The following is a 72089-nucleotide window of genomic DNA, read 5'->3' on the forward strand; positions in this document are numbered from 1 at the left end:
GATAACATCCACCAGCTCCCTCAGCACTTGTGGATGCATCCCATCAGGGCCCATGGATTTGTGGATGTCAGGTCTGGACAAAGGATCTCTAACCCGATCCTCCTCCACCAAGGGAGAGCCTTCCTTTCTCCAGCCTTTCTCTCTTGTCCCCAGCGTCTGGGATTCCTGAGGACTAGCCTTAGCAGTGAAGAATGAAGGAAAGAAGGCATTCAGCAACTCTGCCTTCTCTGTATCCTTTGTTACCAGGGCACCCGCCCCATTCAGCAGCGGGCTAACATTTTGCCTAGTCTTCCTTTTGCTACTGAAGTATTTGAAGAACCCCTTCTTGTTGTCCTTGACATTCTTTGCCAGATTTCATTCCAAATGGGCCTTCGCCTTTCTTGTTGCATCCCTGCATACTCTGACAATGTCCCTGTATTCCTCCCAAGTGGCCTATCCCCTTTTCCACATTCTGTGTACTTCCTTCTTCTGCTGGAGTTTTGTCAGGAGTTGCTTGCCCATCCATGCAGGTCTCCTGCCCGCTTTGCTGCACTTCTTACTCAGAGGGATGCACCTGTCTGGAGCATGAAGGAAGTGATACTTGAATATTAAGCAGCTTTCTTGGATCCCCCTTCCTTCTAGGGCCCTACCCCATGAGATTCCCCAAAGTCTGCTCTCCTGAAGTCCAGGGTTGCAATCTTACTTATTGCCCTGCTTCCTCCTCATAGGCTCCTGATCTCCACCATCTCATGGTCACTGCAGCCAAGGCTGCCCTCAGCCTTCACACCTCCAACTAGACCTTCTTTGTTTGTTAGTACAGGGTCTAGCAGCACACCTCTGCTTGTGGGTGTCTCCACCACCTATGTCAAGAAATTATCATCAATGCTCTGCAGGAACCTCTTTGACTGTTTGTGTCTAGCTGTGCTGTCTTGCCAACAGATGTCAGGGTGGTTGAAGTCCCACCAGCATCATTTATTTCGTATCTTGTGTTTTGTCATGGAAACATGTCATGGGGACATCCTGTCTCTTCAAAGGTATTCAAGATCTGTTCAGCTCAGAAGCATTTAGCTTCTAAAGAATTACTTCCTTTAAAAAGTCTTTTTCATAGTTCAGAGGGCTCTATCATATAGGCAAGTAACACTTTCAGAGTCCAGTAATCAGTGTTCATCTTGCAAAAGAGTTGTTTTAAACTACCTTTTTCAAACCACTGAGGCGAAAGAGTAAGAAGAGCTGCCCACCCTCTGCTCTGTCTGGAAGCTCAATCCCAGAACCACCGTCCTCCCAGATAGATTTCAAAATTGAAAAAGAGCATTGTTAAGAAAGTAAGTTTGTCTTTGCATTGTTCTGTACTGCTGCTTGGACAAGCCACTTCCAGCCGTTAACACTGTTGGGTAACTTTTATTGAGAAACTGATGTTTCAGTTTGTGGTGGTTACTCTTTCTCTGAGAATATTTAGGGTAAAATGTTACACTCGGTGCACCTTATGCATCTTGTTTAGTAAATTAAATCTTATTTTCTGCATAATATTTGTGTTTTGGGAACAAGAACATTTTAAATCCTGTGACATCACAGCTATCGAGAGACTACTTTTTCCATCCTAAAATTGCAAAGTTTTCATAAGGAAGCACCTTTATTCCGAAACACTGATGACTCCCTCCCTCTCTCCCTCACTCTCTCTATGTGAGTGCACATTTTAACCCTGTATCATTTTATATTTCTATCAATCTTCAGGAATTTTGCTAGCAGTTTTAAACAATACAAAACAATACCGAGTTTTGTTTTTTGGTGGAAAAATCACAAGTCATGCGTGAAAGAGACTAAATGCAGATCAGCACCCCATTGAGCTGTATAATGTTCAATAAGTGCTTTATAAGTTTTTTTACCAAGTTGCTGAATTGGGAATAATAGGAACGCAATCTCCATAAATCGACCTCTAGCTGTAGCTGAGAAGCTATCTTTTGAATAATAGTTATAAACAAAGAAACACCAACAACAACCACCACTGCCCCTCGCTCCAAAAAAATATATAAAAATATAAAAAATAGATTAAAAAAGGCAGGGAACAGAGAGGGTGGGCTGCTTCATAAGGAAAAGTGAGCCAAGAGCCACGGGTGATGTCAAGGCAGGAAGGATCCTCACCAGCAAGGGTGTAGCCTGGTGATACCTGAGCCAGGGGAGGAGAGCATGTCCAGTGATGGGAGCCAGGTTTGGCCAATAGCCCAGGGCTACCCAGGCAAGGTGGTAGCGGAAAGGCAGGTCCAGAGACAAACCAGCAAGTCATATCAGCAAGGCAAGGATCAGCGAGTGATGAAAGCAAAGCACAGGCATACCTCTAGCATAGTGCATGGAGGGACTGGGGCAGGACTGGAGATGCAGTGCAGCTCCCAGAGGAGGAGGAGTGCCCAGTGGAGCTGCTTCTCCCCAGCCTCATCCCAGGCCATGGTACTGCAGATGAGCTGGTCCTGAGCACAGGGTAGCTGGAGCTGATGGGGCAACCAGGCTGCAGAGCCTGTTGATGCATTCAGGACCCTGGTAACAATGGCCCAATTCACCCTGGACTCAGTCAAATCTATATTCAGATTTTCTAGTGAGAAATGCAAAACTGGGGGCTGAGGAGAGGAACAGTGTCAAAGGTTTCCTTTGGCACAGCATGTTGTTCTCATGGTGAATAGTTACAAGGAAAGTAAAAAAGTTAATTTCCCAGAAATGTCATTGCTCGTGCTGTTCCTCCTTTACACAAAAAAGCAGGTGGCAGAGCATATGCATTCAATGTGTGAGATCCAGTTTTCAGCTCCTTCTTCTCCATTTCAGAATTTAAGGTTACACTTTCTACCTCCTAGGCTAGTGTCAAAAACCCCTGACGTGTCATGCAGCATGGGTTGAGGTATGTAATGGAGTTAGTTGACTTTCTGGTGAGGCTATCATGGTAATAAATGAATTGATAAATAAATAAATTCTTGTCAGCTAACTTTACCTATTCCTCTGTATTCACTGTTTGGTGAATTTTGACCACATTTGAGAGAAAGAATCATTCCTTGATCCTGAGAAAATCCACAGCCACTTTAGAACAGTGTTTAATGGCAATGACCATTCCATAGATCACTTTATTAATCTAAGAAGCTTTATTATTCTTATAGTGCAGTGCATTTCCATAGAAGCTTCAGCTAACAAGCCAGACCCTCTAATTTTAACTTTCAGAATAGACTTTTCAGTGGAATATGACACTGTAAACAGGCAAACTGCCTTAAAAGGTCTAAGCAAAGTTAAAGTGTGTATTGGTACTAACATTTTCAACACTTGTACATTCTCTTCTTCATGTTTGCTTTAGAGATTTTTCTCTTTACTCATGCTTATGAATGATTTTTGCTCTTATTTACATTCGACTCTTTTAGATTATCAGAGCAGATGTTAGTTATTGTAATTTGTGTGAAAGTTTAACTGCTGGTCCTGGGGATCTTTATTTAAATGAGAATTTTGACTTCCTGATTTATTCTTTTTAATTCAGCATCAGAATGATAGGTTCTTCATTTGCTTAAGTTATTCACTTTCTCTGTAGGAATACTGGCTACAGGATATTTCACAAATTAAATTCGCTTAAACACTTTCAATATTTTCTTTTTACTGTAGATCGTATCTGTCTACCTAATGTTATTGAAAGCAAGAAAAGAGATGGATGAAGTGGAGTGCTTGAAAAATCTCGGTGGATATCCATCCAGTTTCTTTTTTCTTTATTTTCTAATTGCTTTTTAAAATCTATCAGTGGCTAATTGAGGTGCATTCAAGTTAAAAAGTACAAGTGTCAAAATAGAATAAAGTTTCTAGGTGTGGCCAATGTTAGCAGTTAAAAATGTGGTACATCATCAGCCTGTGGTTTTGTATAGAACTCTCTGATGAAGGCAGTGAAAATTCAATCAAAAATAATAACAAAAAAGATAGTGCTGCACATACTCATTTCTATGATTTATTGGAATAATTTATATATATGTTGCAGCATTTCAAAAATACTGTTATACAGTTTAGAACTGTATGTAATAAATGTAGCTGAGTAGTTTTGTTTAACCTGCTCTTCTTCAATACAGATATTTAAATTAAAATATATGGGAAAAATGGCTGATTTATCAGTGAAATTTGTTACAGATAGTAAAAAAAAAATTCTGATGCTGTAAATTATACTATTTGGCAATCACTGTTAATGCTGTCTTAATCTTGTAATAAATCAGTGCAGTTTTGGAAGAAGCACCTAATCTCATATAGTACAGTACATCCGACTTTTTCCTGATATATTTTACTAAGCAATTGTTTCCATGGATATGTTGCACAAGAACCAGCAGTTTTTTACCTAGCTGTTATACAGTGTACATATTTCCCCGTTAATTCAACATCTGTGACAATTTCAGACTAATGAATTTTGGTGAACAATGGTAAAGCAGAATCTTTGATGGCTTCAGAGAGGGGGAAAAAAAATCTACTTTCCTCACAATAGTTCACCTGATTTCTAAGGTGAAATTTTCCCTTTCTCTTGGTTTTAGATCATCAGATCATGAATTTATTTTAAGGTTCATTAACATTTAACTCTTCAGGGAGGAATACAGATTATCCTTTTTGGAGCAAACAATCCTCTTCAATTTTGTTCTGTCTCATTTTAAATCAATTTATGTATAAATGTGTATAACAGCTTAGAGGTACATCAGTAGCTTCTAGGACTGACAACTTTTTGATGCTTCTCACTTCACCTGTAGTTAAGGAGATTAAAGAAATTTTAATAAGGTTAAATTATATTTGATTCAGGAACTGCTTTTGAAGAAGGTGTCTCAATAGATGAAATTTAAGTTTTCTTAAATGCTAAAATCTACCATTGATATACCGTTTGGGATAAAAAATAGTCCGAAGTTTAATAGCTAGGTTTGCAGTAAGAATTATGATTCAGCACATTATGTAGCATTTAGTGTAGTATTAGCTGAGAATCCGGAACAACTGATGAAAATAGAGCTTTTTAGCAATAAAAAAAAGTGCATTCCACACAGTGTTTTCTTCCAGTTACCACCTGTTACAACTTGCTGTAACCTATCTAGACACTTGGTTATTTAAAGCTGTTTGTGTGCATTTAAAGGGCTTAAGGATGTGTAAATAAGCAAAGTGATTCTAAATGTAATCGCAGGAATAGACAAATGTGGTTCAGCTAATTACTTTTAGATAGCAGCTAACGTTTGAGTTTTATGCCGCTAACAGATACATTTCCACCTCAAAGGCCTGTGAAAAAATATAACAGCATCAAGTAGACATTAATTTTGAAGGTAATGCAGAAAAAAATGCAGAATATTCACCTGTAATATCATCAAGCATTTTTTCAGGGCTCTGCCTAGATGTAGTTTCATGTCATATCTAATCTGATGCAACTCTGAGATGCTGCCAAGTCTCTTTTCCCTTCCCTCTTCCCTATATCGTTTGCCTTTATCTAGATCCCCTGGAGGTTGAGCTGGTTCAGCTCACTGATGACAGAAACTACACTTCTTGGCATGTGGGAGGGAAGAGGGGATTAATTTTCTATCATCAGATGAGTGAATCAGCCAACTCCTCCTGTGGGCTCAAGCTTGCAAGTGAAGAGGTAGGAGAGTGTTGATAGTAAAGGAGACCTTTCAGCAGTTGCCTGAATTTAAATGCAGTGAAAAACTCTCCTTGTTGCTGTGCTGCTGTGAAACTAAAAACACATGTAAGACAACTTGAAAAATCCTCAATAGAAATCACTGCCAGAATGGAAAGGGAAGAATTATGACTAAGCACAGTTGTTTCATGCCCAAAAGGATTTTAATGCTTGAAGACAGTACTAGATATGCTGTGTTTGTGACCCAAGTCTGAGGTCTCCACTTTAACCTGGTGGTACGCGGCTCAAGCAGTTACGAGAACGCAGATAGGCACAACCTTTAGCTTTGTCTGTAAGTTTGTCTTTTAGCTGGTATTTGTGTATGGCTCTTGCGCAGATAAAGATCTGTGTTGTTCCAAGACTAAAACCTAATCATGTTACTTAAGTTTGATGGTTTCCGTTAACCACTTTGACTACATATTGCGATAGAGGTGAAAAAACGGCTTACAGCTTTGCACCAGTCTCGTGTAGAGCTGGGTAAGTCCCAGCAAAGACTTCTGTCCAGTGTGACTGCTCATGCCCTCCTCTGGCAGTGCCTTAAGTAACAGCTGTGAATTCCTGTTGTAGGCTGAAACAGAAGCGAATAGCGCACATGGCTGGGAGGAGGCAGCGCTGAAAGGTGGTAGGTGCTAGTGTTTGCCGTCTCTTAGCACTGAACGTAAGGTGCACTACCGCTCCTTGGTAGCACTTACCTGTGAGGAGATGTCACAGCTGCCACAGCCGAGGTTACTGCATTTTGGCTGTTGGCAGAGCTGCTTGTAGGAATGCTCAGTTCAGTTAAAATCGACTGGATCAGCAAAGTCCTATCGTTCAAACTTAGAAAGGTAATGTTTCTTTTTGACTAAAACCTATTAGGAGGTGTTGGAATGAACAGCTCAGTCAGAGAACTAGAAAGACCAACTAACTTTTGCAAGGAGTGAAGATAATTAGTGAGCGGCGTGACAGCAGTCTCTTGATTCTGCAGCGGAATTACACATATCTCTACACCCCACTCACCCTCATTGCGTATTTTAAGTGTGCAGTACACCTGACCCAGTTGCTTTCAGTACCTGTAAAACATAAAGGACGTGTCTGTGAAAATATTAACTTTCCTCAAGCTGCGGGATTTATATATCTGTATTTGCAATGATGCCTTCCCTCCATGAGGCCTTTACGGCTCTGCAGTGGTGATGGGGATGCCATTATTGCTAACCCCAGGTTTGGCTTCACTGTCCTGGAGTTTCAGATTTGGTGAAATGTCTCTCTCATCCATTCCTACCTAAAAACAAACAAACAAACAAGCCTCTTGTCAACGTCACATTGTATCTGTATGTCACTCCTCTACAGCGTATGTGTCTTAATGATGACATTCTAGATTTTATTATTCCTTAGTTTTATGAATGAGCTATATGCTGTATGATAATTTACATATGCATATTACATATGCACGTGATAACATGGTGGGACCGTGGTTAAACACAAGACTATTTTGATGGCTGTACTGAGTCAGTCCAAAGATCAGTCCAGCTCCGTACACTGTCTGACATGACTGGGAACAAATACTGACCTGAGAGCATACAAAGAAATGGACTCTTTTGTCATGTTATTCTGGAAATTAGCAGTTTAGGATCTAAGCTGTGGGCTGCATTTCCATCCCATCTTTCTTAATAGCCAATGATATTAATTTTGTGAGATCGTTTATATTTTGCCCTCTATAGCAGTCTGTGGTTAGGAGCTCCTCAGTGTAATTGTATGTGGTTTAAAAATGGACTCTCTTACTTAAGCTTACTGCTTGCTGCCTGATAATTCCATTTGACTGGAATTATATTTAGGTTCTTATAATTAATGTGTTGTCTAGTAACAGGTAAGAGTTACTTTTTCCCTATAGATATTGCTTTGCACTATTGCCCAGAATCATGAAGCCCTCTAGCTTTTCTCATTCATCTCTAGATGTTATAAATTCAAATAATTTTGTATGTTCTGAAAACTCTAATCTTGGATAACTTAAAAATGTATTAAGCAGCACAGGTTACAGTGGGAAAAGAAAGAAAGAAAGAAAAAAAGATGTGGTCTAGCAATATCTCTGTCATCTTTCTGTTCTGCATGAGTGCTCCGTTTTACAAGTTCAATTTCCTGACCTTACCTTCCTTGAACTGGAATCTCATTTCCAAGACCCAGATATGCTTCTAGGTGTGATCCAAATATTTATTACACTGTAAATCAAACTGGGTTTAGGGACTTGTCTTAACTGAGGTCAGCGATTTCTTTTCTTAAAGCAAAAAAGGTGGAGATTTTATTTGGAAGTTGGAGGAAAAACAAGGACACTTAAGCACCAAAAGCCTCTAATTTTTAGTCCATTACAAATAAGTTTCTCTTTTAAATTGTTGGAAAAAAAGAGAGGAAGAGAGAAAGAATTAAAAAAAGAAAAGAAAAGAACTAATTATTTATTTGAGCTAGCACTTTGTATAACTAAAAATGTTATTTTTTACAATCAAAGCAATAATGTAGCTAATGTTAGGGCTCTATTAGCTGAGGGTGGAGCTCCTGTGACAAATGAAGATGAAGTGTTGCAGCGTTATGGTAAGGTAAGCTTGCCAAGGTGAACTCAAAATAAAGGAATAAAATTAACTTTTTTTGGTTTACTTAAAGTAAGATGGAAATACTCAGTTAATGCTCTGATTAACGCAGAGGCTAAGAAAATACATAAATTAGTATGAAATAATTAGAATCCTGAATCTCTCAAACTGCTGAGACTGGTTCCACTGCTTCCAATATTTGTGCTGATATGAATGACTATTCTTTGTAAAAACAACCTGCCCCACTTGTACATTTGTGAATGGACTTTTAATTGCTGTGATTCTCTGAGGGTAAATTTCACTCTGTGATGGAAGGGCTGTCTAAGGGAGAAAGCCTTTCGTCAATCCGCACACCCGTTTCTTCTTCGGATAGGGTCTCCATTCAGGCTTGCATGAGAAGGGGAAAATGTAGGTCGTATTGTTGTTTGTGTAAGGATTACGGCATTGCTTTTGCGGAATTTCGAAGGTGCCTAAGGGGCATAAATTCCACTTCAGGCTGATTTCCCACTATTGAACCACTTTCCAAAACAAACAAACAAATAAATAAACCTCATATTTTCACACACTTCTAGGTCAATAAGAATAAAAAAGTGAATAAACTAAAACACACCTTTCATTCTAGAAAATTGGCATTGACTCATTAGAATTAAAATCACCATTTTACATATACTCTGTGTGTATGGTCATGCTATCTTCCTTATATTGTGTTATTATGGTGATCCAGTGTACTTAGTAACAAAATCCCTAACTTCCTGCTGTCAGGCAGGTTGCAGGTTCTCCACATGCCTCTTGAAGCTAAATACGTAATGGATTAAGTTCAGCTATGCTTTAGTGTGGTATATTCATTTTTGTGCATATACAATCTTTGCCCATTGTTTCCTTTCTTAGATAATGTTTTACAAGCAAAACGAACTGGTTTTAAATTTCTTGGGGCTTTTTTTTTTTTACATTTAGGCAATAGTTTGCAATGTATTTGGGTTACAAATAATTTTATATGCCTTTCCTTACGTCATCAAGAAATGGAATGGCCAACAGCAAGCAGATTTCATTGCAGAAGTGGAGGACGATGAGGAGATGAGGCACAAAGTTGGACCTGAAGTAGTTTTTAAGCCATGGATACGTGTTACTTGAATGTTAAAGAATTCACTAATAGACAGTAGAACCACAGGAATTTTTCCCTTCTGAATTATCCAGGATCAGATAATTAAGTGAGAAATTCTCTCCTAATTCTGGTCCTCCAATGCACTGTAATTCTTTCAAGACATTAAATATTACGGGATTAATGGCTGTTAATGTAAGATTTTGCTAGAGAAGCACATTTTGGTGCAATAATATCAAAGTATTTCCACTTAGAATTCAAACAGAGGTAATTGGAAAGCCGATACATATTTTTGACCAGAAAGTCAGGGACAGTATAACATGGCAAAACTTACCTTTCCGTTTCTCCAAGTAATACAGATTGCTATACTGAATCATATTACAGTCCAGGCATTTCATGTTCACGACAGTAGCCAATGTTTTTACAGAGAAATATATTAATATAGAAGTACTTAGTAGTGAGGCATTGCTGTTAGAGAGCAGAAGGGAAACTTTCAGGTAAGCTGAAGTGATAAGCTGAAGACAAACAAAATAACAGACTTCACTGGCCTATGAGACTTTTTAAAGCAATTAATAATGGAAGAAACATACAGAAAAGGTGCTTGCATGTCTTTAATTCAGCCCTAATGGAACTGGATTTGTTTATTCCTTTGTTTTACTTTTGTTAAAATTATTACTCTCTAACTGTAACTAATAGTATGAGGGGAGGTAAGTGGCTTTCCCTTACTTACAAGGATACCTCTCCTATTTTCCCTTCTTATTGACCAATCAAACCTCATTTTCCGCTAGCTATTTCTGCTGTTCTTAATTTGGTATCTTATGATGGTCAATCTTCCTGTGGTCAAAATCATCCTCACAAGTTATCTGCTGACCAACGTTCAATCTCTGACATTCTTTAATATGACTCTTCACCAGCACTGACACTAAAATACAAAGTCTTTGTAAGATCTGTTGCCTACATATATCTTTTTTACAATAAGCCCATCTGTCAAGGAAAAACTGCATCCACGCTATTGAACTCGCTTATCTCCATATAAAAGTTGCCTCATCCAAGCTGCCATGTCAGGAATGCTCCCTTGCTCCCACTATCCCAGATTGTCAAAAATTATCTGGCAAACAGTTGTGTTTTGACTTGTCATGGGTTAAAAGTGTGTTAATAATCATTTTAATGATTCAATATTATAATCTATATTTTCCTGGCCTTGGTTTAATTGCCTATTTCAGTGTAGCGATCTAATCCTCCCAAAAGGCTTCTGCTCTTCTATTCACTTCGGTTTGCAGTCTAGAGGAATTAAGCGCATCTCCTTTTCACATATAAAACATAGATGTCTGACTATGTCCTAGAAGTCTGGGTTGTTTTAATAGGTACATCCAGACATGTCTGAACATCTGAGATCATCTAGAGACGAAAGTAAGCATTAGGTCAGATCATTCTATAAATTACCTGGATTTTTTTTGATTTTTTTTTCCTCACTGACTTCAAAGGAAAACTAGATCACTAATTAGGCAGTAACTGTGTATATTAGATATCTCTAAGTTAGATAAAATGAATGACACTCCCGTAGACTCACTGTCTACTGCTGTATTTTCTTTGTCAGAAAAAAATATTCATATTAAGTTCATTAACTCTCATTGATAATTTATTGTTCAAGATTATATTCATACTAGAGCTGTTGCCAACAGTGAGCATGAAGCTCTTCACACCATTGACATTTTAACCTATGTGCTAATGTGAAGTATTCAGCCAAAAAGCTCAGAACAATGAATAGAAAGAACTATGGCTAATTTCTCCTCTCCTTTTCATGCCTTCTAGACTATTTTTATTTTGGCTTCAGTTTTTAATCTCTTCACCATTCAATATAACCATTATATATATCCAGGCCAGCAACTTCAGGTAACATTAGAAGACTTTTGCCAAATATATCTGACACCATTAAAGATGTTAAAGAGGCTGTCTAGAAACCATTCATTGTGTTCCTACTGTTTCATGCGTGTTTTTTTTTAATAACAAAAATATATTGAATATAATTTTTAGAAGCTGAACTGGCATGCCATTGAGTTAAAATTTAATTTACCGAGTAAAGCCTCTTCAACCTTTCCACTATATAGTAGTTGTGATTAAACTGAAATTGCATACTTAAATAATACCATATTTCATTAGCTTCCTTACCATTGTTTGTTGCTGAATATATTTTTTAAATAGCCAAAATGTTGTTGATAGCTTAACTCAAACTGTAGCTGCTAGATGGCCATACATTTTCATAGGATATGGCATTTACGTAGGATAATTATTTCTCTATATATTAATGGTGATTTATTTTTTTCCAAATCAATTAAGGGGCATCTGAAGGGCTAGAGGAAAGAATAACAATCAAATGTGTATGGTTATACAGAATAAATTCACTGTTGCATGTTTCATTTTCTTTTTGTTGTATTTGAATTTTATCTCATTTCCTCCAACCTAGTAATTGAAATCGACTTATTTCAGATGAATTTGGTACAAACAGAGCTTCTATCTTGGCTTTATTAGAAAATTTGATTAGAATAGTGGTGAAATTACAATTCACTCTCTGATATTTTGAGCACTGCATTGTATTATGATAATGTAAATAATATAATCGGTCTTATTATTTTCTTGTTCATCTGATTCTTTTAAGTAATTTATATGGGATAAAAAGGAAATTGAAAAAAAAAAAAGAGTACATGATCTAATCATGCAAATAATTTAAACTGAAACCTGGTCTTTTAAGTGCCTCAAACAAAATGGCAACCTCTCCTTATCCTCCCACCCCCACCCCTGAACAGAAATTAGTCACTCCTCTTTTTTTAATTGCTCATTTCTACACCTCTTTTCCATCCCCTCCTATTTCTAGGGTGCTGCCCATCCTAAGCATTCCCTGCATTGCTCTTGCTTAGTAGGTGTAAGTGTAGGTGTTTACCGCCTACACTTTCCCACTGGTTCAGTTACCTATTTTTGCTCCATTATCTAGCCTGAGACCCAATTTTCTGTTTTTTACCTCATTTTTCACTTTTCCCTGAATGCTCAAAGTTCTCCGAGTTTGTAGTGAAAAACTGAGATTTATGACATTTTTAATGGATTCAGTATAATTTTTCTGAATATGTGATAAACTTGATTTGACTTTCAACACGTTTACTTCAGATACTTTTTATGTGAACATTATCTGTAATTAGTTGTTTTTCAAAATTAGAACTATAACTAATCTTTCTCACAAATTACTGTATCTTCATGATTCTGATTCAAGTGGTAGATTTTATAATGCAGACAATTTTATTATTTTTTACTAATTAACAGTCAAATTTAAGTGAAAATAGCAAAAATAATTACTTAATATTATAAATCTATTATAAAATGTTACTTTGTTTGTGCTTGCTTGGCTGTTCAACACAATAGTTCCAATAAGTCGGTGGAATTTCAGAATGAAATCACTTCATAGGATTGGAAAATTCCTTTAAAAATGAGTAGTCTAATTGTTTAGATGTAATTTATAGGTTGCTGATAAATTCTCTTCAGTTACATGCCTGATCTGTACCCTTAATTTCAGAATTTTTTTCCTAATTTGAATTTTTTCTCTTTACAAAATTTGTTAGCCGTTTTTAAGACTGAATCAATGTTAGGTATTAACATAATCTGATCTTCTGTGGTGGCACATTTATTAAACCAGTTTCCACATTGATACCGAGAACTACTGAATTATATTACCACCTTGCCTAATTATGTGGAAAAAAAAAGAGTTATATCAGAGAGATACAGTATATATTGTCTACTAGAAACATGCATACAGCCAAAATAATTGCATTTTTATTTGGGATTAATTTCATGTATCCTTGTCAATCTAGCCAGAAATACTGCGCTCCTTGACCATTGTGCCTTCTCACTTTGGCCCATTCTAGAAATTGTCTGGAACTGCATAATGGGAGGAATAAAACCTCACTGAAGTTTCTGGCATAACCTATTGTAACCTTCTTTGATAAGACAGAGGAATAGTAAATGGAGAGTAGAGATCAGAGGGAAATATAAGCAGTAACTGTGCAGGAGAACATCAGAACATAAAACCTGCCTCATTGGGTCGAACTGCTGGTCCATTTGTCCATCTTCAGCATTAGCAATAGGAAATACAATGCTGGGAGAGACGATGAGTCAGGATCCTCTTTTGGTCTGCCATCATACTCTGCAAGAATCAACGCTTATTACAGAAATGTTAGAGGGCACTCCCCTGTGAAAGGAAGAAGAAAAAAACATAGTTCAGGGAGTTCCTTGAAAAATATAACCATTTTTTAAAGGGATTAAAAAGCTCCTGTATCCCCTGGTCCAGAAACTGCTATTAACAAAATTAAAAAAAAAAAAAAAAAAGACTCTCCTTGTTGTGACATGAATCTTTAAAATGCCAGATGAATAATAATGATATACTGCATGGCATAGTAATGTTGTCAGGTATCTGAAAAGCAACAGTCAGTTCCCACTGGACAAGAGTAAATAATTCACAGCCCATATTTCATTCAAGGAAGTTTATTCTCTTAGGCTGATCCTACAATATGTATTAGAATATCACAATTTCGTCAGATATCTTTTTTGTAATTTATGGTCTGGTCATGAATAATTGAAATGTCACTTTTATTTCTGAATTGTGGCTGTTATATTCAATCATACAATATTTTTACTCTTCAGATGAGCGCGTAAGTTACACTACCATTTAATTTCCATTATAGTTTCTCCGTAGAATAGGTGCCCCTGATGTTTACAGAAAATGGTCTTCAAGATCTTTATGCATATTGAAGTCAATGGAAAGATGATTTTTGAAGGAAGGAACAATGATTTAGAATGCCTCCATCTGAAAAGACAAGTAACAGCTCTTTCCTCAGATGACAGAAGAAAAACAGTTTAAAGGCTTTTACTCCATGGAACGGAACAAAATCACAGAGCTACAAGTCAGTATAAATTACTGGCCAAAGCAGAGGCTTTGTGTACAGTAAGAGTAACTTGATGGGAAGTGAAAAACAAGACTATTTACTTTTAAAAATATGTTTCTTCACATTGTTTAATACAGCATTTACTATAATTCTGTTATTTTCTTGTTGCATGGTTGCTATCAGCTTTTCAAATTAACGTTTCTGTAAATTCTAATCTGTGAAATCTTATAAGCAATGTGTTGGTTAAGCCTTGACTTCCTGCCGAGTATGTAGCCAATAACGTGGCACTGCCTGGAGATAAAAGCGTTGCTATTCCGCATGCTTCTGGCTATGGGTCTGCTTTCCTTACTTAATCCAAGGTCATGACTGTCAAACCACAGCATGTACTCACAAAGATCAAGCACTTCCCCAAGAAGGAATGATGACAACATGGTAGAGTGGAAATTAAAAAGTTAGGTGTCAATATAAATCAGTGATCAAAGGAGAGAATTATTAGCCAAAAGAAATTTTATTTTTATTTAATATAGTGTGTTGCATATGCAGAGGAACAGATAACTGTGAAGCAGATTTTAGAACTGAGGAAAAAATCTTTCTCTCATGCATATCAAAACATTTATTTTTATTGTTGCTGTTTGCTGCTTTTCTTTCTCACCCATCACATCTAAATATCTAAATGATTTATGTTGAATCAGCTCTATGCTGCAAAATAAACTTGGTAGTTAATATCTTTCCAAATATTTGAGTCAGAATTACCCTGAAGTCAAAAATGTGGGTTAGGTTGTTAGATAAAAGTATGAATTTCTCAGTGAGTTATTATTGGCATATATAAGAAAAAAAATAAATTTTTTTTGTTCTCTATTTTATGCCAGCATGCTGCCTCATTTCTTAACAGAGCCTAATGGTAAAAAATGGATTTTCACTTTGGATGATGGGTAATCATCAGAAGAATAGATGATGTTAAGTTGTAATTGCAGGAAGGAAAATAGATAGAAAGTGAGTGAAGCAGGGTAAAATAAGCATATGAAAAGTTGAATGCAAATAAGAATAGTTTGACAGGAAAATAAGGAAGACAGCAGAAGATAAAATTAATTTACTGTGTTTCTGAAGTTAGGTTCTTGGTATGCTATAAATGCATGCAATTTCTAGGATTTGCTTACGCTAGGAAGTGCTATAACCCAGTCTTTCCATGTCTGGAGCTCTTCAGAGATGTTGATGCTTACTTAGTTCAAAAGTGCAGAGTCTTGCAAAATTCAGACAAGCAAATAAACAAAAAAGAATAGCTCATCTTTGAACTTGTATCCTGGTTTACTCAGTTTTATCATAAAACTTGGATAGATCACCAAGATAATTGGTATGCTGAGCCTTCTGACGTTCTCTTCTAATAATCCATCCGCTAATAGGAACTTGAAAATCAAACGAGTGAGCCTGCTCTAGTTTTGAATCCTTTCTATCTATCCAGATAGGCATGTCAGAAATAATTGAAATACATTTAATGTTGGCTTGAGTCAGATATGTAGCTTCGTTTACCTCTTGTGAGGTCTTCCAGCTCTTTGATCCATCCTAAAATCCACTCCTGTAATCAGATCAAAGGCTATACACTGAAAATATATGTACAGATTTTAAAATCCCTCTAAAAGCCACAGCTATGTCAGCTGATAAGTCAGAAACCAAAGATTTATTACCTTTTTCTTAAACATTTTTCTCAATGAAAAAATTTCTATCAGAGATCACTCTAATTAAAAGTATATATCTTTAGTCAGGCTTCTCAAAGAACTTTTTGTTTATGCTTGAAAAACATTCTCATAAGCTTTTCTGCTTCCCATTCACAAACACATACGTTCAAGGAGATTTGACAGGTGAGCGTGTTTTTTTTTTCTCTTTTCCAAGAATCCCATACAAAATCAAGCAGCCAGAGTGGAAATGCAACACAGTAAAATGTGATTATTCCATCTTTGCTTTTTCAGTTTATGATCTTTTAAATCAAAAATTCTAACAGCCATAATCACTTTGATTATTTTAATTTTTACCTTTTCATTTGAGCATGAAGGAGAAGAGCTATTTTTAAATTATGATTTGGCATTATATAGCTTCCATACAGCTTCTAAACTCTACTCTTTTTGAGGCAAGAAACAGAATACAGAGAAGTGCATTTCTGTCAGATTGCTAATGTAACCTTTTGTATGTAAGCTTATTTTTCTAAATAGTGATTTTCATCACTTTGGAATCTAACTTGAACTGTTCTGAAATGACAATTATTATGCACTGTGTTAAGCATCTTTTGCTTCCTGACACTAATCCTTTTACCGTTATGGATTCTCCTATTTAATCTACAATAGCTTAGTGTTAGGAATATATTTAAATATATTACTGTATTTCAATAAGTATATATTTTATTTTTTTTCAAGAAATAAATGGCATCAAATTCTATTATGAACCACTAAGTGTTTGCAAATCTTATTTTTCTTTTTAATAGTCATTGAAATGAGCTGACACTGGCTTTAGTTAAATTGGCAAGTTCCCAAGGCTAAGGCAGTATTACTAATAGCTTGCATCATAAATGTTAAATTGCTTGAGATAAATTAACAGGAAAGTTGATTAATGCATTAATTTGCAATCCTAGGAATTCGTAATTAGGTTATGCATAGGTAAATGTCTGCATTTGTGCCACAGCTAGCCATTTACATTGCAAATAACATATATACGCATACACACGCGTGTGTATGTGTGTCTGTGTGTGTGCACGTGTGTGTGTGCATGTGTATAAATATCTGTTAGGAGTTTAAAAATATGGAGATGCACATCTCCTTCTCCTTTCAAAATCAAGAAGAAATTAAACTCTCTGTTGGCATTTCTTTGCTCACAGTTATTTCCTTTACTGCTCAATGTAAATAAGATATAAGAATATATAATATGAAAATAAGAAGTACTGTAAGAGTTAAGATAGCTGTCAGACCAAAGATTAACTACCTGGCTCTGAAAGAGGCCAAATTCCACTGGCTCCTGCAGTGCCTTCAGACTGCACTGAGTATTTTCAGGATTCCTTCCAATTTTATCACTTTGTATCCTGATTTTCCTTTATCCTTTCTATCATACGGACGTTTACAATGATAGTAATAACTATATATGTCACCTTCATCACTGGTTTCCCAACCCTATGTTTATTTTTCCCCCAGTTTAATGGGAGGAGGCCTCAGAGGCGTGTGAGAGACTGAAATATCAATAAACCATACCACATACAGAAACAGGAAACAGGGGAACAGACATTTCATATTATATGGAGGTAGTGACAGTATATGTTAATGTTATGGAAGTTACGGAAGCAGACCTGTGTTTAACCCTTAGCTCTAACTGGTTGCTGAGGAACATAGACCGTGTGTGGACTGTAGAAAGAAAAGGGAGAAGAATAAATAAAGTGAAAGTCAATATGTATGAAATTGGAACGGGAAAAAAAGGGAAATGATTTTGTGAGCTAGAGCACAGAAAGGATGAGGAAAAGAGCCTTGTACAGTACCTTAAGGAATGGAAAAATAGAAGTGAAGGAAATTATACAAATGAGTGAAAAAATACAACACAAAAATTCCTAATAATAAAAAAAAAACCCTAATAAGTAACATACCAATAAGATACCAGAAAATTCAGTGCAATTGAAAAATGGGTTAGGATGGATGGATGAAGTTATGGGGAACATGCATTCTTCCCCAAGATGATCTGAGGGCAAATTTGCTTTTAATGAAAGAAAATATATAATATACCTCAGTGTTTCTTGTAAGTAACTATAACACCTGGTGCTACAGTTAAAGCTCTTTTCTTGATGCATCAGAATAAAATTAATATGACCTAATCAGAGGAGCAGACAGTTTCCCTTTAAGCAACAACTGAAAAGATAAACACCTAGTCAAAAGTAACACTGGCGGTAGCACATCGGGTATTTTGCAGCGCTATTAGTACAGGCCAACTGCGCAGCTGGAGACACCCAGTCAGGCCACCCATATGTCTGTGCGCTGCCTGTGGGGCCAGTGTGCAGCGAGGATAGTCTAGAGACAGGTCGTACTTTGACTTGAGCTCTGTAGTGAGTTTCCATGTTACTACTATCTTTTCATGTTACTATCATTATCTTTCCCTTTTGTATTATAAATCCCAGGATCATCAAAAGCATCTGCTGACACAAGTACTCAGTGCAACTGTAAGTGGAAAACTAATCAGGGAAATCTATCAATTCATTCCTCTCAGCTGTACCTGATTCTATGGTATAGTATTTCTGGGACAAATTTTCAAAGGTATTTGGGTTCTTAACTTTCACTAAAGTAATGAAATCAATAGCATTTAAATATCAAAATGCTTTGTGAAAGCTATTCTCTTCTCAAAGATTCTAATTTACCTCCCTCTGACATTCAATTTGCTATACCTGTCCCACACTTATTATATAAAAGAAAGCTAGATATGCTACAGAAAATCTATATAAAATTACAATTAATTTTTACTACTCAAATTTTCAATAATGGAGATGAAGCATAAGGAATAATAGATTGCTAAAGTGATGTAGATGGATTTTTTTTTTTTTCCATATTTTAGGAAGACTGGTATTGGTAACATTGTACTGAAATAATATTTATTTGAATCAGATTATCGACTTGCTTTAAAACTGTATCTTCAGTTTGTTCTTTCTAAAAAATACTCTGACCATTATATTTTTTTTCAAGTTGAAAATGAAATTAAAATACCAGAAAATATGTTTTGTGGTTAAGCTGGTAACTCTGTACCAAGAAAAAAAATCAAATTCTTACTCAAAGGGAAGTTTGCATCACCTTGGTAGCCTCTTTTTATTGAAGACTATGAAAAATAACTCCCTTATTAGTATCTGCATTGGCCAGGGAGCATGTTTAGATTCCCAACAGACATCCAAATTTAGGTGGAAAGACTATTTTCTTGCCCTTTAGTTCAAGACATTCATATAAAGAATTATAATTATTGTTCCTCTTTCCATATCATCTGGAAGGCCAGGAGAGAAAAGAGAAGAAAAGGGACCTTTTAGTTGACATCCTGGTATCAGAGCTGGCAAATAAAATGAAAGAAACTTTTTGTTGCAGAGGAGGAGATTACTCCTCCATGTTCTCTGCCCTTAATACACTTGTGATTTTTCAACATATACTTGAGCTATTTCTGTAGAAGCATTGCTGTCAAATGCTATGTACTTTCAGTTCGCGCACTCTCCACACACTGAGCTCTAATTTCTAATTTCTATAAAATGATCATAAATACAAAATGAAATTTCCTATGCCACTCACACTAGAATATCATAATTCTTTTTTTTTCTTTTTCAGATTTCAGAACAGTCAAATCTCTTACTAATTTATTTCCTTAGTCATTTTCGTATGTATGGTTCTATTTATCTTTTTCCAGTACACTGAAAGAGGCACATCTATTCAAAGTTCTTATCCATGAAAAGGGCCTGGAAAAAAGTAGGAAAGCAGCAGTTAGGCTTAGAGAAAATAGTCAAGTCTGTAAGTCAATGACAATAGGTTTCCTGGATTTACTGATTTTTTATGAGCTATTTTGGGAGTTAAGACTATTGCATGTGCTATGAAAGTATGAACAAATCCAGTCCAAGAAGATGGACTGTGCAATGGCAAAAGTCATCTTGCTGATATAATCAAATAGTAGAAAGGGCTGTGTTTTTTCAGCTGACTATCCTAAAGTTGGCCTTATATCTGAAACAAACCTAACCAGAGAAAAGTCATTGTCTACAGGTAGGGAGGAAGGTAAGAGAGGAGCCGGGGAGAAGAATCCTCCTAATGCTTCCCAATGTGAATGGGACTTTCTTCTGAGCTCTGTGATATAACTCCATTTCTGAGTAAATCTGATGCCACTGTTCCTGAACAGACCAACTTTGGCTTGATGCTATCAAGCTTTTTATTTTTTCCAGCAGCTTCATAGGGAAATTTCTGTTGAAAATGCTGTATTTTGAAATATTAGAAAATGCCAGTGCTGCATCATCTCCATCATCATTTAGTTAAAAAGTCTATGGTCTTCTGCAGCAACCACCTTTTGATTTGTACGCAATAGGACTGTAATGAGACTTTGATGTCAATCTGGGCTCTATCTGATAGAAAAGACCTGAAATCATTCTCTGTTTAATCTTTTAAAGCATCACATAGCGGTCTGAGATGCACAATGAGGAATAAGGTCAATAGATGTAAAAAAAAAAAAAGAAAAAGAAAATCAGTATAGCTGCTGGTATCTGTCAACTTATTGAGGATATAAGTATAAAAACTCTCCATAGCTTTCTACGGCCTTTGAATTCTCTTCTGTGTTCTTAAAGACTCTAGCACATTTTACTGGGAGGTTTTCACCTTATTTTTATTTCACAGCGCTCAGTTAAAATTTCTAATTATGATCTTGGTTGACACCACCTTGAAATCTTCAGAACAAAGAGCCCAATTCACATCCAAAGGGAAGAAAAGCTCAATTACAAAAGTATTTTATTTTTCTGCCTCCTGCCCTTCGCTGTTATGTGATCAGACTTCAGCAACTAATGATCTTGAAATTTTTCAAGCATATAACATTATTATAAACAGTGATCACATGAAAAGTACTTACTGTGGTTTCTTCTGATTCTTATTCGTACAGTTTTAACAAAAGCAATCAGAGACCTGCTGAGCAGCATGCAACTATTTTGGCGTGTGCATATACTGAAGTATTATGAGCAAAGCAAGCAACCACTGCTGCTTTGGAGTGTTTCAGCTCTTATAGGGACTTTGTGGATGCTTGCTAATGAAATTAATTCTAAGAGACTGTCTTATTAAGAGCAAAACATTGGGGAATTGTCATGGTGTCATAAATCATGAGTAATGGGGCACCTCTCCTGGTATAAGAGAGATGGTAAGGTCCCTGCAGTAAGGGAAGTATACGCTGCCTTTCTCTTCCCTCTCCCCCTCCTGAGCCTTTCCCTGTCCAACAGTCTCGTTCCACCAAAGTCAAGGTTTTGCATGTATGTAGTAACATGCAAGCTTTTGGTAACAAAATCAAGGTACGACTGTACAGAAAGAAGACAGGAAATTGCTTATATTCAATCTTACATCTAACACTGAGATTTACTTTGTTCTGTCTGGTTACTAACCAAAGTTAAGATGTGCTGTCAAAGACACCTATTTTTGTTTTCAGTGCATAGAAATATAGGAATTGGAACGAGGACAAGTCAAAATTTGACATAGGCCCTCTGAAATAAAAACTATGAACCTATCTGCTAGTTAACTTTCTCCATCCAAGAGCTAGATCTTCCATTGAACCTAATACCTAATACCGTTCAACCTAAGCTTAATGCCACTTATGACTAAAAACCTCATTAAAGAGTCAGGAATATTTTTGTTCCTCAGATTATACCAAAGGTCTATCCGTGCTTAAAGGCAACTCATATTTGATAATAAATGAAACATAAAGAATTACAAAACAGCCTTTTCAAATTCAATTTTTCCAATATATGATGTCTCTTTTTTGAAAAAAAAAAAAAAAAAAAAGAGGTGCGAAAAGGCAGTGAATTAAAGAGAAAGAAACAATAAATGCTCAACTAATTTCCCACTCTGCCACTATTTGAAAATTTAGGTTATTTTTCTTATGATTACAAGAAAAGTGATTTAAAGGGGATGGCTGGGTTGTTTCATGCTTCTGGAATCAGAGTATGCTTGACCCTTCTGTAACCCAACAACTGAAAAGGTGTGAGGTCTCACTGATGTTAAGGTATATTTGCCACAGCCCCACATTTTTCAGCCCAGAGTCATTGCATAATTAGGAGTGTAGTAATTCCTCAGCTGAACTGGGTGAATCCTAAAGGTTTTGTGGCTGACATAAGCATCAAGGTAAGATTAACAATCTTGCATAAGGTATTCCTTCCATAGAAGATGAATTTGAGTGGACTGGGCAGGCTTTTGGACCTGTCCTTTAATGAAACTTAAAAGCTTTCAATTTCAGTTCAGGCTGCTTCCAGAGATTTTACTTTGCTCAGTATTTACAGAATATGTGTATCAACACTCTACGTTGTAGCTGAAACCACTGAAAGTATTTTGCCCATGTTTTTAACTGAGCAGTCCTGGATTACATATTATCATTGCCTTTTAGAAAGGTGAGGCCGTTAATGAAAAAAGCAGACCTACCTGAAGCTGTCCCTGATTTGGGAGGGGGGAGAGGAATGACCTCCAGAAGTCCCTCCCAACCAAATTGGTCGGTGAGTCTGTGATGCTCAGGTACTGTTGTGGGAGATCACACTCATTGCGTGTGCTACCCAGACAAAGAAAGCTGAACCCTTAGAAACATAACCTAGCACTTTTTAGTCACAGAAGGTTGTTATGGAAAAACTGACAACCTTTAATTTTAGTCTTAATAAAGAATGCTATTCAGAGAAAACCTCCAGCAACCTAAAATCAAAACCTTTGATTTAAGCATCGATGTAGTTCTGATTCTGGACTTTAGTTTTATATAAACAGTCAAGTTTCCTTTCTAACAGATCAAAGATGCAATCGTTATGTTTACATAGTGCAGAACTCTCCTTGTGTGGCAAATCACTGGATTATTCTATTACATAAATAGTGGATTGCATAATTACTGGCTCTAGATGTCATAAACTAATATAACCTCGCTACTATTATAAATAAACCTTAAAGCCAAAGATTAAAACTTACCTGCTGGTGAGGATACACCTTAGCTGGATCTAAATGATGTTTCTGCAGACATTTCTGCCTTCCAAAAACACAAGACTGTTATATCACACTTGCTAGTCTTGACTTTTGCTTATTTATACGAGAGAATGCTATAAGGACATTTCTTTCAAGAGCTTACCTAGCTGATTTGTAAGACAGTGAATGAGCTCCATCTTGTGGAAAAACAGGACATTTGCAGCTAAAAATAGATTTTTTTTCTCCCCCAAAAAGGGGATCTCGAAATGGATCATTTCGTTAATTTCCTATTGAAATCAAAATTTTAAACAATCATAAAAAATGATGTAACAACATATTTAACAAGAATAAAATTCATTATCATATGAAAGCGAATGAAAAATATTGAGATAGACCCACAGTACTAAATTGTTAAACATTTTTGTTAGCACAGGACATGATAAAAGCATTACTACAGACTGGACTGTTCACATTTTTGAATGTTCACATACATACTGACTTTCAACACTCAGAGATTTTTAATCCAATCCTAATTCTCTTCACCCACTGCTCTATGAAAAAGAAATATTCAGGTATGTCCAGTCTTATTTTCACTATCCAGTTATACCGTAGGAGACACATTGCATAATCTTTATGATAGTAAGTGGATGCATTCTCAGATGCACATACAGACAGTCCAGTCTTTTGCTGTAGTAATCTGCTCACACTCTTCAGTAGAAGACAAAATAAATCCATTATGTGTTTATAGAGTATAATGTTAAACATGAAAAATATTTTCAAGATTGAAAAAGTTCCTTTTGCCTTTAAGTGAAGCATACCACTCTTTGCTATAGAAAGACATTTTATATGATATGCTAAGATTTTTTTAACAGTGGAATGAGATTTCCAAAGCAACACCCACTCATGTATACACATACACCAGGGAAAGCTACACTGTACGTTCCTGCAACTCTAAAGATGAGATCATCTGACTGTGGTTATACAGTATTTTTTTAATTGAGATATTCCAAGATAAAAGTGAGTTTTTATGACTTTTTTTTTTTAATCAGTCCACTAATATCTAGACATTGAAACTGGAGGCAAGCACTTACTGGATTTTTGAAAAGTGTCAGGTATACAATACTTTTACGAGCCCCATTACTTTTGAAAATTCACTTGGAAGCTGTCTATATTTCTTTGCAATGAAATACTTTTACAAATTTGACTTTGAAAACTATCTGCAAATTTAACTTTTGAAAACTATCTCCCTACAATCCTAACATGAATTTTTAGTGGATGTTTTGAGAATGTCTAAGACAGTTTCAGTTGAAAAAAACATATGCTCCCAAGTGTATTAAATGATTTCCAGCTTTGTCCTTGTTTGTGTTATATTTTTAAAATAAAGGCTTGACTTGCTTTATGGGGGTACCTAGGGCCCAACACCTGTGAAAGCTGTGTACTTACTAAGCTGAATATGGATTTAGAGTCTGTTTTCTATCAGTCTTCTATTTCAGCTCGTTAGGCAGGAAGGTCTTTGAGTGCTTGGTTTCTATTCCTTGGAGCCTGCAATACCTGTCACAAAGGACACAGATATAGCTCCCTACTTTGCTGGAGAAGAAAATAAAGTAACATATAGTTAAAGAAAATAAAATAAAATCCTAAGCAAACAACTTGTATCTCCTTTTCTCTTCCCCTCTCCATCTGTCTGATCGAGCTAAAAGTTGGCATCAGTATAGCAACTTTTCAACTTTTTCTTACCATTGATATCAGTTCCAAAAGGGTTTCTTGCCTTCCTAAAGACATGGTTACAGTTTGGGGGAAAATCATATGGATCACAATGGTTTGCATACCTCATTTAAGCGAATAAACCACAGACCATTAAAAAAAAAAAGTGAAACTCAGAAAGTAATTATTACTGAGGGAAGTAATGGCAATTTTTAACACATGGAACTTTCCATTCAGGAGCCCAGTCTCTGATCTGACAGCTAACGAGTCCTCCTGAGGTTGTTTAGGACTGTGATCTTTAGTACAGTGGGGATGGGATGATTTTCATTCATTTGAGCAATCGGATGTGTCACTCTTGTTGGTTAAGTGCAAAATCTTTTAAGTGCTTTCTTTTCACAACACTTCCCCATGCAAGTAAAGCCACTGATGTCGTTTTGACAACTTATGTCATGAGATGTTGCTTGTGCAACTGAATTTAAAAGGCTAGTCTCAGAGAAGCTGATATCTAACAGGTCTGTCAAACTTATGGGGAAACTAGTGCTTACTTCTTCTCCAGTTGAAGTAAGTGGAAAAACTCCACGGTATGAAGAGGAACGGATTACTTGATTGTAAAGCACAGATTCTTCTAAATGAAAGGGGTTTAACAATCAGTATATATATCAAGTTTATATTAACCTTTTTTTTTCTGTTTCCTTGGTTAGACAAGCTATTGGCACTGTCAAATTTTACAAAAAATTGTGATTTTTTTTTTTCTTCTTTCTTTCATTTAAACTTTTCAAGAGCTCATAAATAATGGGATCTCCTTATAGTATTGTAAGAATAATTGTCCTTAAAAAACAGGGTCATTCTAGATGGGTTGCTATGGACTGTTTTTTTCCTTGGCAGTTTTATGACACTGTACAGTTTCTCAGGTGATGCTCTTCAGTGCAGGACAAATACAATACTTATGCTTCATTCAGTCGGAGTCTATATTTACTGTTTATTGATATAGCTGTCTGCAGAGAAGATCAGGTCATGAATTTTTCCCATGATTCTTCCTTCTTTAATGTAACATACATCTTCACATTCCTAATTAAGATTTCACAGTTGAAACACATATCTTTTTGTAATCCCAACTTCTCTTTATAATAAAATATCTCACAGAACCTTTAGAGCATAAAATGCTGTATATATAATAGAAAACTTCAGAAACTGTGAATGTTAAATGTCATCTATGATAAATATGGAATTGCTTTGGACTAATCAGGGTGGATACACTCTCCACTCGACTAGGGAGGGGTTAAATTTTTTAGCTGTTCCTGTGTAACAGTAACTGCTTGCATTTGTTGATCTAGTTTTTGGAATATGTACAGTGTGAAAATATTGATTTAGTTTAATATGTTAAATAGTTAAATAATAATCAGAAAACAAATGAAAGGCTTAAGAAGAGTTATAGCTCAGAAAATGTTTGTGAGTTAGTAATGGAAACCGATACGTATACAGGATTCAAATTTTTTGCTCAATGTTTTTGGAATCAAGTAGAATGCCAGAGAAAAAAAGAAGAAATAAAGAACTGAGGAATGAAAAGTCTTTACAAGTCCAGAAAGATTAAGAATCATAGAGAGCTTTCTTGGAATGAACAGGAGAAAGTAAACTGTTATGCACTTGATGTGGAAGGCCTACTGGCTGCGTAAAAATCCATTCCTTTCCACAGTGTTTCCTTAGCCATGTTAAAGTGACTGTCTCCCAGCTAAAGGAATGGTTCAAATCCTTCAGTCTGAATAACAAATAGTCCTTCAGAATCCATGGTGAATTCATAAAAAGTAAAATAGTGCCAGATTTATCCACCAGTTATTTATAACTAAATGAAGTATTTTATCCAGTAAAATTTTAGATTGCTGGGGTGCTTTCTAATATTGAAGTAGTTGTGTGACTGATTTCTCTCTTGAGTCTTTTATTACTGTCAAAGAGAAAGCAGCTGACAATTCATCTTCAAACTCTGAACATAGACATTTCTGCTGTAATTCAAGTGAATCTTTTCACATTGGAACATATATCCTTTAAAGAAATGCTATTTATGTCTTTCTTTGTTTATTTACTTTTCCTAAATGGTAGAGTTATGGTCAGGACAGCTTCTCTCGATCTTATGCAGCTGGGAAAATGTTGTTTCTTACAAGGGTTACTCTCTATTATATCTGGGTGAAGTTCAGTATGGACCATGCAGATGTCTAGATGACAGTTTGCTAAAACACCTATGTACTCATGGTCACAGCCATAAACCATATCAGGAGAGTAAGAAGGCTAGATGGATGTCCAGAAAATATATTTTTCAGCAAAGATATTTCTGCCTCATTTCCACAAAACAAATTCTGTGCAGCTAAAATAAGTTCTATGAAACTAAGCTTATTTCTCAGCTATTATATGTTATATGTCTCATTTAAGACGTGATTCATATAAGCTAAACCAGCAATTATTTGTAGTTATTGCTCCCACTAATGTGAGGCAGATAATGAGTGTTTTGCCACTCAGTTGCCCATGACACATCACATGATCGTGTAATAAGTTTTTGAGTTTGCCGGAGTAATTTTCCATAGATTTGAGAAAGAGAACCTTCCCTTCCTCAATATCTAAACATCTCCCTTTGTGATTAAAATGACATAATTTTGAGAATATACTTTTTTTTGTTTCTGCTTTTCAAACAGGCACTTTTGAATTCTTTTGAGAGATTATACAGCAGGACAACAAAATCTTGGATTTAGGGACTAAAACTAAACAGATTTTAAGTATTTATTTGATTTGTTGATACTTCCCAGAGGAAGGTGAAAAAGTGCATCTATTGCATCATATTTATACTGTATTTCATTCATCAAAAGCCAGCTTTAGAGATTTTTGTCATTACCTACAGTAGTCATAAAGGAATTGGGTTTTTCCTTTATTGCATAACTTTGAAGGTTTCTTGAAAGGAGGAAAGCCTTCCTCACAAGCCCCAGGGACTGGCCACAGTCAGAGGCAGGCTGTTTACTGGGGCTATTCAAGCCACTCCAGCGTTTCTAATGCTGCTGAGAATCGCCGAGGTGCCTGGTTGGTGTATCTCACATTTGTGAATCGGACAGCTCCAAGGCAAGACAAACATTTTCTCTCAAGTGAGATAAAAAGCAGTCATAGCAGATTCTTGTCTTCCTCTTTAGCACAGGGCCTTATGTGCTTATCAGGAGCATTTAGCTGTTTATACTGAAGGAGTCACCTGAGAGTGTATAAACTTGACCCTGTACCACTCTTCCTGCTTTTCTCATGTAGTGCGTTGTAGTTTAATAGTGATCTTATGCTTGCTTGCTATAAGGTTACAAAGTTATATGATGCCTTCCACTCCTATGAGAGCTCGTTAAATCTCTTGTTTTTACAATTTAAACAACAACAAATTATATAACTATAAGCAATGAGAAAAGCAAAGTAAATGTTTGATTGAACTCTTAATCAAAACATGTATGGCATCGACTGGGTTCTTCAAACTTCTCTTCCTAGCCCCTTTGCCTTTCTTAACTCCTTGAAAGGAAGATACTTTCAAGACAAGAATGGAGCTACTGAAAGTTTCTGAAGGAATAAACAGAAAAATGCATAGAATGGAATGAAACTTGATAAGGACTTCACTCCTTAAGATATTGATTAGAGACTTGTGATATTAAATGGTCTCCTGAATTAGGTCAAATCACATAATTACTTGAAAATTTTGACATTAATTTTGTAAAAAAGCAGCCCAACATATGTCCTCGCAGTCCAAATAAAAGCTATAAATCAGTGTTCTAAATGTACAGAAATGAAGAGGTAAATTTTACATGTTTGATCAAATTTCTAAAAATAATTCTTCAAGCATTTAACATTTTCATAAATTTCAATTTTCAGTTACTAGTACAAGAAAATATTCTAAGGAAGTTTTCAGGCTTTTATGGTGCTTCTACAATGTATTGTGCCTGAACATAAATAACATTTTTCTTTCAATCATAAAACTTTTCAATAATATAATGTAACTGAAGCACTCATGTGCTACACCAAGATGAAAAACATCTCTGTGCACAGTGGTTTTCTGAACATTGCATACCAAAAGAGGCAGAAAGATCAGAGAAAAACAGAATGCCCGTGCTGTCCTGTAGAGAACAGTTGGACTACCTTCAGCATTGTTTGCTGAGTCATGTGCAACTTGATATGACAGAGACAAGAATCATTACATCCATAAACATCATAATCTGAAATAATATCATAGACGCCAGAGAACTGTGGGCGAGAAGCTGTTGTTAAAGCAAAATCTTTTAGGGCTTTTAAACAGATGAGAGTCAAGACATTCATTAAGTGTCTTAATTTATGAGACATCTGTTTTTGTGGTTCCAAATCACTTTTTAAGGAAACATTTCATATGACAACAGAATATTATCCCATCTTACGACCAGATTGTGCTTTTATTGCTCTAGGAGGTCACATGATATGTGCTAGCATATTGACTTCCAGAGCAATTTTACTTGTAAAGAAATCAGTATGAATTTTATGTAAGCAAGAACAAAGAGCTCACCACTGTATGATATTCTAATGTACTAAGTCAATAATGCAGTTAATATATTCTGTATTAAAGATATAGACTGATTTATCCTCACACCCGTTAAAATCACCTTTTAGATTAAAAACCTGTTCAGAAATATGCAACAACTGATGATAGGTTGAAATTCACTGCAAAAATAACATCATTTTCTGCATAATTGACTGTATAGGTGAGTCATATTCAGTTCTGAATTAAATACTTTGGCAGCTGTAACTCAATATAATTTATAGATTTACTTTCTATTTATTTATCTGAAATTACTGGGAACGGAATTTTCCTGATAATTTTATACAGAATAATTATGAAGTCAAAAGCATGCAAAAGGAAATTCAACTCACTGAGCACTTTTTAAAGAATTTTACACATTATCCTTTTTGTTTAGACTACTTATTATTCTTAATCAAAGATGCTTATTTGGGGACTAACTCCAGTTTCATTCCTCATTGTGGCAGCTTTTACATTTGGACTTTACATTATTAAGTCTACACTAAAAATTGCATGGAAATATAATTAGAAGACATTGCTATTAAAATATAAATAATACATTTTTAAAAAAAAATCTCCTCAGCACATTAAGTAGCAAAGCCTCATGTATAAAAAGAATGTTTTCACATTTATAAAATATTACTTACATACATATATAAAGATAGAAATGTACATACATGTATTTACATCTTACATAAACATACATGAGCACAAACATGATGTAAATAAATAAATAAAGCTTTCTTTAAGTGCAGATATGTTAAAATATTTATTATGCTATTAATATTTGACCAAAACATGAAAATTGTATTCCTCCTTGTATTATCCAATGTACAAAGGTCTCTCTATATAATCTGATTAATGACTATCTTCATAGATTCATAGAACAATTTAACTTGAGTGGAAGCTCTTACTGTTATCCTATCCAAACCCCTGTTCACAGCAGGGCTAACGTCACCGCTGGAGCAGGCTGCTTAGGGCTGTGTCCAGTGAAGTTTTGAAAATCTCCAGGGACAGAGATTTCATAGCCTCTTCCAATGCTCTACAACTCTCCCTCAGTGTTTAAGGTTTAAGAGAATTAACTGAAAACAAATTGTTAGAAAGATCTTCTTAGGAGCACTAAGGGAATGTAAGAATTTTCTTTTTCTTGTATAATTGGACAAGTCTGAAAAACATATTCATCTTGAAAATGAGGAGGAATGCTGAGAAATTAACCATGCAAATAAAAATCAGTTCATTTGGAAGTGAGATCCAAACAATTATAATATACTGGGATCATCATAAACTGAAATGAATACCCAAAGTGTTATTAAAAATAAAAATGTTAAACTGATTATGGCTCAGCAGTAATATCGTGCATTTCATCATTGTAAGCAGAACTGAAAGAGAAAAAACATTAAAGTATGATTAATGTAAGTTGGAAGCTAAATGCTCTTCATCCCAATTTTTCTAATATTGGATATTTTATGTTTTAGTCATTAATTGCTCATTACATTAAATTAGACACATAGATGTTTGTCCTAGTAGTGGGTAATGTCAAAAACAGGTGTTTTCAGTGGTATCTACTAGACAAGATACCATAAAAAGGTAAAAATAGAACAGACAACATCTAACACATCTTAGCAATTTTACAATTAAACTTTTACCAAGTGTGTGGGAGTTGACAGTCCAGTTCTTTCCTGGGATTTAAATCACTCCTTATCTATTAAGAAAATATTCCAATCACATGTCATTTGGGTATTCAGGGTGAACATTCTTCTCCAGCCTCTCATTCGTATTAGTCCGTGTGTGCATGTGTGTTTGTGTAATAACGCACTGAAATAGTCACCAAGTCCAGCATCGAGTGGTGGGTGGCCAGAACATATGGATGCTTCAGCAGTCCAGGGCTGAGGAGCTCCCCTGAGTGAAGGGAGGTCACAGCCCTGTCCCCGGTGAGTCCCTCATGCTGCAATGGGCCTGGAGCACAGAATACCTCTTTTTTAAGGAAGAAGTGAAACTGCTGACTTCAGTGTCATGGAAGCACCTTTGAATGTGCTTTCTATCTTGGCTATTTAGTTAGTTAGTTTGCTCAATCTGAAATATCATTCAGGGATTTTTAAGGGTGTAAGAAACCGTCAGATTACCCTACCTGAGCAATGGAGGGGGATTGTATATACAGTAATTTGAGAATGATTTCCACTTCCATCCTTTCCAGGATAAGAATTTGTAGTTTTAATATTAACTTCAAGGAGTAAGATTATATATACAGAAAATTACAAGAATGAGGATGGAGGAAAGCTGGACCTTGTGTCTTTAGAAAATGATTAGCCGTTTGATGTTAGGAAGGGTAAGTAAGTGGTCTGTGTGGGAGGTTGGATTTTGTTTGTTTGTTTTTTTCCCACCATGTCCAAAACTATTTGAGTGGAATTAGGTGTCTGTACTGCATGTAACACAATGTGATCCAGACTTTGTTTAGTCATGTATGGATTATGTAAATAAAAAATTAACAACAACACTATCTATTTCAGAGAAAATTATACTTTACTGAAGCTTTACTGTCTTCAAGGAATGATCTCAGAGACTCAGATAAACTGTATTTCTAATAAAGTCCATTATATGTCTGAGAACTTTTAAAATGAAATGCCAATAAACAATTAAAATATCAATACTCTACATTGCACTGTCTATCAATGAAATTACCATGAGACCATTATTGACATTTTGTTGCAAAGACCATAATAATATTTTAAGTAGATTCTAATCTCATAGTTTGGTATATACCTTTTCTATTTAAATTGGTTTTGGAGTAATACTAGTAACATACTTAGAAGATCAGCAGACCTGCATTTTGAACATTGGTATCAAACATTAAATATGATAAACCTATCTCATTTTCTATATGTTCTTTTTTGTTTTAGTTTTGATGCCTGTTACTATAGATATTTTCACATTAGTAGTTCTTATGTAAAATGTTAGTTTTGAAGAGGAAGGCTTGACTTTTAGACACGTATATTTAGGACAGTAGTATGCCATGGTTGTCAGGTTTGCATATACTTGCTTTAAAAGCCGGAGAAATCACGTTATGTACCTAAATAATAAAACTTAGGAGTGAGAGATTATTAGTAAAATTTAGCTCCATTCAGGTCTGTGCACATTTCAGCAGTCACTGAAGTTGGAGTAAGTATTTCTAATATGTGTGTTGCAACTGATTATTTAGAAAATTTCAGTGAAATAGGAATGGTATGAAGGTTAGGCAAAGTCATAACGTATTTAGGGACTCTTTTAAGGTATTATGTGGTGTTGTGCCTTCACTAAATTGTACTACCTAGCCAGAGTAGTAGTTATAAACTTCAGTTAATTTATACATCCCTTTCTGACATATACAATTGGTGCACCAGGAAATAGAGCCATGAGCTAAAATTATTCTTCACTTTAGATTTTCAAACTATATGAAACAAATTTTATTCAGTGGATGTGGTAATTCTTCCTAGTTAATATATCATTTCCAGTTAACTGGAAGAGAGAGATTGGTATCACCCTATGAACTGCTATTCACCTTTATGGTGTATTTATTAGGAACACATGACTGGAAGTGATCTGGGCAAACTAGCCCAATTTCCTGTAATCCCTTTTACAGACTTGTTTGGTTCTGTCTTAAAAGCTATCAGATATTTTCCTCTCACTGCTGCCTTTGGGATTTTGTTCCAGATCCTGTCTGTTCTACTAGTTAGAAACCTTCTTCTAATTTCCAGTCTAAATTTATTCATAGTCAATTGCCAACTTTGTCCCTTAGCTTAAATAGCTCTTTCTCCTCCTGGGCATTTTCCTATCCTTCTCACTGCTGAGACATTTATAGACAGCAATCATCTTTGTTGCCATCATTTGTTTGAGTGTTTGCATTTCCTAATGCACTGTAAATCACATGGTGTTGCTGCTACTCCGTGATTAGATTGCTGAATCTCTTAAGCAAGAGGAGAACTACTTAAACCAGTTACAAAACATCTGCATCAATACTTGGGGAATGAGCCTTCAGGCAAATGTCTCTTTGCATGAAGTGCTTTGAGAGTCACTGCTATGTTACTCATTTTATAGATTTTACTCTTATCAGCAGCTGCTTCATACATAAAGAGTGACACCTGCCATGTTGCTATAACACCTGAAACTGAAAAGCTCTTTACAGCAACCAGCCTACATCAGCTGTTGCCTTTGCTGACACAGGGGAGGGAGGAAATGGAGAGGGAGGAAATGGAGAGGGAGAGGGAAAGAAAGATAAGGGATACTACTTAGCTAGGGTAAAAACCCTTCATTAGTGTGATCTCCTTCAGTGCATTTTAGTGGCTTTTAATCCTTTTACCTCTTTTCTGAGCAAACTTTAGTGAGCATTTTTTGATTACAAACTTGCAATTCATTGCTCTCTGTACAATGTTATCTGTTGAATCAGTGTGTAATGAAATCTTACCTAAATCTTTGAAGTAAACTGTTGATGGAACAATTATACTTTGTTTATACTTTTCCCTATTCAGTTCTCTGTTCCTTTATCTGACATTCTGTAGAGCCTGGTTATAACTCTGTTTATAAGAACTGACACATTTAGACTGCAAAACAATGCTAAACTCTCTCACCGAGAAAAGGAACAACTATTATGTTAGTTTATGTGATACCAGAATCATTTCCTGGTTCAACACCATATTGTGCTTGTACACCCTAGTTGAAACTTTTTCATTCAGTTTTGTGAAATGATTAGCCATCTACCTACAGCTTGGGAACACTTTTATTCATAGTTGATTATTAAATATGAGTAATAACATTTGTTACAGTGATAAGAACTCTGCCTGGAAGGGTTTTCAAATCTCTTGAAACTCTTGAAAAAAGAAATAGCTATCTTCTCAGTCTAAGCATTTCCTAATAATGTCCAGAAAACAACTTGATTCTTCATTAGCAAAAACAGAGGAAACTGTCTTATTCTTTATAGTTCTATACCAAGCCTTTCAAGATTTCCCAAAACCTCATTCTTACAGGTATGAGTGGAAAAAAATACAAAACCATTTTTACAAAATTGTAGGTACCTGATAACCATTGCTGCAGAGGGATGTTTATTAGACAGTGAGGGTTAGACTCTTCACAGTCGTCTGGTCAGTCTAATCTGCGTGTATCTGTCCTGTGACTTCTCTACAGTAAGGCTGAAAAAATGCACTGTTATCTGCTCATGCTATTTATAGTACACAATTAAGACTACCAACTTCCATTTCACTATTTATTCAGAAATAAACATTTACGTGAAAAAGACCTCTCTATGTTTTTTTAACTTTTTTTTTTTTGAATATTTCTTTGAATATGCATATGAAAATCATACATTCAACTTGTTTCTTGTCCACAATATTACATATGGGACAGGTAAAAAAGTTTTACTAAAAATTCTTTATGCTTCATTACTTCACTTTTGGATCATGATATTCTTTGCAATTGTAAAGATTTACTTGGATCAGTGTATTATTTATCATCTTTGAAATAGTAAGAGTTTTAATTAGGACATTGTGAGGTTTCTTCATTTCCAGTGAGAATAAGTCCAACTTACTTAGACTTAATTTATGAGTTGAATCTTGGCATCTATCTGATTGTGCTACATTGCATTAACGATGGCATGAAAGGTATGAATACACAGAGGTGCTTGGATCTGAAAAGTTCAGTTACAGTTTATGTACAGTTACAGCAAATGTCCTATAAACTCTACACAGTGATTACTTAGATTTTTGCATATATTTTTTATGAATGATATATAAAATATTCAAGGTCAGTGTTCTCTGGGGGTCTTAAGTCAATGGGGATGGATTAATCAATTTAAGTTAAACAAGCAGTCTTAAATCGCTTTGAGAGGATGAACCTCGCATGTCTCAAATATTTTTTAATACTTGAATATTTGTAAACTCGAACAATATTGAATGTCTCTATATTACTTATTTTTTTAATCATTACTGGAAAGCAATACTGAGTTGTTAAGAGGTTAATTGTATCTCAGAAAAACCTATAGTTATAGCTTTGAAATTCAGCTCGCCTTCTCTGAGATTTCCTACTTTGAAGTACTGAGTTCTGTTTGTTAGTATTGGCTTTCTGAAAATAAATGCATCAGGTCAGTACAAATAGTTAATAATAGTTAAGTTTTCAAAATGAAGAATAGACGTGAAAAGGTCTGGTGCTGCAAGTTTTCAGAAAAAAAGAGATAAAATTTCCTAGAAAAAAGGAATTAAATTACATTGAGTAAACAAAATAATAATAATAACAGTAATAAACAAAACCTCCGAAATTATGAGCATGTTTTTCTTCCATCACTTTTGGTATCTGATGTTGTTTCCATGTTGTCGTTTTCTAACTTTTTTATTTTTGAAGTAAACTTCCGTAGGCAAAAAAAGAAAGCTGTGAATTTATGTTTACTATTTTTTTCCTTCTGGAAACTATCTTTGCTCCTATATTTCTGTTGTAAAAATTACTATCTAAATAATGACACTTGAACATTCTTTCACTTTGCGTTTCAGTATGTCTTGCATGATCACTACAGATTTTGTGAGACAATTTCACAGAACTATCAATTTTCAGAAATATTTCCACTAATATTAAGTCTGGTGGTATTATAACAAAAGGATTTATTCCCACATAAGGACATGCCCACAAAGTGATGGAAGTGACTACTACAAACTCACCTGAAGCGTATTAAAAACTGATACTCTTGAAAAATAATAAAATTCAAGCATTTTAACTAAGACAGAGTACTGCTACTAGCCCACTGAACAGTAGCACTAGTTCAGAGTGAATATGAACCTTATGAAACACAATGAACCTTTCAAATTTCAAAAGATTTCAGTTTGCAGTCCTGATTACTGAACATATGTCCTCTATTCATTAGGTTAGTCTTAGGAGGAAAAAATACCTAGATATCGATAAAGTTTTACTGTGGCACCAACGCCTAAGAAGCATGGTATTATGAACAGCAGCACTTTTTCTAAACTTCTTATTTGTAAAGTGGTAGAGTTTTATAAATCATAATACTTGGTAAGTTTCGTAGCAGTTGATGTAAGAAGCTAAGGGGCCAAAAGATGATTAAGGATTTAGAGCATCTGTCATTCAAGGGGAGGCTAAGAGAGCTGAAACTGTTCAGCCTTGAATAGAGAAGACTGAGGGGAGATCTTAGCAAGGTGTATAAACACTTCATGGAGGGAGTGAAGAAGATGGAGCCAGACTTTTCTCAGTGGTCCTCAGTGACAGGATGAGAGGCAGTGAGCACAAATTCAAATATGGGCTTAAATATATGAAAAAAAAAAAAAAAACATTTTTCCTGAGAAGGTTGTTGAACACTGAAGCAGGTTGCTCAGAGTAGTTGAGACTCCATCCTTGGAGATTTTCAAAACACGACTGGATTCAGCCCTGAGCAACCTGCTCCCCCTTCCTTGAGGGGGGAGTTGGATCAGATGATCTCCAGAGGTCCCTGCCAACCCCAACCATTCTGTGATTCTATGCTATGATTCTGTGATCCCCCAAATATCTTTCTAACTGTGAAAATGCCAGATATGAAGAAATGATGAGCAGTGTATGAAATCACCAGAATTTAAACAGTATTTGCTGAGCTTGTCTGTAAAAAGACTGCAACTTTAAGTTCACGTATTTCAGTGAAGTTGAAAGTGAGTCATATGCAATAGAGGATATGGGTAAGAAATATATCACAAAAATCTTAGGAGACCAACTATTTCTCATATGAAAGATAAACAAACAGTTGGGTGCAGTGAATAGTGCTGCTAATCGTAAATAAAACTGTAATAGTATGGTAAAAATAGTAAAGTGGGCTAAGTATGCCAAACAAGTTTTTTTTTTTTTTTTTTTTTCAATCTAAGAGTAGAATAAGTGACAAATTTCTCACTGGATTCATTGCACTCATTAATTTTGACCTATCTTTGGTAAATAAATCTCTTATATAGGTTTCTGAGTAGTTAAAAAGATGGCACACCGAGGTTTTTCATTAGTGGTAGCCCAAAGCAGGAAAAATGAACAGCATTTGCTAAAAATAATATCTTTACACTTGTCTATATCTGTCTGCTCTGAAGTGTTCTACTCAGCTAATGGAAGAGGAGATTTTATTTTGTTTTTCAATGCCAATATTATAGAAAAATGATCAAAGAGACACAGAATCTTTTTAGGACAGTATATTTGCTTAAATTCTTTCAATAGCTATAATATGAGTAATTATTAATAACATTTCAGAAAATAACAAAGAGAAGCTGCATCTTATATGGCCTTTTACCAAGAACAAGCCAAAAATATATGAGGTTGATTGCAAGATCAAAAGAGTCAAACCTCCCCCCCGCAAAAAAGCTAACTGCACTGAAATAAGTACACATAACTCCACTGACATGTAGTCATTGTTTTTCTGAAGCACAGAAACAAAAAATATATAAGAACACTGCAAAACAATATAAAGAAGGGAAAGTGCTGCCAAAAATACCTTTTTTTCCACCGATGTAGATTGGGATAGTTAAATTTCAGATAATCTCAGACTGCAAGTATGGACAACCATATTGAGGTCTGTATTTGTCCTTCCCACTAACAGAATATAACATGCGGAGTTTAAGGAATGGATTATTTTACGTAAACTGGGAATGTACTATTTCCAAGGATTCTTTTTACATATAGCAAGTATCCTGTGTTAGAACCCTGTGGGGAAACGTACAGAGCACAGGTAAAGTAGGACTCATTTTCACTTAAACAGATATGCGTGCAAATTAAGAACATTTCTACTGCAATGAGTGCTGAATTAGAGAATCTTTCCTATGTGTATACATAGGAGTAGCTGTACTGTACATGAGGCAAACCAGGTTGGCTCTTGGCATGAAAAAAGCAGCAAGACATGTTAAATTAAGATCTATATCATACCATGAGGTTTGTAAAATTCTAACCATGAATTAGTAGTTAAACTTAGTAATTTCATATCACAGTAAATTTTGAGAGTTAGTTTTGGAAGAAATGAGCTATGTGGCATGCAAATACGTACATTTCTGCAGTGAAACATGGGAAACTAATGGTTGGTATGACTAACAAGATGTATTAATTGTTATCGTTTACAAATTACTGCAGTGATGCATTCTGGTGGTGGTGTGAAATTTATATATTCATTGCAGTTGTGATTCAGGAGGCTGGGGACTTAAGACTTTGATTGATACTCTCCAAAATGTCGCATTCAGCAAGCTAAATGCAAACGGATATAGTTGAGAATTTTGAGGAAGGTTTTGGCATCGCCAGTTGAATGGTGGTAGTGTTCCACATATCAACCAAAAACTGTTACCATAATGGCAACCAAATGAAGAATGTTTCTGAAATACAATTTCAGATTATATTCTCCCTGGTTATTTTTGTCATCTCTTGTATATTTACAACAGTCATTACCTTCTGAAATGAGGAAGAATTTTACAGGAGATGGAAATGATAGTTTATCACTATTTCTTCAAGCTTATTCTCTTTTATTATTTTTTTATGGGTATAACTAGCACAAGTAAACTTTCTTAGCTGTTTTACCAGTTAAAACTCACTTTTCTTGCACAGAATATGTGTTTAATCTCAGAAGAGGCTCAGGAATAGAAAACTCTATTTTATCAATAATTTTTGAGTCCTCATTAAAGTCCATGAAGCAGGTGTATTTTCCCAGCTACAATATTATGTCATTTAAATTAAACACAATACTGATAGCAGAAGTCAAAAATAATTAAAAAAGGAAATAAATATGAGACCTCATAGAAGGTTAAGTGCAGTTAGTGTAATATTTATTTTCCTTCTAGCAGAGAAAAGGTGAAGGAGGTGGCCTGCATGCTTTATACCCTCATAGAAAATAGATCATAAGATGCCTCTGGAAGTCAACTCAGCTTATTCAAAGATTGGAAAAATTATGCCAGAGTTTCCTGACAGGTGTTTATAACTTGCCAATTTCCCAAAGCAATCTACTGGTTATGATTATATGCTTTTTCCTAAATTCTTCCCCAAATCCTAAATCTTGCTAGCTGAAACCTAATCTCCTTATTTGTTCTAGGTTCCATGGAGCACATGGATTGCTCTTTCTCTGTATCAATGATTTACAATATCAGATTCAAAACAAACAGTAGGAGATATTTCTTCACACACAAGCTTAGAACTTGCTGCCAAAATTGTTGCAGATAGTAAAAGTTAACATCGATTCAGAAATATATAGTACTTATGCAGAACATGAAATGAAAATCCACTAAGGCTTACTAAACACACACAGAAATCATATCTATCTCAAAAAAAAAAAAAAAATTCCTTGAGCTGAAAGTGTGCAGACTATGAAAGAATACTGAGGAGAAGTATTTTTATCCTGTTCATATTCTTTTTTCAACATCTGCTGTTTTCACAGATAGGACACTAAAGTTGGTCTTGACCTGTCATGCCTTTTCATATGTTCAAGGTAGTTATTATATCAGCCTTTCCTTCTTTACACTGAACAAATCCATTGATTAAAAACAAGAAGAATGATGAAAAAGAAGAAAAAAATCAATTGAAAAACATGAGTGCAAGATAGATAAGAAATGTTAAAGATGAAGCAGATGTGTACTCAATGATCTGAATGGGGCAAGGACTGGGGAAGAAGTGTTGGGAAGAGTGGTAATAAAACTGCTTATCACAGGTTCAGTTAATATTTCTAAATTAACAGGCATTAGGATTGACTGGAACCTATACTACCCTTTCTATTTTGTTATTCTACCCACTAGATTATAAAGCTCTCCTTTTTCCTCTCTTTTACCAAGGATATGGCCATCTGAAGACATTACATCAATCACAAAGATATGGCTCTTCATCTGCTTTTATGGTACAATATTTCAACTGTTTATGCATTTCATGGAGATTGTCATTTCGTATAGTGAGTAGAGCTAGGATAAGTGGGGCTCCATCACTTTTTGACACCTTCTTTGCTCATGAGAGGTCAAAGGAGGACAATAGGAAGAATTACCCCTTCTGTGAGAAACAGACAAAAAATGTCCTTTTTTTCCCCCCTCATCTTCTCTAGGATATAAGATTTGTTATCTTATCTGTATCCCCAGGTCTATTTCCTGGGAAGCAGAGACCCCAGCTTTCCCCACAACATTCTCTGCTGCAGCGTCCTCCTGATCAAATAAGAAACAGACCTCTCTCCTCTCTCCCCTTTCTCTTCTGTGCTGGCAGCTCCTCTGCAGCTATGCGTGTTTTCTGAGATTGTTATGGAAGCAAGAAGGTAACTGGAAGTCCTGCTTCTAAGCTGGAAATCTGAGAATTGAGACAGTAATGGTAACTGTTGCTGAAAGGACATAACCCTTCCCCAATTTTGGCTTTTATCCTCCTGTGCTCTGCAGAGAGTGACATTTTTTCAGACTTGAGAACGATCCCTTGGATTCCCTGAGGAAGTATGGATAGCCGATTATTCTACCTATTCCTAGAGGTGGTTCTGTCTTTTGCATGGTCAGTTTAATTAGGAACCACAAAAACAAATTACTAAAGGTACTAAATAAAAGAATGTTAAAAAAAATAATCCTAAATAATAATAATAATGATAACCCTAAATAATAATCCTGCTGAATAAACTAATCCTACTAAATAAGGCGCCTAACCTTTCAAAACTGTGTCCCTCTTTCCCAGTCTTTGCTTTTGTAGGAAAATATATAGACGTAGAATTCTAGAATAAATTTTATATCTACTGAAAAATACATATATCATGCATGAGAATATATAGATATACATATATATTTATACACACACACGCACACACGCACACACAGAATGCATAAAGACATTCAAGATAAGAAAAAAATAAAATTAAGACAGAAGTGGAATTGCTAGGTAAGTAATAGTGATTCAAGTATTCAAGTATTGCAGAGAAAAATTCATATTTTTGATAGGTATAAAATCCTGAGTAAAAAGCAAAGTTGGAAGATAGCAATTCAGCCATATGTCCATACCATGAAACTTCAGAGACCTGTATCTTCATGACATTTCTGGCCAGCAGATATTCATTGGCCACCTGCACTGGGAGTAGTGAGCATATTCATGTTTTATTCATGTTTACTTTGGTGGCATACTAGACTTAGTTCTCTGTTATGTCTGTTAGCCCATAATTGAATGAGTTCTCATAAATTGTGTGTAGTCCTTCTTACAGTCTTTGACTGCAGCTAAAGGTACTCAGATACAAGTAGACTAATAAAGAGAGGATTACAAGCCCACCCCACCCCAGCACTCTAACAACACTTACTATAATATTATTTGCATTCACATGAAAGGAATTATACTCATAATGATGCAGTTCTCTTCCATCCAACCCTAAGGTTATGGGCTATGATATTAGCAAATAAAAATTAACTGAAGATATTAACTTAGCCTGGAAATAGTGTTATGGACATCAGTCAGGACTTGAAAAAGCCAAGAAAATGCATCTCAGTTTAGCACTTTCCTGATTTTTACAAGAGTTTTATTATTCAATCACATTAACCTACAGTATCAAAAAGCTCTAGATTTAATTTCTTTTGGACTTCAACCACCTTCCTAGATTTCTTGAAATTCTTTCTCTCAGGCTCATTACAGATGAAAGAAATATTTTCTTGTGCTGTCTTCAGACAGTATTCAGAAATCCAAATGGTGTTTTCAACATAATGCATTAGTATTAACTTTTTGATCACCTCTCAAATTACACCATGACATTTATTCTAATTTTTTGTATGCCATCAGTGAGATTTTCGTAGAAGTAATATTGTTATTGCCAATATAAATGAATTACTTTGTTAAAAAAGAAGAAAAAAAAAGAAGAAGAAAAAGGAAATAACTATTTCTGTTCAGAAGATTAGATCAGATTGCAGGTTTCTCTTCTGCATGCAAAAAAAAGAATGATATGCATGAGCCTCTTTTCTCTAAAACCAGAAATATTAACCTATGACTTTTAAATTAAACTTTACTTACACTGTTCTTCCTAGGAAGCCCTAACGCTTTCAATTCATTGAAAGAGGTTTTCTTTTAAACAGTTTTCAAGAAAGTAAAACAGCCTCAATATAATGATAATACAGTGACTTTGCACTTCTAAAGAGGCTTTTCACTTCAGGCTTTCAAAGCTGCTTAGAAGCTTTAAGGATGAAGATTTTAAAAGGAATTAAAATTAGCCTACAGATGCTATTGCTGAACTCTGGAAAATTCTCACTAACTTCAGCCCGAGCCAAATTAGGCCAGTTTTGAGAGGTTTAGAACAACCTTCCCCTACACCTTCTGCACTCTCAAGTTATTTTAGGTACCCGATGGTTTTAAGAAGTACATACTCATAATTCATACTTCCAACTGAAGCACAGAGCTATGATGTACTTCATCAAGCAGCATAGTACGGGGCTATGGCAAACTTTTCTGGAGATCTAGGCTTGAGTTTGAAAATTGCATCATTAATATATGATACTATACTTGTCTGGAGTAGCACAAGTCATGCAACAGGTATATGGATTGTTGTTCTTTAAGCAGTGAAAACACTTTAGAAAGAAGATTTTAACTCCTCAGATAAATGTCAGGCAATTCTAGCTGACTGACATTGAGAAAAGACTCCTAATTGCTTACCTTTTTTTTTTTTTTTTTTTTTTTTTAGGAAAGATGAAATAATAGTAAATCTGTACAGAAATTCGCTCCTTGGGAAAGGAAGTAATTTGAAACTATTATTCCTTCTTAGGTCAAAAAGCTTGTGACAAAATTCAGCTGAATTTCAGAAGTACTGAAAATTTCCATTCTCAGTTTCTCTGTTTGCATCTCTCTAGCCATTTGCCCTCAGGTTTCTAAGGAGACACGCGAAAGTTTATATCTCATTTTCCCTAGCAACTGTTGGTTGCAATTGCTGTGACCCATCTGAACAGGTCAGGTTTGCTCTGTGCAGCACAGAGGAGACAGTGGTTGGTATGAGCAGCATCCCCATGTCTCTTACCGGTTCTCGGCTTCTGTCGCAGGGACAGTGCACATATACCTACCCATGCATGAGGATGCCTCATTCCCACCCTGCGACACAGTCCTACAGCTCACGAGCAAGGACAGCAGAGCCTGTCCACTGACAGTAACTTGATTCAGTCAACAGCCCAGGGGTGGCCACCCAATTTGGTCACGACAAGGTAGTCCAAGGCCAAGCCAGGCAGGCAAGGACCAGCAAGCGACAAGGTTAGGCACAAGTACGCAGCAGTGCAGCTCAAGCCAGGATGAAGGCAAAGGGTCTGAGCATCAGCAGTGCAGCTCCTGAGCCAAGGCGGCAGGCCTCTATGAGACTGCTCATGGCTTTTTCTCCCGGCTGAGCTCTTTTCATAGCAGCCTGAGTCCAGGTTAGCTGCACAGTGTTAAAGCTGAACTTACCCATGGGCAGCCAAACCCTAGCAGGGGAAAGGGGAGGGGAAGGGAGGGATGTTGCAGAGCCCATTGGTGTGCTCAGGGCCCTGACATTGTTATTGTGAATATTTGTGCTTAATAACAATGCTACAATATATCATTGCCTTTCGTCCTTGTGTTTATTTTCCTCCCCCAAATTTGCGATAAGAATTGTTTCTTACAACTCATAATGTTAAGTTTCACCTCATACGTGTCCGTTATCTGTCTGAAGTATGTATATTCTTATTTATTCAGTCACATGTATTTACTAGTGGTCATTAAAACTTTGCATGATTGTACCTGTACAAATAGCATTATTTAACTAAAAACTTAAGTTTTCAGTATTCCATATTCTTCTCTCTTCTCAGTAATTTGTTTGTTAGCTGTGATCTGCAGTTTCAGTTATCAGAAGAGAGTCTTTTTCTGTCATTACTGATTTGAGCTCTCTACTTGTTTGCATATGTGCAGAAGATTGAACTGATGTAGCTTGGTAATTTACTAAACTACCCAAGGTATAGTTTATGATCATATTCATGTTCACTTCTTGGCCAATTTTATGTTGTTTCAGATACTTCATTGGACTGTGGGTAATGCAGACTACTCACTAGGTGTGTGAAATGCCACTCCTTTGCTATCCTCCCAATTCACCAAAAGTATTTTCTAGTCTATTATCCAAAATTAGCTCATTGCAGACACTGCGTCTGGTGAATATTGCCTTGGTGATTCACTAGAGTGCTGGTTAATGTTTTGATAAGTTGAGTTACTGGGGAAAATATGACAGAATAATCAACTGTCGGATACTTCTTATGTGTCTGAATAAATCATTTGCCTATTGATGCCAGATACATCATGAATTGTCAGAGAGAAAGATGACTATTTAATGCAAAAGATGGAGCTCTGGGATATACACTATTGCATTAACATTAGAGGATGAAATTTTGTTCACAGCCAGAGACAAGGAGGAGATAATGGGAACTAAAGAAATTCTTGCAACAGCAATGATGCATATTTTTTTTTCTCAGATACTGTAACAAAGAAATATTGCAAGTCAAAATTGGCTATGGGTTTTTATAAATTCTAGATTTATGACTGATTGCTTTTCAGATTTAGATTTGGAAAATAATATCTGATGTCTCTTCCCAAATGACATCATCGTTTTGGAAAAGTAACAGTCAGAGGAAAAGGTGGAAGAAATAATTTGACTGGAAAACTTTTACTTTGATATTTGAAAATGAACTTTTTATGGGGCAATGTTTGTTACATTTTTTTGCAATAGGGAGAAAGAGTAAATGAAAGAAATGAAATGAAAGAACAAAAAGCAAAATTTTACATTCTATCTTCTATTGATTTTTTCTTTTCAAAAAAAAGAAAATGTTCCCAATTTGAAAAGGTATTTTCCTTTCTTGATTTTTTTCTGAATTGTTAATAAATCAGTGCAATAATTTCTAAAAAATTCTAATAATTCAGCAGAGATTGTAGATCTTTTTTGTCTCCATTTTCATTTCTTTTATCCTCATTAGTTTTCCATTCTAACAATGTAAAGCTTTTATGATTTCAGAAAAGTTTAAGTGAGAGAAAGAAGGATAGCTGCTGATATAAATAGTCTTTCATATTTACACCTTTAGTGGCAACTGCTTATCTTTGTAAGTGAAGAATCTGTAATGCAGCTTTAATCATATGGTATACCTAAAGGCACTGGTCGTAACATAGTTATAAGCATACACTCTCTCTCTCTCTCTCTCTCTCTCTCTCTCTTCCTCTCTGTAAGTGTATATAGTTAATATTTCATTGACAAACTTTTTTTTCAGATGAATCCAAATATTTGATATACTTACCTATAGAAGATATAACCTAAAAATGCATTTCTTCCCCTTTTTCCCACTCCCTCCTATGATGAGAGGGATGATTATAATCAGATAGCCCAGGATGAGTTCGGTCTTGAATTTAAAAAGAGGCTTTCACTAAATTCAGAGGGACTTGGACCTCCTTACATCAGTCTACAGTCACTGAACTACAATAAGATACAGAAATGTGCAATCACAACTGAAGACCATAGCTGACAGTTCTTTTGGTGTAACAGAACTATCTGTAATAAGAACAAATATTATCTTTGAGAGAGATAGAATTTTCTTTAAGTCTTGTTCAAAGCCATGAATCATTACCTATTTTCATCCTCACAAAATAAGGATATATTTTTCATCACTTTATGCTCCATGTAGTGCAATTACTTAGTAATACACATATATAAACAAATAATTAAACAAACAAAATTTACCCACCTAGAAAAGACATTTCACAGACAAAGTTTTATCCCTCTGAGAGAAAAAAGAACAAATAACTCATGACAGATATTAGTTATCTTGTTTAATGAATCCAGGGAAGATTTTCAGGTGTTTTTGTGGTAAGAATCTATGCAAATAAAATGATGATGTAGTTAAAACAAAAGTAGAAACTTAACCTGTCGCTAAAATAAATAGCATTACTATTTAGCATTACTGAACTGTAACTTCAGTAGTGCTGCATGTGTTGTTTCTTTAGATAGGAAGCTACACCTCCAAGAGAGATTTAAAAGTTAGTGAGGTTCTTCCCTGTTCTCTACTTCTCATGGGTAGTTTGATGAACCGGGCTCCGTAGCTGCCGATGTATTTTGTCCCTATTCTTCCTTAGAGCCACTGAAAGTATATAGAATTCATATTACTCTACTTGATAACCCTACTATGGGTGTCCTAAAAGAATCATAGGATCAGAAAAAAAGCAACATGATTAAGTTTACAATCCTTTATAATGCCACTATGTGTGTATACACACACACACACACACACACACACACACACACACACACACACACATATCTATATCTATATCTATATCTATATCTGTATCTGTATCTATATCTATATTTATAAAATCTCCTTTTATAATGCCACTAGATGTCCCTGTACAACAAACTTTTAGAAGGGCTGCTATGACGTACCGTGTAACTCTGAGAGGCAGAGCATGCAAGAATAGCATTAAAATTGGATTTAGCAGAACCTGGCTTTTTTTTTTTTTTTAATGAGATAATTGCAATAACTAGGAACAACACTGAAGATTATCCACCTGCACCAAATATTATTACTCATTGGCACAATGGTGTGTCATTGACAGTCAGCATCATTTAATTGGCTGTGTTATGTCTTTTCCCACCAGAGTGAAAATGGTGTGTTGAAACCAGCCCGTAATGTTTGGTTATCATACTTGTTCATCCAACAAACTTAGAATGCCCTCAGCGCAAGATAGATTCAAAGTAACAACAGTTGCAGCTATTTAAGAAAATAGCCATGGTATTACTTTAATTAAAGCAAATATTAGCATATACAAATTCTTGTATAAAAAACAATCATTCTTAGAGAATTGGCTCTGTAAGTTAGAGTTTAAAAAGAGGCAACCTTTCTAAATTGCACTCATTTAGAGCCAAATACATTTCTCCTTCGATAAATTAGGGTTGTTTAAGGATTAGAAATTTGTTAAACTTTTCTAAAATAATTTGGACTGTAGTGCGCTGCAGGGATACTCGTGTTTGAGCAGCACTAGAAAGCTGACGCGCAACAATTACTTTGTTGTATCCCGGAGGAACTAAGCTTGGCAAGAAAATCATTGCACAAAACTAAACATATTAGATGTCTGCCTGTTGTGAGTGCAATTTTGTTTTTCTTGAAGAAAATCTTTAAGTCTGCCTTTTTTTTTCGTAATGTTAGCATATTGCTTGGTACAACATGCTTCCTCCTGATTCCTGCTTCAGAAAACTAGCTCCAGAAAAAGAGGCAGGCCATATCCATAGGCAATTTTGAAATGCTGCTTCTTTCACTGAAATTCAGATTTTATTTTGTTTGGAAGACAACATATATTACACCATGATTTTGGTCTCAATTCTTTTTAGATCTGAAACAATCTATTGGCTACTTTCTAATTGTTTACATCCAGTTAACAGATCACTTCCCATCCTCTGACTGTTCTCTTTTTTTTCACCCCCAAAGGAGTTTTATTCATCCTCTGTGTATGTATTCTTCCTTGGGTACTAGAAACATCACATAAATCATTATGATGATTTCCAAAGTACCTTCTATAAAGCACAAGCCACAAAAGATAGTCTCTTAGGACTCATCTAACAAAGTTCATTTTCAAATAATCTTTTGTTGCATATGTGCTTGCTCATTTGTTTGAGTGCAGAAAGAATTCCTGAACAATTGTATAGGTTAATTCTTCCTGCAGACACTTCCAAAGACGTTAAACACAACTAGCTTTGGAGGAACTGGTAAATTTAGATATAAAAATATCCGTAGATAACTCTTGTGACTTTGAAAACCTTTCCCTTTGTTTGCATTATGAGATCATGAAAATTAACCTATAAAGCTGCAGAGACCAAAGGCTAGAACAGTTCTATGTGATAGTGATAGAAAGATATATATACATATAGCATACATATATACATACACACACATATATAAATAGCATATATGTGTGAGTATAGGACAATGTGTATGTATAACAGTAGTTTAAACAATGCCAAAAAATGTTCCCAGATGCTGGAACTTGATTACCTATATTATTATTCAAATGTTTCCTGGTATGAATTCAGTCTGGAATGATTAACACCCTCAGAAACAGTGGCTTAGCAACAGTCTCCGGCTGTATGGGAGTTAACATGGAAATGGGCCATCCCTAATAAGGAGTTCTCACGACCATGTTTTAGGACATGATAAACTTTAATAATATGGGACAGTCCGTTCTATGACAGCTGATCCCTGTGACAGAGGAGGATCACAGACGTGTTTGATTTACCCGTAGACAGGCAGCCATACTTTATGGACAAACCTAGTTCAAAATGCTTAAGTGACTTCTTAAGACTATTGTGGGAACAGGAAGCTCATCATATGAGCTGTGTGTTTACTGAAAGCTATGATGATGTCTAATAAAACCATTGCCATTTTTCTATAGTCTTATCTATGGATTCAGATGCATGTTAGCATTTTGAATATCTTGAAGTTCTTTGTAGTGCAACAATAGAGTAAAATGCTAGAAAATGCTTAAGTATCTTTTCCCATTAGTTCTGTTTATCTGAAAATATTCTGGAGATAATTTGCATATTAATCCTATATTCAAAAAAATCAGTCCTCATCAATGCTGGGTAAGACTAGCTGGTCAGATTGCAAATCATATTCCCTTAATGGAGAAATTAATTGAAGAGTAAAATAACTATCATTAAGTTCATATGAACTGAAAGAAATGATTATTTTACAGAAATAGATCAGTAAAGCTTCCTGATTTTCATTTGGCTCACTTTCAATTCAGCCAGTTGTTGCAACTTCATCCTTCAGCTTGTTTGATTAGTAAGTAGCAAATGACGAGATACTGTTTGCTGCAGGTACTTGGGGAAAACAGTGCAGCATATATCATCCTTGAAAATTGAATATATCAAAGATTCAGAAGCACTTGGAGGCAGAATAACCCTTCCTCCCAGCCTTTCCTTAGTTTAAATAAGTGTTATGATATTTAGATTTATCTTTACGGCATTCTTTTCTTTTCATTACATACCGTTGCTATTTCTCTGATGGGAATTCATTTTTAGCATGAAACCTTTTTTCTTCAGTTCCAGGAAGGCGCTAGAAAGATTTATCAAAGTTATTTTGAGAATGAATCTTGAATCTTGAAAATTAAAACTAAAACACAGATTCTCAAATCATGGAGAATACAATGAGAAAGCATCACTGTCCTGATCTTTAATTATTCCCTACTGCTGGCTCTTGGAAAAGAGACAACACATGGCTAGACAGAAAATGAATAGAGTTCTTCCTATATAATACAAGACATTTCACTTTTTTAGTTCAGAGCATGCTTTTTCCTCTGATCTCATCTGTATGACAAATTGATGGATTGAAGTAATTGTTGTGGTTGTCTAGTTTGACCTCCTGTTGTACACTGAACTTCCATAGACTATGTACCCAGGAACTTGGTATTAGGCTCAGATTTGAAGGAGGCATGAAGATATATGTACTATTTTGTTAGAACTGCAGCAGGAAATGAGACTAAAGTATTAATTTTTCTAAGGAAAAACTCCACAGCGATTGAGAGAGACAGTCCATAAGGAGAACAATTTTAAGCACAATGTTTTCCATTAATAAAATTCCTTGTTCAGCTTTAGAAGAAATCAATAGCGTTGTTCCTTACCATTGCCACGTGACACATGGATCTGTGTAGCAACCTAATGCACTATTGCTAGACTGTCAAGCTGGCTCCTCAGTTTTGTTCAAAGGAAAGTTAAACACAGGTAGCTACAGGACTATATTTATACTAAACTAATCCACAGTGCACTGTTTTCACAAGGCTTTTTTCTAGTCACTACATCCTGTGTGAGCAGCAGGAGTTGCAGAGAGATCAAATAAACCCATGACTTCGGGTTAGCATGCCCACTGATGTTTGTACCACTAACTCAAGCAGTCATTTGAATGGTAGCAGCAGTATATTAGGTAGGAGGGACTAAGAAAAAACAAAAAAATCCCCCTAAAAACCCAGCTTCTTCTTCCTTCCTCCCCTCTTTTTCCCTCTCTCTTCAAACAACAGAAGCCATATTTCAGGTATATGTAAAGATTTGTATAATAATAGATTTGTCAGAGCACTTTTCATTACCATAATCAAAGGAGCGGGTATGTGGCAATTTTTCCTATTGCTTATTGCAACTATTTCTATTTCTCTTTATGGAGGTTTTTTTTTTTTTTTCATTGATTTTAATACTTTGCTAGATAAAGCGATAAGTATACTGGAGCTGAGTCAAGAACCTCTGAACTAAAATAACCAGGCTTTGAATGGATGTTTAGATTCATCTCTATATTTGAGATTATCTCAGGTTTACCCTAGAAGTAAAAAGTATTTAAGTAAAACTACCACAGAATTACAATAATAATCAATTCGCTGCTGCTCTCATATGATCATTTCTGGAGGGGAACATGATAATGGCTCAGTGGATTAGAGCAGCACCACACAGATCAGGAAGCTAAAGTATTATATATAGATGAAATATAAGAAGGAATTCTATATTGAAAGGGCGTAATTATCTACCCAAATCTGGTCAGTAACTAGGCACTAATATTCATTTTGTGAAATTGCCTGGAGATTTTTAACACCAAAATGATCAAGACATCAATTTTTCATCTCATGCAGAATATGTCACTTCCAGTTGCTTGGCACACAGTGATTGATGAATCCTTTCTAAGTAGAAAGATCTCTGCGTTCTCAATCTCCAGTGTCACTTCCCATAGGATCTATATTTACTGTGTGAGACAATGACCTAAACTTCCCCATGGAAGATAAAGCTACTACTTGAGTTGATTGAAAAGCAGTTATCTAAGAAAGAAGTTAAAAGATGTCACAAGCAATGCCAAGTTCTTCTCTATCAAGTTCTATTCTGACTCTCAAGGGAGCAAGAGAGTCTAAAATAGCTGTAAGTTGTCATGGGTCAGTCTAGCAGTGACGGTAGGAATGGAAGTTTTCAGAAGAACTCTTCTGTTATTTTTTAATAACAACAACAACAACAACAACAACAACAACAACAACAACAAACCATCTCCATATTGTCATTTTATTATAGAAGAGAGGCATTAGTAAAGTCACAGCGTCATACTGAAAACTGTTGTAGGAAGCAGGTACGCAAATACACTAAACCAGGAAAAGGCCTAGAAAGGGGAAAAAATTCTCTCTTCTCCCTCAGACACTTTGTTCTGCAAAGTGAGTCACATTATGGCTTAATTTTTTTAAACAGAGCACAGGAAAGCAGGGGAGGCAGGTCCGTTTCTTTGAATATTTCAATTTTCCATGAAGTCAGACCTTGTAGCCTCTCAGAGCTTGCACAGCTCTAGAGGTTATGATGATTCACTGATCAGTGGTACCCATGAAATGTAGTTATGGTACCCTTTCTTCCTTTTTTCCTTTTCCTTTTCTATCCCTTGACCCTTACAATGGGATAGAAAAAAATATATACTAATTTTAAGGGACATCTTACCAAAGACACCTGTCAGCAGTGTCACATACCTTTAAGGATTTTTGCAGATCGAACACTCACTGAGAGCTCAGCTGGGGAAGAAACAGCTGAAAACTAGGATTTCATTGTTTTCTTTTTCATCAGACAGTGATAGTGAAAGTATTAGGCATTACAAAAATAGTTCATGATAGAAAATTATTTAAAAAACACAGACATACAAGTCAGAAATTTCAGGACTTCCATGGTTTGATGCTCCAGGGAATTATATCATCCTAAATTGGAAACTTCTGTGACTCTTATCTCAGAAAAAGACTATTCAAGGTTTCTAGACTTTCCTTGCCAAAGACTATGAAGGCCTTGGATTCCTGGCAGGAAATGGGAATCACAAAGATTTTGAATTTTCTTAAGTCAGAGTTGTCATGGGAGTTCAAAGCATTTCTGAATCCTTCAAAGTGGGAAATTTTTGAATCTTGGGAAGTCCTTCTACTCAATTTTCTTATGCTAATCAAAGACCTGGAGAATACTTTGAACTAATCATCGTACCACACACATATGTACACCTCTGAACAACCACAACATATGGCTGCTCTGTTTTGTTAAGAATTGAGAAAGGGAGGGATACAGAGTGAGAGAAAATGACTTAGAGTTTTGTTGGAGATTCAGTGAAGGGAAGTATCTCATACCAGTCCTTAGCTACCCATCTGCATAACAAAGATAACCGAAAGACATATGGTCTGCGTTTTCCAGAGAAGCAATGTGTTTAGGGCTCTTCAGGGGGTAGCTCTTTAAACACCTCAGTTTCTTTAAATCTAGCCCATGTGGTCTCAGCTCTCCTGTTAGGCTACTTTGTACACCAATAAAAATATAAACCAACAAATACGACTATCTCAGCCCCTTTGTTTCTATACACTGCTTGTCCAATTTATTTTTGCTTTATTTATTTGCAAAAAAAATTTAGGAAGCCTAAACTGAGAACTCTTCATCCTTGATTATGTCAAAATTATGTTATTGTTTTCCTTACATGCTCTGTGGCTAAGTGAGTAGATGTAATTTTACTAAATAAGTCAGTTGCAAAGATGTTCTTTTTTGTCAGATTTTCTTCTTTCCTGTTCCATAGATTATTCTACAATATCCTTATGGTAACATGAAAATAACGATACACCACATTGGCATGTAATCTGCACGGCGTTTCTCTAGCAATATGTTATATCAACTCGTCAACATAGTAGCATTACAGCAATATCGCTTTGACAGTGATTTAAACCGGCATATCATCAGTGCTACTGTATATCACTCGATGTGATAGAGTGTGTTAATACATCATCACATTGGTGTTGCTGTAGCATAAAGTATTTGCATAATGCAGGGGTGATGTAAGTACAATAGGTAAGCTTTCTGCTGCTGCTGCTGAAGTATTTGCTATTAGCATAATGCAAGGGTGATGTAATTACAGTAAGTATATTTTTCCTGTTAATCATTTTTTTAATTAATTTTGATGGGCAAAGTCCAAATTCATTCACATTACACATGGGCCAGATTGTGCCACCCTGTGTTATAACTAAGGCCCTTCTATTAATTTAACTAGAACAATTAAGCCTGATATTTGCATTACTTAAGTGAATAAGAATTTTACTGTTGACTTAAAAGAAATAAGATTACATTTTAGTTTAGACACAACGTCCAGCTCATTATAAAGAACTTTTATATATAGTCTAACATATCGGCTGGAAACTCCGGCAAGTGACTTCTACTCCTGGTGATTTTGCTGTAATGATACTGTGTTTATGATTTGATGTGACTTGCTCTGTGATCTTGTGTGAGTCCCTTGTCACTGTGAGATTTTTCTTTCCTATTGTATTTGTTTTCTCTTTACTGATTAAAAACTTTGAGTAGGGAATTGTACTTCACTAGTATTAATAAAGTACCTAGCAAATCAGGATTGCAATGGAGGTTCTATTGCCTTTTAAATAATACCTTACTAATATTTTGTAAAGACTTAATAAAGAGATCTGGTATAGAAGAAACACTTGAATGCATTTTTTTCTTACAGAAGAAAATTATGTTTATTATAAAATAAGTGTTCCTCTAATCTCCTCAAAAATTTTACCTGTTACAGCACCAAAGTTGCTTCTACACTACTGAGAGGAGAAGGGACATTTTTAAGCTGAAAAAAGTAGGTGCTACATACACACAAAAAAACTTCCAGGTTCTTATGGAGAAAAGCATTCCTACCTCATCCTTCTGAGAAAGGGACATAGAGGTGACCCTATTTCCCATACAGATAGTAGGACAGAAAAACTGAGTTAACAGAGTCCTATGGTTCCTACGATCAGCCAAAGAGGAGATAAGACCAGGCGCTGAAGGGACAAGACTGAAGGAAATAAGCCTAGGTCAGAGGCCAAAAGGAGTATCCATTGACCCAAGGAAAGTAACAGAGAGGGGAAGCAGCAGTGATCAAAGAAGGGGACTGGCATCAGATTTTGGCCAGTAACTGAAGCAACAAAAGGTTCTACCTTTTTCACAACTGAATTTAGATCCCTGAAAAATTCTTTCTCTTTTTAGATCCATTCTCCTGACCTCCTTATTTCCCTGGGGTGGAAGCCAGGGCACTTGACAGAGAGGAAAGGCTCTGGGTTCATTCCTACCTGAATATGCCAGTGGTAGCTGGCTATGCCTTCCTGTTCTTGTGCTGGTAAAGGCATGACTCAAGTCCTCTTCCCACAGCTGGTGGCTGAACTTATTGGCCTCGGAAACTATTATTCAAATTAAAAGCCTAAATGGCAACACCAAGTAGCAATGTGGTTATTTTACTCAAGTAAAAGTGATAAGAAGAAGTATCCCTCAGTTTCTGTTAGCATGAGCTATAAATGACTGAATAATTTCCAAGTCATATATTATTTCTTCAAGTCATTCAAACCAGGGCCAGTAAACCTCTGTCCACTGTTTTCACCATAATTCCCTGCAACCCACAGAATCACTGAATGGCCAAGGTTGGAAGGGACCTCTGGAGATCATCTAGTGCAACCTCCCTGTTCAAGCAGGGTCTTCTAGAGCATATTTCCCAGGATCACATCCAGACAGGTTTTGAATATCTCCATCGAAGGAGAATCCACAACCTCTCTGGGCAACCTGTTCCAATGCTCTGTCACCCTCACAGTGAAGAAGTTTTTTCTCAGGTTCAGATGGAACTTCCTGTGGTTCAGTTTCTGCCCATTGCCTCTTGTCCTGTTGCTGGGCACCACGGAGAAGAGGCTGGCCCCATCCTCTCAACACCCTCCCTTCAGATGCTTATACACGTTGACCAGATCACCTTTCAGCCTCTTCTCCAGGCTAAACAGGCCCAGCTCTCTCAGTCTTTCTTCAGAGGAGAGATGCTCCAGTCCCCTTGTCATCTTTGGAGCCCTTCACTGCACTCTCTCCAGGAGTGCCATGTCTCTCTTGTACTGGGGAGCCCAGAACTGGACACAGTACTCCAGGGGAGGCCTCCCCACGGCTGAGGAGAGGGGCAGGATCACCTCCCTCCACCTGCTGGCAACACTCTGCCTCATGCACCCCAGGAGATACCTTCGGCCTTCTTGGCCACAAGGGCACACTGCTGGCTCATGTTTAACTTGTTGTCCACCAGCACTCCCAGGTCCTTCTCGGCAGAGCTGCTTTCCAGCAGGTCAGCCCCCTGCCTGTACTGGTGCATGGGATTATTCCTGCCGAGGTGCAGGACCTTGCACTTGCCTTTGTTGAACTTCGTGAGGTTCCTCTCCGCCCAGCTCTCCAGCCTGTCCAGGTCCCTCTGAATGGCAGCACAGCCCTCTGGGGTGTCAGCCTCTCCCCCCAGTTTTGGATCATCAGCAAACTTGCTGAGGGTGCACTCTGTCCCTTCCTCCAGGTCATCGATGAATATGTTGAACAAGACTGGACCCAGGATTGACCGCTGGGGAACACCACTAGCCACAGGCCTCCAAATTGACTCTGCACCATTCACCACAACCCTCTGAGCTCGGCCATCCAGCTAGTTCTCAATCCACCTCGCTGTCCACTCATCCAACCCACACTTCCTGAGCTTACCTAGGAGGATGTGATGGGAGACCGTGTCCAAAGCCTTGCTGAAGTCCAGGGAGACAACATCCACTGCTCTGCCCTCATCTACCCAGCCAGTCGTCTCATCAGAGAAGGCTATCAGATTGGTCAAGCATGATTTCCCTTTGGTGAATCCATGCTGACTACTCCTGATCACCTCCTTGTCCTCCACATGCTTCATGATGACCTCCAGGAGGAGCTGTTCCATCACCTTTCCAGGGATGGAGGTGAGGCTGACAGGCCTGTAGTTTCCTGGCTCCTCCTTCTTGCCCTTTTGGAAGACTGGGGTGACATTGGCTTTCTCCCAGTCCTCAGGCACCTCTCCTGATCTCCAGGACCTTTCCAACATGATGGAGAGTGGCCTAGCGATAACATCCACCAGCTCCCTCAGCACTCGTGGGTGCGTCCCATCGGGGCCCATGGATTTGTGGATGTCAAGTCTGGACAAAAGATCTCTAACCTGATCCTCCTCGACCAAGGGAGAGTCTTCCCATGACATTTGCAGAAAATAATGTATTTTCTTTTTACCCCTTTACCTATAAGATTTTATATTTGTCATTTATATGAGTGCTTAAGTAATTTCAATCCATGTGTATAGCACAGTGCAACTCACTGAACTAAGATACGCTGGAGAGTTCTGGTATATCTACAGAACAGATGACAGAGCTGAACAGAGATGTACCTTTGTGTTTGCAAGCACATTTTCATACTGCATTAAAAAATCCTGTTGCAGAATCACACTCAAACACTTCTGCTCTTTCTTTTCATTTTAGATCCTGAACTGCATCAATGTCTCAATAGAATCTTAAATCCTGATATCATTAACGTTTAGTTCAATTAGAAGCATGAGATTCATTCACCTAAACTTAGGCTTAGATTTCAATGGTTACAGTTCACAGAAATCTTTAAATAGATTTATATGACCTAGGCGTCTTCAAAAAGTTTATCCTGAGAGACCTCCTCCTGGGATTCATAGCAGAAAAATTTAATTGAATATTTTTGAAATATCAGTAGGTAGTACTGAGAGAGTTTTCCATAATTTATACAGCATCTGCTAAACCCAGAACTTTCTGTGTCCTCCTATTCTGCAGCAAGCTGAGAGTCCTGATATCCCTTGTCTTTGCTGCTTTGAGATTTAGAGTGTGGGAACAGATGCTAAGGAAAGGAATTACAGGGCAGAGGCAGGTAGGGCAGAGGAGCATGATAAATGTGATTTATAGCAGGCCTCTGTGACTCCTCACACACACATATTGCCTCTGCCTGTTATGTGATAAATATTACACATGTAGCCTATGCATTCATCCTCCTCTAGCCGTGGAGGAAACAAATTTTAGAGCAACTTTTCAACAGACTGGTTACAGGTCTACACTTGAAATCAGTTCCCAAGAATCTATTAACATTCCAAGTCACTGAGCAGCAGGGCAATTCTCAGCCTCCCAGTGAAATACATAGTGAATGATTTAATGTTAACACTAAGAGGCTTTGTTGTGGCTAAGCAGCTCCATGAGTGCTATGTCACCTACCTCACTGCCCCCAAATGATTTAAACAAGGCGCCTCTGTCTCCTCGGCAGCCAAGCAGGCCTGCATGTAATTTGACCTGCTAAATGATTATACATAGCCTTCTGTTTTCACTGCAGACAAGCAGGCTGCTGCATTTAGCATTTTACCTCTTGCTCACCCAGGCTTCTGTTCAGGCTCTGACCAGACTTGACTCAAATGCCTGGCCCCTGTGACTATAACAGTTCAATAACAGTAGTATTTGCATCTGAAAAGCGGAATTACCAGTCTGAGCTCATGGGAGACTGTATGGGCATGCAAAGAATAGTAATAGTACCACAGTAGGGTGGCATTCTTTACTATCTTCTTTTCTTCTGCTATAACACTACAAGAATTTCAAAACACGATGATGTGGTCTTCTGGCCTTTTCAAATATAGGCCTTGGAAATATCGCTCAGGAAAATGATGAGACATTTTACGTGACAAAGTGTCAGCTTTCTATTCTTTCCCTCACAGACTGTAACAGAAACTAGAATAGCCATTAAGTACCAGTAGCCATTATTAGCACCCAAGTCAATTAACAAGTTTAAGCAACCTTCCTCTAAACAAGGTTGGTGTTCACAGGCCATCCTTCTCTTTGCTCAAGTTATTCAAAGTTGATGTTCAGTTTCTCAGAGCACAAAGACTCAGGAAGGCTTCTATTTCAATTTGCCAGGCACCATATTCCCCCCCTAATAGAAGGAGAACAGATGGTGTTAGGATAAGAATAACTACTATATTACATGTCAACCTTCAGTGATAAGATGCTGCCCAGTATCTCAGGTTTCTTTAGGAAAGACAAGTTTTAGTCAATTTTGTTATAAAAACCTTGATAACATATCCTCAGGTCAGTGAGCTGTTTTAAAACAAATAACATTCAGAGAACTGTTCACTTGTTCCAGTAGTTAGTTTTGAGACCTGCTAGCACCCATCAGGCTCAGCATGTGGGTAAAGAGTATTGTATTGTATATTCACCTCACTCCTAAACAGTCATCCATTCCTCTGTTGTCACTCCTGCTAGGCCACCTAAATGACAGACTAATGTCATTTAGTCAAAGACATTTGAGAGTGAATATTCTGGACTCAAGGACACCATTCATTTGGCTTTTACTGTTCCACATGCATGAGGTCAATTTTGTGTGAAAAAGTGTGGTAGAATGTTAATATATGTGTTAGGAACCATTTATTTAGTATGCTGTTACAAGGTATAAATATATTACGTAATGGCATACTCTTTTACTGTACAGTGAGTTCACATTTGGGTCCTGCAAGTTTTTTGTTTGCTTGTTTGTTTTTTGGTTGGTTTCTTTTGTCCTGGGATGTATTTTTGTGTACTCAGGTTACTTCCTTTAAGGAACTCAGTTAACCAGTAAGAATCATTGCAGTGCAAAAGCCACACACCACGAGTTCCTGCAGCGAGCGTAACAACTTGTAGATAAACTAGTTGTAAATGTTTTTAAATGAGATATTCAGTCATAGCTTAAATATGTCTGGTGAAGTGAAACCCACCAGCCTTGGTATGCTGCTTCTGTGGTTAAAATTTTCATTTAAAAAATAAGAATATTTGTCCAACATCAGCTTTCACACTTCAACCATAGAAAGGATTTTTGTCTGTTGGATTCAACTCTCATCTTTTCATATGTATGCAACTGGAGAATATGCTTGATTAATTTAAGAGTCCCTTGAAGAAACTAATTCATTTGATCTCCTTAAATCTCTTAATATAACAAATATTTTTTCTCAGTCTGCCTACCACTCTTGGTGGACAGCAGCTAATTTTGCACTCTGATTTGGTTCATCTCAGCTGGATGCTATTTGCAAGTGCTGATGTTAGAGAAAAAAATCTACTTACCTCACTAGAGATGGGAAGAGGATGAGCACTGGAGCACTGGAGAAAGGTCAAATAGATAGCCTTATGCTATCTGTTCTCCCTTCTATACTGTGATTAGTAATGAAAGTAGCTTACAAAAGAACTATGTTGCTTTTTCTCCTTGCATGATCTTACTCCATCCTGTCTGAAAGAGTTACATTAATGATCAATGCATCTGAAATTCCTCTTGCCAGCTAATAACAAGAACATAGGATGCTTTGAGATGCAAGAACTCCGGGGCACCACTTCATTTCAGTTAGTAGTTTCAAAAAAATTTAAGCAGAACAGGGAAGAAACAGTAAGCAAAGAGAGTGTTGATATTTCAGTGAGATGACTCCTTACTGCACTTCAGCGTTGAAATACAGTATGTCTGTTCTCATTTGAAATGAAAAGAAATCATTTAGAATGATTCCTCCTTTTACCTTCTAACAAGTCTGCAGGGCCCTGGAGGAACAGGTAGCTTCCATGCTCTTCCTTTATTAAGGATGTGTCTCTATATCTGGGTTGATTAATAAAGCTCACATTGACAAGAAAGGCTGTGTGACACAAAGTGGTTAGAAAGAAATTTGTAGAAAGCCTTTCTCAAATGCCTAATTTCTTAGTTTTTATTGTCTTATCTAATGCCATTTTCAGCCAATCTGCAGTAGCTAACTCAGCCAGTGAAAGATTATGCCTTAATTTACCAAAAGAAATCAAAATAATCCACCATACTAGAGAATGCATACAGGCTGCGTGCAACTGAACTTCAGTTATGATTTTGAATTATGTGCATACACCGTTTGCAGGGTAGTCAAAGAAATTTACAGGGCCTTTAAAGGTTTAGTGTTCAGGCTATATCAGCTCCTGACAAACCATGCTTACACGCTGCATCTGATGGTGTCAAACAAATGAATAATAAAAGTGCTATTCGTCAGTTGAGGAGCTTTATGGAGCACGAGGTCTTTGTTTCCTATTTTACTTCTTTTCATTGTAGTGGAATATTGGGTTTTATTTTGATTTATATTTTTACTCTATTTAGTCACCACCATCACAACTGCAAATCCATTGATAGTCTCTCTGGTTTGCAGCCTACGTCCATTGATCATCACAGGAGTTCTGCTACTGACAGCAGCAGATAAAGAGCCAGTTGGTAAATGAAACTCTGATACAACAAATACTTAAACTAAAGCTTTCATCACAATAACTGAGAAACAACTGTAATTTAGCAGAGAAATCCTGTAAAATGTAAAGCACCCTGGCCTGCCATTAACTCCAATAGGCCCAGTAGTATAGAAATAAAACTATGTTCATTCTGCATTTATTACTGGTCTCTCTCAGTGCACTCCTCCTCTTTACTTATTACAAAATTGAATATACATTTTCCAATTGATTCTAAGGCTGACTTTTAGATTAGTCAGAAGTGACGGGACAAGACAAAGCTGGCGAGTACTGCCTATAAAAATCAAATATATTAAAAGAAAGTCTATCTTTGTGATATATACAGTCTCTTTTTGGTTAATGTTGTACTGCAAGTAGTTGCAATGTCATCTTTCAAAAACATTCCTCTTAATTTCATGTTTTTGTAACTTTAGCTATTTACATATTGGTACACCTATGACTTACTGGCTGCACTGATTATGCTGGCAAATGCTTGTGTTGTTGAAGAGACTCTTCTATGAAGATCAGAAGTCAATTCTGATATTGCTTACTTATTAACCACGGGTCTTTTGCACAGCACAAAAAGTAGGGTGTTACTGGTCTTGACTTTGGTTAGTTTAATTCTTGAGTGCAAGTAGTTAGTCTTTCTCCCAGAAGTTATTATCTAGTAACATTCTTTACGTCTCTATCTAGCCTGCTACCTTGTTTAAGGGAAGAGATGCTGGAGAAGATCTGTTAGGAGACCGCATTATAGATTATTTAGTGCATTGATGGCACCCAGATGTCTGTCTTCATTTAATCTGGCCAAACACTTTGATTTTGAAGCTGAAAACATGCCAACAAAAAAAAAAAAAAAACACCAATTCTTCCAGAGGTTCTATGTATCTGTGAAAAATAAAACGCTGAAATACTGCACGCGGAAGATTATCGTAAGAATGTTTTCTCCAAGAAAATGTAGTACTAGTATTGCTTGTCATATGAAATACACATCAGGTAAAATTACAAAAAAGGAAAAAGTCCTTGAATATTCTGCAAATGATTTCACATTCCTTTTTGGTAAATCATGTCAGCACAAGTATCAAAGAGAAATGTGAATACCATTCACTGAACTTTATAGTGCTACACATTGGAGAGAAAGCTGCTATCTGATCTCTGTCTCAAACTACTTGAGCATTAAATACAGTCTTGTTACTTCTCATCAGTACCTATGTGATGGGTAGTGATTACTGATAATATAAATGAAGACTCTTATTTGCAAAGAAAAGTAAAGTAGAAATATTTAAAATCTAACAGCTTATCTGCTGTATCTGCTTAATCTAATAGCTTATCTGCTATTTTGTGAACTACCTATATTTTAATTATCATCTTGCTGCTAATAAAAGCAATAGCTATTCTAATTAGACAGGTACAAGTTGCAGAAATTAGCAGAAGATACGTTTATACTCACGAATAAAGCCTTTGCTCTGTCCAGTCATGAGCTTATTTATTTGACACAGATAATAGCCTTTAGGTCCCATACAACAATCTGTCTGGCCTGAGTATTTAATCCTCTTGTGACTACACAGAGCAAAGGCTCACTTGAAACAAAGATAAATTATTCCTCCAGTCACTACACAGAGCGCATTTACTGTGCCGCACTTGGACTCATTAATTAATGACATATTTTAAAGTGTCCTTTAGTCCTCTGCTGTGACAGTCATCCTGTTGAGTTATGGTTCTCAGATACCAGGGGATGGTAACTGGATGCCTCTGCCAGGAAGTCAGTCTGGAGAGTCTTGAAAACTAGTGAAGCTTCTCTGCACAGGCACATTGTCTGGAAAAGGTAAGCTGTTAATAATTTATCAATGAAGTGAAGTGGAATGAAAGCGTATTTATTATCCTTAATATGATTTTGTCCTTTCTTCCCTAAATATTTGTGCAATGCTTTGCAGCTACAAAGGAATTATTAGAAGACTGATTTTCTGCCATTATGGCTTTGTCTGTGCAATAATCTGTGCAATAATTCGTCTTTGCAGTCAAGAGAAAGATGACTTGGGAGCTCACCTGTTCAGCCAGGCAAGCCTGTCTTTGATACCTCTGAATCTTCTACAGGATAGCGAAATGATAAACCTATCATTTGAGATAAGGACATGAAAAAAATAGTTTCATTACTTTTCAGATATTTCAGCTCCAAGTGATCCCATTAATTTCCTTGAACTAATAAACACAGCACATGCTGAAGTAGTTTGATTGGATTTCTCTTGAGTAGCGGGCTTTGAAATAAATATTGCTTACGGGCCAGACCCTCAGGCAGGGTAAACTAGCAAAGCTTTCTTATGCCGTAGTATTAGCCAGATCCACTAAAGTTACTAATGAACTGTATCTCTGATGAAGATTCTGTTGTGGTACTTCCGATCTGATCCGTGAAGGATTTTCCTTCTTCAGAAAAGGATTGAGGAACTGCTCCTAAAATGCGTTTATCTTAGCTGTAAGTCTTTGAGGTAGAGGACAAGAGAAACAGAATTTATGGCTCCGTTTTGGAATGCTGTATATAGTAGATGGGATTTCAGTCAGTATTTAGAATTGGGCATCAACTTAACTCACTGGACTTAGAACGGAAAGACCATACGTAACTAGTTGGTCATTATTTCACACTCTAATGGTTTCTTTCTTTCTTTTTTCTTTCTTTTTAAAAATCAAAAGCAAAGTTACTCCGTAAATTTTTAATCAATTAATTTATTTTCCTTTCAGCTTCAAGTAATGAAATTGCTAATTCTAGTGTAGCACCACTACAAACCTTTCTGATGGTAGCACTCAGCCATTTAGTGCACAGAAGGCATTGGGAGGTTCAGCTGATCTCAAGTATTATTGATTCACATATGGCAACACACTGAATGACAGAAGCAACAAGTCTAAGACCGTCAATAAATCAATTGTAGTTTGTGCAAGATTCCTAATGTTTGTTATGCTGCTGTTTCTTGCAGTCATGTCTTATTGGGGACCCGCAGATACTTCTTTTTATTTATTAGTAATGAATAAAATGATTCTTACTGAAGGTGTCTTATTACGTTCAGTGTAGGCCTAGGCAACCAATAAACTGATGAGTTTGGATGCTTCAATGACTTTTTAGCAGAAAGAAAATAATTTTCTTGTTTTGCTTCTTGCTTCTAGCTTTCATGCATGTGATATGAAAAAAAATGTACAATAGTATAAGGAAACTCATGTGGCAGCACTCTGTCAGTGAGCCTATATGCAATGAAGTGCCGTAAAACCTTTAAACTAGTGTACTAAATGATATTCAGTTTATGTTAGTATAACAGCTGCTGACTGTAGAGGCTCACGTAAGTGTAAGCTGTAAATGATGTATGAGAACTAATTTGAAAGTCCTGTTTGGCCTCAGCTTCCTGAAATAGACTATATGCATCACATACTATAGTGCACCAAAAAATAACATGAAAAATTATACTCTAAATCTTACTTTATAATATTTGGACAATGTACTCCTATTGGTTTCAGCAGTATTTAGCATCAACGTTCATTTGAGGAGACAGGCCTTAAAGTTAACGTCATTGCAAATCACTAAAACTAATATAGCCAATAAAGATTATACCTCTTCCTGCACTCTTCAGAAATAATTTGTTTTTAAAGTAAGTTTTCCTTTAGCTCAGTAGAGTAGTGCAGATTAAAGTTATTCAAGCTGTGGTGACTGAATAAGTGATGCTGCCTGAGATATCAGAAGGTGATAAACTAAAGACTGCCAGAACCTTTCACTAGTGAGACAAAAGCTTTAGGGACATATTTATTTTGTTTATTCTTAATATTATTTGCATTAAAATGAGTGTAATTAAAAAAAACCATAATACTAACATTTTATTTACTTGAAAATACTTTTTTAATTTATGGCCTTCTGCATCTCATTACCAAACCAAACTGGGATACAAGAGAAAAATCTTTTTTATATATATTTAAAAAAAAAAAGATAAAAAAGGTGCTGCCTCATTTAAAAAGGTTGAGGAACCTTCAGTTTGCATGACCCAAGGACTTGGGTGATGTGCTGACCCTTGAAATTTTGTCTTCAAGTTACAGACTTCCTTTTTAATCCTATGCTAATCACTGTATTTTCTCTGCACCTTCCTCATCTGTAAATGAGGAATAGGTTTTGCTGCTATTTAATTGAAATTAAATTAAATGAATGCAAGATATTCAAGTACTATTGTGTCAAAGACTGCACATACAGAGAGTTTTTGGTCCTGTTTCCTTCTACTGCCATCATCTCCTAATTCCTTCTTAGAAAACTATTAACAAGAAGACTATATGGCTTTTAATAGTTTATTATAATGCCTTTCTTATTTGTCACTAAAGTCCTGAGTTTCCTGCACATGCAGAAGTGCAAACCTTCCTAACGCTACTATATATTCAGTGCTGTCTGAATCCTTCACAAAAATTCTTCAATTTTTCCAGAATCTTATTTAAAATTGACTTGGTAGTTAAGATTTCTCATGGTTCAGTATGTGCTGACCAATTCTGTTCTGTAGGAGGCAGTAGAGAAGCTGTCACTCACGTCAATGGAGAAAATCATGGTCCTTATCTTCTAGTCATATCTCCTTATACTTGGCTTTTGGGAGGAACAAGGACTGTTTTTTCTATATTGTCTACCACTGGGAATATCCTTTCTCAGATATTCATATTTTATATTCATACTGTATCATACATATTTACTATTATATACATACTATATCATGCTTTACATAATAAAGTACTGACACCATTTTACCCTGAGTCTTATGAGATTAGTTTGATGTCTTTGGTAAAGAGCGATACATTTCTAGCAAAGACTTCTACTGCCTCTATTCACTGACTACAGGGAATATCTGGGCTCCTGTGTTAGGACCTAAAGCACCTGTGTTAGGCACCTAAAGTTAACAAGAATGCCTTTTTGGATACATTTAGATTCTTCTTGAAAATGCATTTCTTACCTATATCTCCTACCTTGTAGCTGCTTCTGCCATCATTTCACTTTATATTTTAGCTTTCAAAGGAGAACCATACACAAAATGATATTTCATAGTCAGGAGGTAAATTGAAATGACTTCTGTTGGTCATGGCAGGAAATCACAGTGAAAACTTAGGTTTCAAGCATTAAATTCTGAGCTGCCTGTTGTTGATCTCATTTCATCTTTATAATATCCACAGTCAGTCTGAGGCCTAGTCAGCATGAAGAGAGGAGACAGACGGGTGCATTTCTCTGGTATATTTGCAGAAGCTGATATCAGAACAGTGGTACCCTTGTTTCTTTAATGCAAAAATACATTGGAGGAATATCACCTATATTGCTTTGTCCTTTAGTTATGTTGTGATGCATACACCTGCCTGGAATGCCCCGCATTTCGTTATACACTAATAAGACGATTCTAGATTGCAGACTATGCACTCACCAAAGTTTAATAGTCATCACTTCTAACTCAAGGGTCTTGAATGTGCACTGTGTTACTTTGACATTCTATCCTGACCGAGAAAGTCCTGAGACATCACAAGAACATACACACCATGGAAGCGAATACATCAATAAAGGAGTTAGCAACATTCCCTTAATGATCCCCAGGAATGTATATATGCAAGTTGTACAAAGCACACACACAGAAACGGAAACAATCAAAAAATGCAGTTAAGTTTTAGGGGGTATTTTGGTATTTGTTGTTATAATTCACTAAAAACTGAGAATGGGACACTGGTGATAGGAGTGCTTGTCTTGGTGTAGGTCCAAATAAATGTTTTCTATGTGATTTGTACTTTCTGTGGCACAATACATAATCTATTCAGCACAATAGCAAGTCTTTTACTGATAAATGCTTCACCTTGCATCCTCTTTCTGCCCTAGAGCATGTCATTTCTTGTCAGAGAAATCTTTCCTCAAAGTCAGACTCCTCTGCTACCTCCTCCTGCTACAACTAAAAGCTCAGAAGGCTTAATCAGCAAGTTACCTTCAGTTAACTGGGTTTTTCAGATGTTTTGTTTTTGGGGTAATTTCACTTCCACTTGTCTCAGTGCAGGTTATTGGATAGAAACTGCTTGGAAACTCTTTACTGTGTCATTCCCAACTCCGTGCACAGCCCTTCCTAGTTGTACCTTCACTATGCAGACCTCAGCAGCAAGGCAATCAGCCTGTGATATGACATCATGGGTCATCAGCATGTCAGACCGCTGCACCTAGGGCAAAGTGCAAAGGTGGAACTCCCCTAAATTAAAGGATAAATCTCTTTACTGTACCGGGTAAACACGTTGCTCTGTTGTTTATATATAATACCTTTATGTACAAGTTTGCCTGCGTGTGTGTGTGTGTGTGTGTGTGTGTGTGTGCGCGCGCGCGTGTGTGTGTGTGCATATGTATAAGTCTTGGAAAGTTATTTAAGGCAATTATTTGTATGTTTTTCTCCTAAAGTAAGACAATAGGCAACAAGTGTTTCCATAGAGTTAATTTGACCCAGTGAGATGCCTGAAGAGACAGACCAACTCCTTTCTACTGATAACTATTCTAGGTAGTTTATAAATGATTTTGAACATGAAAAGAAGAGAAAGGCTCAAAAAAATTAAGGAGAAGGCAATTATTTGCCCTGGTAAACCGCATAAAAAGGTAAAAAATTTTTAGTATACATTCCTACTATTGTGTTTGTAACTGTCCAGCCGCAATATGCCCTGTAAAGTGATGATGATATATGCATTTGATTTTTTTCAATAAAATTTATAGCAATATGAAATTTTCATTCTATTGATTGAATTTTGAACTCTCATAGCTTAAAGACTGATTTTCTTACTGCCTAGCTCAGATTTTTAATCAAAACTAATGCTAAATAAGACAGCTAAGGTCTGTGGCATTTGTAGCTATCATATGTGTTTACAATTTTAAAAGTTATCATCTACATAAAGAGTGATTTTGGTCAGATTTGCATTTTTATTGCAGCTTCCTTATTTACTTAGTACCAACTCACTCACACACACACACACACACACAAACAAAACTAACAACAAAAAGCAAAAAACAAAAATCATTCTTATTTGAAAGTGATACCTTTTAATTAACATTGAAAATATTAAAATTTTTTGACTTCTACCTTTCAAAGTATATGATTTTACCTCAGTCATCGCTTTTTTGTTAGAATTCCAAATGAGTTTGACTGTTAACACCGTGTTTATTTTCTGATCAAGTCTATTGAGCTGATAGTACATTCACTGGGGTAATGTTAAAATACATCAGATTTGAAAGAAAAAAAATAGACCCCTCAGTCAGGACCTAGGGGTCAGAAATTGAAATTTTATATTATTCTAATATAGTTATACTTTGTCTTATACAATCTTTGCCTTCATTGTATGTAAGATAATGAAAAGGAAAAGAAATATTAGGAGGCATTTAACTTGCCTGTTTCACGGTTTTAAGACATCAGTAATTTTCTGCATTATAATACAGGTTTTGATCACTGTCACTTATGATAGAAGTTTGTCTAAAAACCTAGTTCAGAGGGTATTTGAGAAGTGAAGTTTTCAGAAAAAGTTGCAGTTCTGGTCTGATCTTCATGTCAATCTAATCTTCACTGAAAAAGTAAACTAAAACGATGGCTACAATTGTTATGCATTTAAGAAAGTGATACCAGGTGCCCCATCTATATTAATCCTATATGTTCATTAAGAAAGGCTAGAACATTTATCGTTGAATGTATCATGCAGAACATAAGAATAACAATTTCGTATATTTCATAATGGAACATCCTTTGGAACCATCAAACAGGAACCATCAAACATCAAAAATGGAACCATCAAACAGGACTTCACCATCAAACAGGGCTTCAGAGCTCTGGGAATGGTGGTCAAGGGTCTGGGAGCCCAGGTTGTTTTCTCCTCAATCTTGCCTGTGAGGGGAAAGGACAGGAGGAGGAGTAGACGAGTTTTCCAAGTTAACAGCTGGCTGCGCCGCTAGTGTTGGCAACAGGGCTTTGGTCTCTATGACCATGGGACCCTGTTTGAAGATCAACAGCTGATGGGGAGCGATGGGATCCACCTTACCAAGCGGGGCACGCGCATCTTTGCCAACAGATTGGCCAGCCTGGTAAGGAGGGCTTTAAACTAGGCAAGATGGGGGAAGGGGAGTGGTATAGTGGCAGGGGAGTCAGTAAAACACCGCTCAAATCAGGATGCCTCCAGCGGGTGCATACAGCCAGGGGAGACAGCATGCAACATGGCTATGGAGGATCCTCTTGCACCTCTTCTGGGAAGCCTGCGTGCTTGAATGGCTCTCTGAAATGCCTGTATAGCAATGCACGCAGCATGGGGAATAAGCAGGAAGAGTTAGAGATCTGTGTGCGGTCACAGGGCCATGATCTCATTGCGGTTACAGAGACATGGTGGGATAGTTCACATGACTGGAATGCTGTCATGGAGGGCTACATGCTTTTTAGGAAAGACAGGCCAGGAAAGGCGAGGTGGTGGAGTTGCTCTTTATGTGAGGGAGCACCTAGAATGTATGGAGCTCTGCCTCGGGGTGGATGAAGAGCAAGTTGAGAGCCTATGGGTAAGGATTAAAGGGCAGGGTAACATGGGTGACACTGTTGTGGGGGTCTACTACAGGCCACCTGACCAGGAGGAAGTCATCGATGAGGCCTTCTACAGAAGCTGGAAGTAGCCTCACGATCACAGGCCCTGGTTTCTCATCGGAGACTTCAACCACCCTGACATCTGCTCGGAAGACAGCACAGCAAGGCACAAACAGTCAAGGAGGTTCCTGCAGAGCATTGATGATAATTTCTTGACATAGGTGGTGGAGACGCCCACAAGGAAAGGTGTGCTGCCAGACCTTGTACTAACAAACAAAGAAGGTCTAGTTGGAGATGTGAAGGTTGGGGGCAGCCTTGGCTGCAGTGACCATGAGATGGTGGAGTTCAGGATCCTACAAGGAGGGAGCAGGGCAATGAGTAGGATTGCAACGCTGGACTTCAGGAGAGCTCCAGGGACCTGCTTAGGGGAATCTCATGGGGTAGGGCCCTAGAAGGAAGAGGGGTCCAAGAAAGCTGCTTAATATTCAAGCATCACCTCCTCCAGGCTCAAGATGGGTTGCATCCCTCTGAGTAAGAAGTCCAGCAAAGCGGGCAGGAGACCTACATGGATGAGTAAGGAACTCTTGACAAAACTCCAGCAGAAGAAGGAAGTCTGCAGAATGTGGAAAAGGGGACAGGCCACTTGGGAGGAATACAGGGACGTTGTCAGAGTATGCAGGGATGTGACAAGGAAGGCAAAGGCCCATTTGGAATTAAATCTGGCAAGAGATGTCAAGGACAACAAGAAGGGCTTCTTCAAATACATCAGTAGCAAAAGGAAGACTAGGGAAAATGTGGGCCCGCTGCTGAATGGGGCGGGTGCCCTGGTAACAAAGAATATAGAGAAAGCAGAGTTATTGAATGCTGCCTTTGCTTCAGTCTTTACTGCTAAGGCCAGTCCTCAGGAATTCCAGACCCCGAGGACAAGAGAGGAAGGCTGGAGAAAGGAAGACTCTCTCTTGGTTGAGGAAGATCAGGTTAGAGATCATTTGGGCAAATCCACAGATCCATGGGCCCTGATGGGATGTGCCCATGAGTGCTGAGGGAGCTGGCGGATGTTATCGCTAGGCCCCTCTCCATCATCTTGGAAAGGTCCTGGAGATCAGGAGAGGTGCCTGAGGACTGGAAGAAAGCCAGTGTCACCCCAGTCTTCCAAAAGGGCAAGAAGGAGGAGCCAGGAAACTACAGGCCTGTCAGCCTCACCTCCATCCCTGGAAAGGTGATGGAACAGCTCCTCCTGGAGGTCATCACTAAGCATGTGGAGGACAAGGAGGTGATCAGGAGTAGTCAGCATGGATTCACTAAAGGGAAATCATGTTTGACCAATCTGATAGCCTTCTATGACGGAATGCCTGGCTGGGTAGATGAGGGCAGAGCAGTGGATGTTGTCTCCCTGGACTTCAGCAAGGCTTTGGACACTGTCTCCCATCACATCCTTGTAGGTAAACTCAGGAAGTGTGGGCTAGACGAGTGGACGGTGAGGTGGATTGAGAACTGGCTGGATGGCCGAGCTCAGAGGGTTGTGGTGAATGGCGCAGAGTCAAGTTGGAGGCCTGTGGCTAGTGGTGTCCCCCAGGGGTCAGTCCTGGGCCCAGTCTTGTTCAGTATATTCCTCAATGACCTGGAGGAAGGGACAGAGTGCACCCTCAGCAAGTTTGCTGATGATACTAAACTGGGGGGAGAGGCTAACACACCAGAAGACTGTGCTGCCATTCAGAGGGACCTGGACAGGCTGGAGAGCTGGGCGGAGAGGAACCTCATGAAGTTCAACAAAGGCAAGTGCAAGGTCCTGCACCTGGGCAGGAATAATCCCAGGCACCAGTACAGGCTGGGGGTTGACCTGCTGGAAAGTAGCTCTGCCGAGAAGGACCTGGGAGTGCTGGTGGACAACAAGTTAAACATGAGCCAGCAGTGTGCCCTTGTGGCCAAGAAGGCCAATGGGATCCTAGGGTGCATTAGGCAGAGTGTTGCCAGCAGGTCGAGGGAGGTGATCCTGCCCCTCTATTCAGCCCTGGTGAGGCCTCACCTGGAGTACTGTGTCCAGTTCTGGGCTCCCCAGTGCAAGAGAGACATGGCACTCCTGGAGGGAGTCCAGCGGAGGGCTACCAAGATGATTAGAGGGCTGGAGCATCTCTCCTATGAAGAAAGACTGCAAGAGCTGGGCCTGTTCAGCCTGGAGAAGAGAAGATTGAGAGGGGATCTCATCAACGTGTACAAGTATCTGAAGGGGGAGTGTCAAGAGGATGAGGCCAGCCTCTTCTCCGTGGTGCCCAGCAACAGGACAAGAGGCAACGGGCAGAAACCGAACTACAGGCAGTTCCATCTGAACCTGAGAAAAAACGTCTTCACTGTGAGGGTGACAGAGCATTGGAAGAGGTTGCCCAGAGAGGTAGTGGAGTCTCCTTCGCTGGAGATATTCAAAACCTGTCTGGATGTGATCCTGGGCAATATGCTCTAGGTGACCCTGCATGAGGAGAGAGGTTGGACTAGATGATCTCCAGAGGCCCCTTCCAACCTAAACGATTCTGTGATTCTGTGATTCTGTGATCCTTCATAATAAAAGTATCATTTTAAAAGTATAATAAAAGTATAATAATTTTTAATAATTGCATTATAACAAGTGGTAAAAGCTGAATATGCATAATATATAGTATTTATTTAGCTATTAATGTAACCTAACCTAGTTGAAAATTTTAAGCATATCAACCGTGTATCTATATCAGAAATTTTTAGGATTCCTGAATCTTTAAATGTCTCAAGACTTTCAAAGGTGTGCAACACTTCTTTCTTCTGGCCTTCTGGCTTTTTTAAAAAGAGACTGTAGAATAATTTGTAACAAATTTTACCAATATATGTACCTATAAAGAAGTGTAAACACTGCTGAAAGTCAACCTCCTCCAAAAAATGTGCCAAAACTTAGCACCAAAACCGCACTCTGCCTTTGAGCTGTTAGAAAAGTAGGACAAGAAAATTCACTTACATTTCATTTTAAGAAAAAAGTATAGAAGGAGATTAATGAATTTATGTCTGGTACTTTCATTAAAAAGTGTATTGGGAGGGAAGAACACACTTAGCCTACTTCTAAAAATATAGCTTTTATAAAGGGACTTAATATTGTTTTACATTTATAGTTTAATTTTTAATATTTAAACTTAAATTGTAGGTGTTAAGACAAGACTTGGGTTCTGCTAACATTGTTTTCATATACTGAAATTATCATTCTCCAAGTAGTTATTTATTTCGTATGAGATATATCTTTGAGGAAAAAGTTACAGGGGAAGAAGTGTAAACATTAGTAAAGTACTGAAATTAGCTATCTATATTTGCCTTTTATTCTCTTTTTTTTTTTTTTGGTCTATTTTCAGAAATATTGCCTTTCCAGATGCCTGGCTTCTGCTG

The 72089-nt window shown here is 36.8% G+C and overlaps 1 long non-coding RNA gene across 1 annotated transcript; it reads right to left on the bottom strand.

The window, feature by feature from the left end:
• Positions 1 to 4303: 4303 nt before the first annotated feature.
• LOC104142956 (uncharacterized) lies at positions 4304 to 22952 on the bottom strand. Its single transcript, XR_011139440.1, has 3 exons — positions 22875 to 22952; positions 13349 to 13508; positions 4304 to 6874 (listed from the first exon to the last, which is right to left on the bottom strand). It is a non-coding gene; the product is annotated as an uncharacterized lncRNA (long non-coding RNA).
• Positions 22953 to 72089: the final 49137 nt, after the last annotated feature.

This window comes from Struthio camelus, chromosome 2 (genome assembly GCF_040807025.1).
Source record: "Struthio camelus isolate bStrCam1 chromosome 2, bStrCam1.hap1, whole genome shotgun sequence".
In the NCBI taxonomy this organism is placed as follows: domain Eukaryota; kingdom Metazoa; phylum Chordata; class Aves; order Struthioniformes; family Struthionidae; genus Struthio; species Struthio camelus.